This window comes from Falco rusticolus, chromosome W (genome assembly GCF_015220075.1).
Source record: "Falco rusticolus isolate bFalRus1 chromosome W, bFalRus1.pri, whole genome shotgun sequence".
NCBI classification, from domain to species: domain Eukaryota; kingdom Metazoa; phylum Chordata; class Aves; order Falconiformes; family Falconidae; genus Falco; species Falco rusticolus.
The window spans coordinates 13,849,044-13,921,132 of record NC_051209.1 but is presented as its reverse complement, the minus strand read 5'-3'; the positions used below and the strand labels follow the sequence as shown (position 1 = coordinate 13,921,132).

Sequence of the window (72,089 nt, the reverse complement as noted above, 5' to 3'; positions counted from 1 at the left end):
AATGATTTCCCGAAAAGTTAATGAATAGGTATGAGTTGCTTGTATAAAGAGGGGACTGAAAAGTCCCCTCGGTGTGCATGACCTTGGTGGAGCGATCCCTCATGCACCCAGCGCTGCCGAATAAAGATAACCTCCGCTCACTCAAATATTGGTGAATGATTCTTCAACTCAGTGGTCATAACATTCTTTAGACTGAGGAAATTATAAACAGTGTACTTATCACAAACAAGGTTGGAAAAAATTCTGAATTATTAATAACAGATCTTGTAAACTACTTTTTCTAACACAGCAAGATTTAGATATAAAATATTTTTAGAACTCATTCAAAGAATACGTAAGCAAATCTTTTGCTTCCACACACAGAAGTGGCTGGGGATTTTTTATTACCTGCAAGGCATTTAAAAATGTTGTTTTCTACACCACACAATTTTTAGTTATTCTGCAAGAACTTCACAATCCTCAGATTAAAAAAAAGTACAAAAAATCAAGTAGTTAAGAATAAGATAACAGCAAAATGTTTAGACTGTAAACTTTCAAATAAAAGGAGAGGCAGTCTTAGTTTACCTGCATTTAGAAAAAGAAAGGATAACTGAGCAATCAAAATAATGTGATTCCTCTTAGAATAATTTACTCTACTGCTTTACTACCATAAGCTACTCTTCTTACAGGTACTATTTCTTAGTTGGAAAACAAAAAATAAACTCAGACAGGAAGGGGCTTTAAAGGAAAGAAGACAGAAGTAATCGTAGCTAGAGCCTGCCTACAATAAACGTCATTGTCCTGATTACCCTGATTAGCTGTTTTGTATACAGTATTAAATAAAACCTTGTAGTTCAGTGATAGTATGGTTTTTCAGACAAAATGTTCAGTTTGCAGTTCTGATTATGTTATATTACCAGCATAAATCACAATAAGCAGGTTTGCTTGCAAAACTGATATCGGGTGGTTGATGGAATTGAATGTGTTGTTGTTGGTCTGACTTTGAGACAGTTGGAGCGAATGAGTTGTTAAGGGTTAATTCAGGTTACAAGCTCATTGTATACCCTGCTAAGGGCTTCCTTAAGCACAGGCAAATCCTTTTGTTCAGAAAAGGAGCTTCACAAAGGAAGCACCTCCACAAGATAGGTGAGCTGATAGGAAGCTCATCACAAGCAATGAGCTCAGCAAAATTAAGGGAAAGGGAATTCCGGCAGGGAGAAATCGCAACCACCGACTCAAGAAATCCCCCAGACCCAAAAGAAATTGAGACTTAACATGAGAAGCGAGGGAATTACATGAGAAATGGGAAACGGAGTAACTTGTACCAATGAAGGCTGATGTCTTTGTGATATGGAGAAATAGTGTGAAATGGGGACAATGGACACAGACTGTGATTGTATACGTCTGCTCGGGAATGTGGGTATGGTGACTAGTCATGGGTGCGGTGTCTGGTCACATAGGCACACAGCTTTGAGGAGACAACTACAGTTTTGAGGAGACGCCTGCCCTTCTTCCTCTAACAAAGGGGCTATTTAAAAAAGAATGAGAAAAGGATGAGAGACATTCCAATGCTGTCTAGAGGGAGGGAGTGCTAAGGCTTCTTGCTGGAGAAGATCGGATGGTCACAAGAACATGAATCACCTACAAACCTGCAAGACCACCACATTCCAGGAAACGGACTGATAAGCTAATTAACATACGAAGCGGGGTTTAGGTAACAAATATGTATAGGCGTTAATTGAATATTCATTTGTTCATTGTATAAATGTGAGATGGTTCGTCACTTCGGGTATGCACGCTTGTGGAGGAGCGATCCCCCGTGCATCTGCGCGCAATAAACATACCTACTTTATAACTTTCGAGTTACAGAGTCAAATTCCGCACGTCAGTTTGGCGAGCCAGGCAGGAGGATTTCTGCTCGGCTGAGGGACCAGCTGCGGAGCGGACGCTCCTAGGCGCGCCCCGGGAGATTTCCTCGGAGGAGCCTCCTCTTCTCAGCTGTTCACCCGGGAGCAGAAGAGAAACCCCTGGATCCACGGATAAAACGGTATGTTTAGTAACGGGGCGGCTGGTGAGACGCACGGAGACGTCCGGCGCGCAGCGTAGTCCCCAGGAGGAAAGGTACCTTGGGAGGGGGTTTGCTGACCAAGGGGTGGCCGCTAGCGATCTTGAGGGCAGATCGAGCAAACCCGAGGTTACTGCCATTCCTAAAAGCCCGGAGGCCTCGTGACGGAAAGCGGGGGGCGGGACGGAATAAGGCGGAATCTCACAGGAACAAGAGGGACCTCACAGCAAAAGTAAAAGGGAAACTTTTGCGTAGGGAAAAGAGGAAGCTAAAAACTTCCTTTAGGTTGTCTTAAGAATTGGGGAATTCCTGGAATGTAACAACTGAAATAGCGCTCTGTGTCTTGTTTGTTCTATGTGTTGTCTTGTTATATGTTCAAAACTCGGAGTTATGAAATGTATGTTGAAAAATATTAACATTCTGGTAATTTGTGGCAAATAGCGGAAAACTTAACACTCTGCTTAAGACCAGGAAAAATTGGTTTTTGTTTGTTGTTTGTTTTTTGGCAATTGTTCATTGAAATGCATACTTTGTGAACTGTTAGTGTTCCTAAGAGTTTGTACATAAGTGCACGGTACCGTATAACATACTGCTTGTGTGACTGCGGGCTGCCCGGAGAGTGTGAATGGTGTGATTGAGATGCGCATTTTGATTTTCCGTGTATAGCTTAATTATTTTGACTAAGTGTGAGTGCAAGAGTGCTTGAGACAGGCGTTTGAGTGCAAAACGAGTAAAAGCTCTATCCGCGTTTCCGACCTTGGGTGGCTAAGGCGGCCGGAGAAAAACAAAGTAATTAAAATTGCAAAATGGGAAATGGAAGGAGTAAGCCCTGTGAAAAATCGCCTTTGGGTTGTATATTAAAACATTGGAGTGATATCGTAGGACAGGGTGGTACCGAAAATAGAAGGAAATTGGTTAAATATTGTAATCAGTGGTGGCCTTTGTATAAATTGGAGAGCGATGCGAAATGGCCTCAGGAGGGAGGAACGTTAGATTATAACACTCTCCTGCAATTAATGTTGTTTCTGAGGACAGAGGGAAAATGGGATGAAGTATTATATGCAGACATGTTCTTTGTCCTCCAGGACAAACCTGAGTGGCAAAAGGACTGTGGATTAGTACCCCCTCGGGATCCTATGGTACTAGCACTAGAAAGAGTGCGGGATTAACATCACCTGATCTTTGATTGTGGCTCTAGAAAAGGATGTTCTTGTTGAAATTTTTGTGTTAAAAAGCTCAGGTTGCGGTTCCTTCTGTGGAGCAACCAGAATGAAACACATTGTAAGATATAAAAACTTGTACTAATGTATGTAAAACCTGAGGCGTGTGTGTGTGTGTGGAGAATCAAAGACCTTGTGAAGTATTGGGGTGAGTTTGTACAAACCCCTGTACCCCCTCGAAGGTGCGACTGAATCATGCTGGGATGCATGGCAGGATGTTTTCTGTTTGCCTGCAACGGCATGATACGTAATAACAACAGACTTAAAGCAACAAGTAGCAGATTTGCATTCAGGGTAAGAAAGAGTTAAAACAGAAGTGCTGCTGCAGAGGCAGGCTTGTGTAACCTGCAGAGCAGGAAGAGCATCTCCTGCCCCGAACCCTTCTGATGGTGGGGAGGAGGGGGTTGCTGTTGCTGACAATTGAGCAGAAGGACCTGACAATGTCACCCCAATTGCTGCAGCATTTGCAGTACAACAGGACCGGTAACAGCCCTTCTAGGGCAGGGAATGGGTATGAGGTGGAATTTTAGTGAATACAAAACCAACTTACTTGTTAAACTTCAGTAAAAAAATAAATAAATAAATTTGTTACAGTTGTGGGAGCTGCTGGCCACCAGGAAAACATCCTGAAACCTTTAAAGTACAAACTAAAAAAACAAATAAGAAGGCCAAATTCACTAAAATCTTTGTTGGGATGAGATTTATTAGAACATCTAGACATTTAAAGAAGGGGAAATGAAATTAAAAGTTAAATATGATCAAGTAATTGAAATATTGAGCTTATCTTTAATTCAACAGAAAAGAGGAAAAGAGGACCTCCCTGAAGTAAGAGAAATTTTTAACCAGGTGTATCTGAAAATAAATTCCAGGAAAGGTGAAAAATGCTTTACCTGTTACAGTAAAATGATAAGGGGGAGGCTTGCTCAGTTCAGATAAAAACAATATCCCTTGGTCAGCAAGGCTGTGGGGATATTGGCAGAAAAAGTGAAATAAAATACACTCTGTAGTAGTTCTACTAATGTAAATCTGTGTGTTTTGCCATGACAGTGACTTGTTATGGGATGTGCAGATGAAACTGCATTGACAATGAAGTACAAGGAATAAGGTTGGTCAGGTGCCTCCTACCATAGTCAAGGGCAAGACTGGGTTGGCCTCTGTGTTTGCCACCAAGAAGAATCTTGAGCTCCGCTGTTGGCTGCAACCCAGCAGGCGTTGAGCGGTGGGAACAAATGCCATGCCAGACCTTGATGTGAGGCATGGCCCACTCTGAGGCACTGATTTGGAAATTGGAAACCGCCTGGCCGACCATGAGGCCAGACGAGTAACAGAGGAGGTAGGAAAGGAGGAATTATCCTTAATACCAGATGATAAAATCCAAACTGTAAGTACAGATCAAGAGCCAAACTATTCTAAAGAAAACTTAAAGGTAATTCAGGACATGAATTATAAAATAAAATTAAGTAAGTGGACTTATTTAAGGGATGGTTGTATAGTGGTACCATCCAATTTAATATGGACCACAGCCCTATTATTAATAAGACGCATTGGGGAGCTGATACTTTATATAAAAGTCTAAATCAGAAATTGAAAGGGTGAAACTTGTATACTGTAATAAAACAGGTGACTCAGCAATGTGAAATGTGTTTACGCAATAATCCCAATACAGCAAATAAAATAAAACTAGGGAACATTAGCAGAGGGAATGTTCTAGGGCAACATTGGCAGATCGATTTCTCAGAACTTCCTAGAAAAGGGGGGTATCGATATTGGTACTAATGGATACCTTTTCAGGTTGGCCAGAAGCCTTCCCATGCAGAACTGCTTAAGCCCGGGAAGTGACCAAAATACTACTCCAAGAGATAATACCTAGGTTTGGAGTCCCAGCGGTAATGTCCTCGGATAGAGGACCACATTTTGTGTCCAGAATAGTGCAACAGATCAGCCACCATCTAGGAATAGATTGGCAATTACATACCTCATACCGACCACAATCGAGTGGCCAGGTGGAAAAGATGAATCATCTAATCAAACAACAGATTGTCAAGTTAGGCCAAGAAACAAATCTAACTTGGCCCCAGTCTTTGCCATTAGCTCTTACACGAATTCGAACTAGACCAGAGCAAAAGAGGGGCTTAGCCCATTCGAAATTTTATATGGACGACCCTATGGGGTACAAAAGGGGATGTCTTCACAGATTGGTGAAGAAACAATGACTTCCTATATGGTGGCACTAAACAAACAATTAATAAGAATTGAGAAGCATGTGATGGGAACCCGCAGTAGGGGTCTGGATGGACCTGTTCACGATATACAACCAGGAGACTATGTATACGTTAAGTGTTTTGCAGATAAAACCCTGGAACCACAGTGGACCGGACCTTTTCAAGTCCTACTCACCACCTACACTGCAATCAAGGTTGAGGGACAGAATTCTTGGATTCACCATACCCGGATTAAGAAAGCCCCTGCAACTTCTTGGAAAGTAACCCCAGACAAAAAAGAACTGAAACTCAAATTTACTCGGACAAATGGGAACAATGTGGGTGGCAAGTAAGTGAACCTGAGCAGTTGCGGATCCACCATATGGGAAGGGCACCACAACAAACAATATAGAACAAGAGTCGGGGACTGAGCCAGTGGCCAGGCTCGCCCAACTTGTTATTAGTAAGCCCCAACTCAAACAAAGATATTTTTGATCAAAACAGATTTTAACGTTTAGATTCTTAAAATGATCAATAGTGGGTTTAAACCATTTGTGTTTTTTTGTACCCTCTCTCTTGCCTACAACCAAGAGCCTGATAATTGGCCTTGGAATCATGCCCAGAAAAACCACACTGGAATAATGGGAAAGGTGGACTCAAAGACAAAACTAGCTATGGTGGTTTTTTTCTGAAAACAATCATGCTAACCACTGTTCCTACCACCACCACAGTTACAACAACCCCATTAACGCTCGATCTTAAATTAACTAAACCAGATCCAAAGATTTATACAATTGGACCATATGTAATCAGAAATACAGGTCAGCAACAACTGTTGTTTAACCCAAAATGGTCTCTTAAAAGAATAGAGTTAAAAATACAAGTCAATGTTTCTGATGTTAATCCATCCTGTTCCCCCTTCTTACGAACCTCTTATGAGGGATGGACAACTTGGTTAAGAAAAAGGGGAAATATTTATCGAAACAGAATAGTGAGAGATGTAACTGGAATGTTGGGAACAGGACTCTGAGTATTAAATTCCATAGACTCAGAGGTGATAATGAATAAACTAGCCGCCACCACGGCCGATCTATCAAAACTACAACAACCACTAAAATCTTCATTATTGGCATTAGGGGCACATCAATGGTTGATATCGAAGGTACTCCCCAGGTGGGAACAAATAAACATGGAAGATCATCAACTCATCACTAAGGCATTAGGTGGTTTACAGGATGACGTCGCCCTGGCTCTAAGTTGCATCCAAGCCCAAATGTGGATGTAATCAATAGCTGCATCCATAATAAGAGAAGGAGAGGAAGGCATATTTCCTACAGAAATTCGAAAGATGGTTTGGGACAGTGCTACGGAGGTAGAAAGAAAACTCCAGTCATGGTGGAATGTGGTGAACTTTACCTATGACCCCAACACACACACCATCACAGCTTTTGTGTTAACCATACATAATGCAGTAATAATTACCATACACCCCATTGTAGCCCTTGGAATTAACCATAATGGGGTGCTCCTATACCCTTTTGAACATAGAACATGGGCCAGAAAGATAGGCGACAAGTGGCAAACAGTAGATTTAGAATCTTGTATTATGCGAGAACAGCAGGGCTTCCTCTGTGAAAGCAATACTATAATGGCTCAGGATACTTGTTTAGATACAGATCAAAAAATACGTCATTTCGAGGCCCGACCAAATGCAAACTTGAAAACAGTAATTATATATGCAGGGAAGGGATGTGCGTGTTTGAGAACTAAGTGTAACACAATAACCGTAGATGGGGAGGTAAAGGAGACTGCACAGTATTCAAATTATTGTATTTGTAATTTTACTACTATCACAGGATGCGATTTTAGTTACTCAGCCGCAGTAGTGTCTCATCAATTCTTAAAATCCAACTTTACCCCATCACAGATGATAATTCCTACCCCCATAGGACTAAATATAAGCAGTATAAAAGAACTATTAAGACATGCAGATTTACAACGTGTACTGGAAGAAACCAAAGAAAAGGGACATCAAACTCTTCTTATGATCCGTCATGATGTAGAGGGGATCAAGAAAGTTTTAAAAAAGGTAGAACAGGATGGAAACCATAATTGGGATACTCTCTTTGGCTGGTCACCTTCTGCAACAGGAATTCTTAACACACTGGTACACCCCATTGTGATCTTATTGATCAGTTTAGGAATTTCCTTAATACTAACCATAGTGTTATATTTGTGGGTTTGGAGAATGTTTAAAAGGGTAACACTTATGTATGATGCTTTATATCATTCGGGAAGGCTGCTTAAGTAAAAGAATTTACTTAGTTTGATAGAAAAGGGGGGATTGCTATGGAGAAATAGTGTGAATTGGGGACAATGGACATGGACTGTGATTGTATACGTCTGCTTGGGAATGTGGGTATGGTGACTGGTCATGGGTGCGGTGTCTGGTCACATAGGCACACAGCTTTGAGGAGACACCTACAGTTTTGAGGAGATGCCTGCCCTTCTTCCTCTAACAAAGGGGCTATTTAAAAAAGAATGAGAAAAAGATGAGAGATATTCCAATGCTATCTAGAGGAAGGGAGTGCTAAGTGTCCTTGCTGGAGAAGATCAGATGGTCACAAGGACATGAATCACCTACAAACCTGCAAGACCACCACATTCCAGGCAAAGGACTGATAAGCTAATTAACATACGAAGCGGGGTTTAGGTAATGAATATGTATAGGCGTTAATTGAATATTCATTTGTTTTATTGTATAAATGTGAGATGGTTCGTCACTTCGGGCATGCACGCTTGTGGAGGAGCGATCCCCCGTGCAACTGCGCACAATAAACATACCTACTTTATAACTTCCGAGTTATAGAGTCTAATTCCTCACGTCAGTTGTATACTCAACTGTATAAATAGTGTAAAGTTTTGACAATCGGAGAGCTAGGCATTTGAGGGTTACCACCTAGCTCCCTACTTTGCGCAAACTAGAATAAAGAAATAAGGAATACCTCAACTTGGTGTGTGAATTGGCACTGCGCACTGTGTAAGGAACCTGCTTACTGACAACAAAGCTATATATAATATTTCAATATCTTGTGAGGTTTTCACTGAAGATGATTCTTGGGCTTCCAGTGTATAAAACGTAGTTTTGATCATGTTATAGTTTTGCTATATAAGTTAAGATTGATTGACTTTATTTGATTGATTATTTGATTTTATAAAAATTATTTTATAAAATAGAAATATAGAAGGATAAGAAATATATTTTAATGAAACTTATAGTTGCACAGTAAAAGCTGCTATGAAATCCTCTGTATATCCCGTACCACAGCTAGAAGAATGGGCTAGAACCATTGTGGATAACTGGCTAGCTGAAAAGGGTCACATAGACATAGTCCAGCTGGCTGGACAAAAATGCACATCGCTCTCAGCTTATCTGAAGTAAAGCAAAAATACACTGTCCTTGGCTGTTCTTGTTACACAATATCAGGAAGATTGTGGTGGGAAAAGAATGTTACAGGTGGGAACAGATAACTACAGAAGAGAAACTAGGGGCGGGCTTGGTATTTAGGCAACTAACCAATAATGAGCTTAACTTTTGTAATATGTATGAGCTAATTATAACAAGGCATAAAAGGTGACTGTAAGGTACAATAAATGAAGTCTGCTGATCACTCTTATTGAGTGACTGTGTCTTCCCTCCGTCGCAACAAATGGCACCCTAACAGGGACCCTAGAGAGGGCTGAACCTGCGAGCCACGGTTCGACGGAGATTCGGGTACCGGTCCTGAAAGCAGCGCGGGAGGCGGAAGGGCACAGTCCCCGCGCCCGGGAGCACCTACAGAGGGTCCCGCCGGCCACGCGTCGCCGAAGTCTCGCAAAGGCTGCAACAGCGCTGACGAAGGTATGGAGAGACAAGCAACGTACGATTCGCTCATATGCTTTTTAGAAAAGCGGAGCGTTCGGGACATAGATTGTAAAAAGGCATTACCCGGGTTATTAGCGTATGGGATAGCATCCGGGTCCCCCGCGGCAGTGGCGAGCAGCCGCGCGCGGCCCGGCAGGCCCCTTCCCGGCCGCGGTTTCTCTCCGAGGCGGCACCCCCCCCCCTCCGATCGGCGCCATGGCGATGCAAGCGGCCAAGCGAGCTAACATCTGGCTGCCCCCAGAGGTCAGTCGGGTCCTTTATATTCGGAACCTGCCGTATAAAATCACAGCGGAGGAAATGTATGATATGTTTGGGAAATACGGACCTAGTCGACAAATCAGAGTTGGAAACACTCCTGAAACAAGAGGAACAGCTTAAGCTTCTCAAGGAAAAATACGGAATTGATTACAAACCCACCAAAAAAAAAGTGCTTCAGATGTCCCCTACAAGAAATGGGTTTCTGTCTTGAACTAGCAAACATCTCTGTGCTTAAAGAGAAGCCTTTTTGCCTTGATGGAGATAATTTATTCTGTATTCTGTATTTATGCTGTATTCTGAATGTGGAAATTGGTTGGGACTAGGAGGCTGGCTTAAAGGCATTTTGCAAATGGGATTATTATTTTTGATCATTATTGTAATAATAGTTTTTTGATCAAAACCAGCCAAAATTATTTGTAAGCATTAGGCATATCTGAAGAGAATGCCTTTGTTTGAATCAGCAGTTAAGGTGTAGTTTAGTCTGATGCTGTGGTTTTATCTGCTTCTGGTGAATTTTTGAAGTGATGAAATCAGAGATACAAGGTATACTAAGAGTTATGAGGTAATAAGGTAATAATCTAAGTAAGGGTGCTGTCTTTTATATCTACAAGTGCAATATGCTTTTATGTAGCAGAGAGAAACTTTAACAATAATGTTGCTTGAGCGAGATGTGCATGTGACAACTTGGGAAAAGGGATATCACAACTGGAGTGCAACAGTGTTTCTACGTCTGGCAGAGTGAAATCTTTCAAGACCTGAGTTTAGACAGTCTATAATAAATTGTTAGTATTCAGAAAGCCCATCTTAAGCCTCTTTTGCTTACACAGTGTTATGGAAGTCAACTGCTATTGTAGAGAATTAATGATTTTTTAATACATATTAACAAATACTACTATTTTAACTTGAGGCAGTTGAGTGAGAAATACTCACGTGTAGCATTTGAGGGAATGTCAGCATAAATCGCACTTACATTAAGACTGCATTTTTAATTACTGTACTCGTTAAGATTCGATGATGCCATAAGGCTAAGGCCTTTTATCACAGATTGGTTCTGAACTAAAAGGTGTGTGCACATGTAGATATGCACATTTGTGTTATTTTCCTTAATTGGCTACAAAATAATATAATTAGGTTGGGGACTAGATCTTGGGAATTTGTCTATTATACATCTGTTTGTTAAGGAACGTGCATAACACACAGCACCCATGTAGGCTTGGCTTGTGGCACAGTTGTCAAATTTAGCATAGACATTCAGACAGATAAGCAACGTACTCTTCTTGTGTGTATCACCTACAAGCCATTATGGCTTAGTGTGTAAATCTGTATGTAACTATTGAAAAATCCACTTATGAATGTATATAGTTTAGAACTAATTTTTTTCCCTTTGTTAATTCTTTGATATCAATGAGGTATTCTTCAGAAAATGTATGGACTGGTTGGTTGCATAAGGGCAGTTGTTATTTGGACAGAAAATTGTTAATGGTCAGGGATTTTCCACTAAAATATTTGCAAATATTCCTAGTCAAGCATCAGTTTGGTTTCTTTTTGGGTTTTGAGCTTGCATTAGTCCATGTTCAGAACTTTAAAATTACCTTTAAATTTTTTAAACTTTTTATATTACTGGAACAGAAAGAGCATCTAAATTAAAGCTTCAAGCTAACTTTATTTTTCAAGTATTTCAGGGATTATACTTCTGAACTGAGATTTTATAAGTTGGCTGTGTATTTTCCTGTGTTAAAACGCTGTTATTGAAAATGGTCAACCAGGCCTATGTCGCCCAAAATAAAAACGGGGCAATTGTGGATAACTGACTAGCTGAAAAGGGTCACATAGACATAGTCCAGCTGGCTGGACAAAAATGCACATCGCTCTCAGCTTATCTGAAGTAAAGCAAAAATACACTGTCCTTGGCTGTTCTTGTTACACAATATCAGGAAGATTGTGGTGGGAAAAGAATGTTACAGGTGGGAACAGATAACTACAGAAGAGAAACTAGGGGTGGGCTTGGTATTTAGGCAACTAACCAATAATGAGCTTAACTTTTGTAATATGTATGAGCTAATTATAACAAGGCATAAAAGGTGACTGTAAGGTACAATAAACGAAGTCCGCTGATCACTCTTATTGAGTGACTGTGTCTTCCCTCCGTTGCGACAAACCATTGTTAAAACTTAGGTAATAACTTCAGGGTTTGAAAGGTTTCTTTGTATTTGACCAGTCTTCTGTATGTAGAAGGTGTATTGAAATGTCAGAATATGAGATGAATGGAAACTGGGGAGAGTCGACTGGAACAGCTTGTGGTTACCTGCCAAGAAATCGTGAACTTTAGTAAAAGGTAATTCCAGCAGGGGGAGATCGCGACCACCGACTCATATACCACCTACCCAAATCATATCCCAGACTCATTTCTAGACCTTTCTAAGCTTTACTGCGCAGAATCGGATATAGGAGAGTATGTTAATGATTTATGGGAAATATTATGATTATCCATGAATATTTAATGAATATGTATGAATAAGTTCTATATATGGAATCTGATTTTGGGACCTGGTGTGCGTTGATCGTGAGAGGACTCGCTCACGCACCCGGCTGTCAATAAAGAAGTGTCTGCTTATCTACATCACATTTGTGTCGATAAGTTCTTCATTCCGAGATTTCGGTAACCATCATGGACACCCAAAGTGCCAACCAGCAGCTTAGGATGGGGTCTTCCATATCTTAAGTGAGAATCAAAATTCAGACTACTCTTGCACATTTAACACGCGGAATCAGACTCCACAATCTTATCAGATTGTAAAGTAGGTATGTTTATTTAGCCGTGGGCAGCACAGGGTGGGAGTAGGGGTGGGTGGGGTAGTCCCACCAAAGCCTTGCGCACCAGGGGCAACAACTTGCCTCAATTTATACAATCAAATGTTGCATATACATAAGGTTTCCAAATACGCCTATACATATTCACAACCTATACCCGCTTCATATTAAAATTAGTTCCAAGAAGTCATTTCCATAAGTCATTCCCAACTGCTCTTGCGTGGTGCCTCTTGGTGGGGGTCATGGGGATGAAGGCTTGGTAGTCTCCCTTGCTCTGAACTTTTTACCTTCCCTCTTCGCGCAGACTCAGTTGTTCCTTGGTCTTTGTCCAAACTATAGAGTTGGTTTTAGCTAGTTATCATCACGAACTGTCCTTCAGGAGGAATTGTAGACTCCTTGCTTCAGTTAATTTACACAATGGTTAGTAAAACAAAGCATTATTTATCAACAACAATTTAGGTAATTTTTAAGCAATTAGATCTACTAAAATTTCCTTAACCCCTTCCCTCAGTCCCCCCTTTTCTAGAAAATTAGTAAATTCCTTTACTGTACCCAATCTAATACATTGTTTCTTTGTCTAAGAATTTTTAAAAATATTTGTTGGACTATAGTTTGTCTTAATTGATTCTTCTTCCATTCACTATAGGAATCTCCTGTGTTTTGGAAACGCCACAAACCGCATCAAACTGCTATGCAAAAAATTATGGACAAAAGGATGATTATTATTACTATAACAAACAATTATTTTAACCATGTTAAATTTGGTAACCAGGAGGTCAGTTTTTCCCACAGCTTGGAAAAACCCCAAGAGATGTAATCTTTAGTTACTTCATGTAAGATCTTTGCCTGTTTACTGATTTCCTGTAAGTCAGCAGTGATTCGGCCACTATGGTCTATGTACATACAACAGCTGACATTGATTATTGTACATACCCCTCCTTGTGAGGCTAATAAAAGATCTAAAGCCATATGATTTGTGCTACTACTTTTGACAGGCTCATAATTTCTTCCTGGAGGGCTCTGATTGCATTTATAATTTTGTTTTCAATCGTTTCTATTACAGCTGAGATGTTCACTATAGCTTTCTCTAACTCCCTGTCTCCCAATGATGGGATTAGCCATCACATGAAGCTATGATAGCCTGTTGGTCTTTCAATTAAAGGGTTATCTGTCCTTCAGTTTCTGACCAAAATACTCCTCCATCCTCTTCTCACAGGGTCCAGTGTTGTTTTATCAATAATAGTGATTTTAGGAACCAGAGCGCCTAAGGTACACGCTCCTCACCACCCCAGAGGCAAAGTTTTCCAAGCTGCTGTGCCACACAACCAATACCACCCTGTTCCTACCGGAACCGGTAGACCAGTATAATTATGTGCCTGGAACGCTGGGTCTATAGTTGTGATTTGAAGAATCAGTCAGCAATATGCAGGCGAGCGGAGGTTATCTTTATTCGGCAGCACTAGGTGCATAGGGATCACTCCACCAGTCATGCACACCAAGGGGACTTTTCAGTCCCCCTTTTATACAGGCTACTCATACCTATTCAGTAGTTTTCCAAGAAATCGTTTACAAATTCATTACAATTCTGAGAATTCATTTACATATCTCGTGCCTGTGCAATGTCCTTGAGGAGTTGTCTCTGCGCAGGCTCTATTCCTTAGCGGCCATGTTTAAAGTCTCCATCTTCGCCACGTTGCATGTACAACAGGAATCTAAGACAAAATGTCCCTTCTAAAGATAACCAACCCAAGGACTTAGCAGTCTGTGCATCCGTCATGTGGCAATAAGGGTCCTTGGACATTTCCTGACTTTTAAATAAACATAGGTGCGTCATCCTTTACATAAGTGGTACAGCATTCACTATTCATCAGCCTGACCTAAACTTTGTGTGCATACTTGTTCAACTAAATCAGTTTGGTAATTGGGGAATTTAGGCAAACACTTATGTGTAAGTAGTGTCCCAGTTCACTGCCAGGCTCTGAATGTTGTGCTCGCTTGGGTCTTTTGCAGCTTGAACTGGTAAGGGAGCTTGCAAACTGTTTTATGGCATAGTATGGTCCTTTCCTCTTGATTTAGCCTTTCTATTTGACTGGTCTTACGGATTTAAGTAATACTAATTCTAATAATTAAGCTAATATCAAGGTCTATAAAACATGACATATAAATTAAAGCAAGTTCTTTCTTATTTAATACCCTCAAATATTTCAACTGTAAACTATTGAACTATAATACAAAAAAGAATCCTTTAAAGTGTTACTGGAAAACTACATCTTGGTTTGTCGTGGTTTAACCCTATCTGGCAATTAAGTACCACACAGCTGCTCACTCACTCCCTCCTCACCCAGAGGGATGAGGAGGAGAATTGGAAAGGAATGTAAAACCTGAGGGCAGAGATAAGAACAATTTAATAATTGAAATAGAATAAGAATGAAAGAACAGTAACAACAATGATGACAATAACAGTTATAATGAAAAAAAGGGGGGGGAGGGGGGAAGGGGGAGAATAAGATCCAGAGGGAAAGGAAGAAAGAAATATGTGAACTTCTTGTGCATCGATATGGAATGATCGGAAAGGTTCATACAACACATCCCTTCAAAATCCTCACAACCGTGTCCATCTGCTAATACCAAAAAATCTATTGCAGCTCTATTTTGTAACGTAGCATGCCTAACACTATCTACATCAAGCAATAGCGAACTTAAAATCTGTGACGTAAGATTCAATTGTTTCTCTCCCCAGCACGCTAACCTTCGTATATTCTTAGCATTTAATGCAGCCATTGTCCCCGGCATAAATATGGAGGCTAGGACATTTGTTGTTACAGACTGCAGATCGACTCGGTCATTACATGTTTCATCAAAGGTGCGCAGTGCCCTCCGTGATCTATGACATTGTTGAGTCATTTTCAATAAGTCTTTCATATGTGGAGCAAACAAAGTCAAACGCCCTAAATAACATGGTCCACCGACAGGATACAAAGGAATCCCTGGCCACGCTCTGTCCCCACATATTAGAAAGATTCCCGGTGGCAACTGATAACCCCCTGATACATCTATATGGAAACCCCCAGCTTTCAGTTCACCCCAAATAGGTGAGCCGGTTAGATTTTGAAACCCTGTATAAAACCCCCGTTCACCTTGACGTGTTAGCCATAACCGCCACGGGTCACCAAACCAAATTACTCCAGTGCCATTCACGGGTTGAAGTGGTGATGACATGTGGGTACAGTCTGCCATATCAGTCGCAGTAACATTAACATATACAACAGGTACAACGCTAGCCAATAGGTCTAACTCCTGCAAAGATAAATGATGTGGCCGATTTAAATGCTCAATAACCGTCTTCTGCCACGCTGCATTACACATAGAAGACCAAACATATTGCCCATTTGGACTCATACATGTACCATTCTGATTGGAAGTCAGATCCACTGTTTTAACATTCCAAAAAACCATCAAAATTTGTTTCATTCCCTTGCAGGGGAATACCAATTAAACAGGTTCTAAAGAGGTTGTCTGCCTGTTGCAGACTTAAAAAAAAAGTCTGTTACTCCCTTGATATTTGCCCTTGTCACCCACATGTTTGTCCTAGGCAAGATGTCAAAAATACTTTGGCCCATGGGTAAAAAATTCATCAAGACCGTAAACCAAGTCCACCACTCAAACATGTTTAGTCCTACAATTTCCAAAATTTTTTTTTTATCTTTTTTTTTTTTTTTTTTTTTTTTTTTACATTCCATCCCACAAATCTGTGCTTTCACAGATTCTGATGATGTGTACTGTCTCCAGTCAGCATGGTATTACACTAGTCATATGTTTTCTCTTGCTTCATGCCTGGTTACTAATCAAACACGTGCACTCTTTACACCATTTACATTTAAGCTTTGGCTTACAGAACCGCTTTACCCCAAATAGCATACATTGGCATAATACCCGTGGGTTACATCCCTTACAAGATAGACAGTTTATTCCGTCTGCTCTCTCTCTGAGTCTTCTCTTCCGTCTTCTGATCTTGACATACAGGTCGCACAAACTTACTAGGGACCCATATCGGTCCTTTATCTGTGGAGATACAAAAATAACCTCTACCATTAAATAACACGGGATTACGTCCTTCCCATACACCTGAAGCCATATTTTTATACAGAACATTCAAACCAGGAACTGTAGTTGTTTGGTTCCCTCGCGCTGTTTGGTGATGTATAACAACAGGTGGTCCCTCTCTACCCTCCGTAAGGGAGAGATAGTTTAAGGTAAACAACACCTTAGTCAACCGTTTAGTTACGTCTATGTCCTGCGATACTTTCTGTCTCTGAAGATAATCCTTCAGGGTACGGTTTGCCCTTTCAACAACTGCTTGCCCCGTTGGGGAGTGAGGAATCCCTTTAACGTGTTTAATTCCCCAAGTTGTCATAAACCTAGAGACTCGTTGACTACTATACTCTGGACCATTGTCTGTCTTTATTTCTACAGGTACTCCCATGACAGCAAAACAAGACATTGAGTATCTCTCCACATGTAATGCCTTTTCACCGATTTGTGCAGTGGCCCATATAAAATGAGAATAGGTGTCAATTGTGACATGCACGCACATACTTAAGCTTCCCAAAGTCAGGTACATGTGTTACATCCATTTGCCAAACCTGAAGTGCCTTCAGACCTTTTGGGTTAGTGCCCACCCCTAAACCAGGTCCATGATGACTACACTGAGGACAGGAGTGGACAATACCCTTTGCATCTGCTATGGGTATTTGATACTGTCAATGTAAAGACTTTGCATTCTGATGAAACATCTCGTGGCTGTTGTGAGCTTCTTCAAACTTATTTGTTGGAGGAGTTATTACTGGACAGCTGACTGCTTCATCAGCTCTAGCATTACCTTTGCCCAACCCAATGGTCCACTGATGACTTCTAATATGCATAATACAAAATTCATGTTTTCTCTGTCAAAGAGTACTACGCAGCTGTAGAAACATTTCACCAAGATGTTGGTTCTTTGTCTCTCTCAGCAAGGCATCTTCAATGCGCTGTACTACACCAACTACGTACAATGAGTCTGATACTATGTTTACAGGGGTGTCGTTCCAGCTTCCCAATGCCCAACACACTGCTTTCAGTTCTAAGGTTTGAAGGCTGTCCTGTCGTTCACCAGTTATCACATGTTTCTGCCACTGATTATCGGATTGCGAAACACACGCAGCCTTCTTAATCTTTCGTCCTGCATCCGTGAACACCGTTGGCCCTTCAACTGGTCTTTTTGAGCATAACGGTCTCGCAATCCACTGGTAATGTTCTAACATCTTCCAGAGAGGTCCTTTTGGCCGGTTGTTGTGTACAACACCTGTATAGCCCATCAAGGCTTCCTGTATGACTGTTAAATGTCTCAGGAGCCACTCATAATCATCACCACAGACTGGAATACTGATATCTGCCGGTTCAGTCCCATCAATTTCAACAATCCTGTCTCTTCCTTTTCTCACCAAGGCCGCTACTGCTTCAGGACGACTTAAAATACAATGTCTGGGTTGCAATGGCAAAAACAACCACTCTAAAATGATCGCCGTATTTTCCCCCTTTTTCTTTTGCCATTGCAAAATAAGGGCAAAAGGTGAACTGGCAACATTACAAACCAAATAAGATAACGGATGATTCGCCATTCGGCGACCACACCAGCCAGTCCGAATCTTGCGGGACACAACTTCTAGGGCAGCCCGCTGCTCTGGTGAACAAGTTCAAGGACTGTTGGCTTTGGTGCCATGCAACCAGGATCGGAACGGTTGCAAATCATCGTTAGTGAGGCCAACTATGTTACGAACCCACTGTAGGTCTCCTAGAAGCCTTTGAGCATCATGCAGATTAGTTATTTGTGTAGTAAGGGTCACCTTCTGTGGTTGTATTTGAGCATCCGAGATGAGCCAGCCCAAATATTTCCATGGGGCCGAATGTTGAACCTTCTCAGGCGCCACAATCAAACCACATGATAGAAGGTGGTCACCAAGCCATTTCAGCTGATCATCTGAAATCCCTTGTTCAGAAGGCAATAAAATATCATCCATATAATGATAGATCAGAATGTGAGGCCAACGTTGTCGTACCGGAACAAGTGCCCAATCTACAAAAGTCTCCTACAATGTGTCAGAGCTCTTCATTCCTTGTGGTAAGACAACCCATTCATACCTTTGGCTGGAGCGGCACAGTTTATTGATGGCAGAGTGAATGCAAATATTTGTGTGTCGTCAGGATGTAAGGGAATTGTGAAGAAACAGTCTTTCAAATCTACCACGACAATTTGCCAATTCTGAGGGATCATCATAGGAGTTGGAAGACCAGGTTGCAATGCTCCCATTGCTAAAATCTGATCATTAACTTCACGTAAATCATGTAAGAGTCACCATTTCCCAGTTTTCTTTGTTATCACAAAAATAGGAATATTCCATGGACTTGTAGAAGGTCGAATATGACCAGCAAAATGCTGGTCAGTTGTCACAACTAGTCCCAATTGCGACAAAACATCCTGTCCAATCAACCCAGATAATGTGGGTGGGAGTTCATAACGTATGGCTGAATTACAATAGCCCGGCTGTCTTCAAACTGCAATGTAATCAAGTCTTTACTCTGTTTTGGGACTTTCGCACCTCCTACTCCTACCACTTGGGTGATTGGAGCTTGCAGTTCCCAATTCTGGGGCCATAGATGTTGATTAATGATGGTGACATCTGCCCCAGAGTCTAATAGAGGTTCCAGAGTAATTTGTTGACTGCCTTTCTTCAATTGAATCTTCTGATATGGTCTGTGATTGAGGTCTAATGTGAAACACACCTCAGGTCTGGTAAATCCAAAATCGTCTTCTCCTCCCATCTTAGATGGCTGTCATTGTTGTCCGAGTTGCTCATATGATTGTCAATGCGCAACAAGGCTGTCATAGGGAAGTATTTGAGCAATTTTACTTCCTTTTGGAATAGTATCAGGAGGTTGTAATGCATAGGCCATAACTTGTACGTGTCCCGTAAAATCTGCATCAATTATCCCAGGTAAAACAATTACTCCTTGCTTTCCTGTTGAAGATCTCCCTAATAAAAGTCCTCCAACTGGAGAATTCACGTTACACAAAGGTCCTTTTACTTCAGTTGGAATTAAAGTCACTTCTTTATTATTCAAAGCTACTTCTACTGCGGTTGCCACATCCACTCTGAGACTTACCCGGGTGGGTGGGACGCGCTGGTATAAAAATCCACATTTCTCATCTGCGTTGTTGGGGCCTGTGCTTGCGTCTTTGTGCGTAGACCCGCCATGCTGTGCTGCATGTTTCCTGACCTGTTATATCTACAAGCAACAGTAGCATGTGTATCTAAGTTACATTTGTGACACCAAACAGTCTTTGAACGAGTACACCTCATGTGTCCAGGTTCACCACATCGATAACAAATACCAAATCCTGATATACCATTGTTCCCCCTTCGATGTCCACCTATATGATTTGTTAAGGCTGCTGCGATTATATGCCCTTGCTCCCTCATCGCAGCAGTAAAGGCAGCCGCTTGGTTATTTTGTTCGGCTCGAGTAGCTCTAAGTAACATTTCATCTACGGGACTTCCTTGGGGTAGTGTTGCTAAGACCGCCCTTGTTCTTGGGTTAGCCGCTTCAAAGGCGAGGGTGCGGAACAAATGTTCCTGCAGGTCCAAAGGTAAATCAGAATTGTTCTTTAATGCTGCAGACAAATGGTCTACAAATTGTCCATAGGGCTCCGTTGTCCCCTGACGAACAGTGGTATAGGAAGCAGGTTTCTTCTTGTCTGGCACAGACAAAAGGGCTCGATGTGCTAGAGTTTGAGCAAGTTGATGCATTTGTATAGGATACTGCAATTGAACCTGTGTAGTAAAGTCCCTGCCCAGTTAACATATCTGCCTGTACACCATAAAGTGGATCTCCTATATTTGGATCGTGATGTCTGTTTGCTTCCTCTACGGCTAGTCTCTTCCACTCCCTCTCAAACAATAGATATTGAGAAGGAGTCAATAACAGGGAAGCAAGTCCAGCACAATCAGCAGGTGAAAGAACGTCTGCTGTGAAAATAAACTGGATGATCTGTCATGCAGCCTCTGAACGCAGACCATGAGTAGTGATCGTTTGCTTTGCCTGTTGCAATATTTTCCAATCATGCGGCTCCCATTGTGCACCAAGGTTATTAACCAGTACTGGACAAGCTAACGAGCTGGTCACCTGCCAATCACCCTCCAAAATAGCATCACCAATAACACCAGACCAACGCTGTAGAATTGGATCTTTTCTCGAGTTCAGCATCAGTGGGGTAGTTGGGCTAACTGGAGGAATTACAGATATTGAAGTAGTAGGCAGGTTCATTTTAACTTGCTTTTCCAGTTTGCTTAATTTATCTATTACCTCCTGTAAGGATTTATCTGTATTGTTATCACGAGGTTTCTCCCCGCCTTCCTCCTCAAATTCGTCCAATGATGTTTCAGGAAGAGGAGAATACACATCGGACGGCGCTTTTGCCCCCCCTGATTTGACCAACGAGCTGTAGCCACCCTCCGTTTTGGTCTTGCTCCACCCACAGCTCCGATTGGTGCAGCAGGACTCGCTGCTCCTCCTTCTTGGGGAGGCTCAGCCGCCTCTTCCGGGTTCGGCTCAGGTACAACAGACCCCCGAGGAGTAACTTCCGGTATGTCTGCTGTCTTATCTAAAAGCTCCTGCACTTTTGAACACGCAGGGGCTGACATACCCTTCCTAGGACGAGTATGCCCAACTCCGAAAAGTGTAGCCAAGAGAGAAGGCTTAGGTGAATCACCCTTCTGCTCCACCGGCTTTTCTACCACATCTCCCCCCAACGCTTCTATAGCTGCTGCCGCTACTTTATTTTCCCACCGTCATAGTTTCCAGAGTGTTAATTATAGACCACCACGTAGCTCCTAACGCTTGAGCTTCTTTTCCTTCTTTGCCTCCCTCGATCGTAGTATCCCAGAGGCAATTTCCCACTTCTCTCCATTTCGCAATATTAAACAGTAACACGGGCTCGGGGATCTTATTCTTTTTTCGTTCCCAGCGAACTAAGGTTTCCACTTCTGTCTCTTTAACGCCCTCCCCTCTCCTAAGGAGGATGCCAGTTAACAGTTTAATTGCCGCGTCTAATTCCATCACCGTCTTCTCAGAGCTCCCCCCTCTCACAGAAAGGGTATCAGCGGAGAAGCGCCGCCACACTCGTTGCGGTCTTCCGTAGTGCGCCCCGCCCCCCCCCCCCCCCCCGAGAGGAATTTAGCGGAGAGTCCTGCCGCGATTTATTCTACGCGGTCTTACCTCTGGCGGGGTGCGATCTGCAGCTCTACACCGAACTCTGGACTCCGCTTTTCACCTTCCAGGTTCCGCCCACCTCCGAACTATAGCTCCCTAATCGGACAACTTCCCTTCGGGTCCGATGCACGGGGACTTCCGCATTTAAGCGAACAGCATTTAAGCGACTTAATGGGTCCCTGTTCGGGCGCCAGACGAAGAGGGTCCCCTGTGGAGAGTCGGCCAAGTCACAACAATCACACCAATATGGCTACATGCCGTGCTCACTTTATTAAACAAACAGGTCATATTTATAACTTAAACCGACCGCTCACACGACTTTACACACAGGTGATTGGATAAAAGTCTCTGCCCACGCGGGCGTCCGTGTCGCTGATCGGTGAGCATGCTGCAGGCGCCTGATCAGTGTGCCGATGAGAGTGTGCTGATTTCGCGGTTCCCAGGACTTGCTCTGCACCTGGCTTCTTGTTTGTGCATAGCTTGTTTTCCTTCTCCCACTGCTTGTTCCCAGAACTATTTAAAACTGCTCTGCAGCTTCAACTAACAGGCCTGGGTTGTCCAACCCAGACAATGGTAACATATGTCCTCGGTCCTTTAAAAATTCCTCTACACTAATGAATAGGTATGAGTAGCCTGTATAAAAGGGGGGCTGAAAGGTTCCCTCGGTGTGCATGACTTTGGTGGAGTGATCCCCCATGCACCCAGCGCTGCCGAATAAATATAACCTCCCCTCACTCGAATATTGGTGACTGATTCTTTAAATCACTGACCCACCCCCTCAAGTCGTTAATTCTCAAGTAACCACCATCTCAAGTCCTCAAAACTGAGGACTGAAAGGACTTCTAATCAAGGGAGTCAATCTTGGGAAACAAAGAACAGATAATGATAAGAACACCATTATGTAAATTATGCAGAAAGAAGTCTCCAAGTCAAAAACTTCTGGCTGCAAGAGGAGACAAGCTGATAAGGCGTTGCAATCACTAATTTGCACTAGAAGAGATAAACCAATCCTGTGAGTGAGTGAAAATTAATGTACTATGAATATGCAAGTACTCTAAATAATGTGTACCCTCGAGTATGTTGGTGTGCATGTTATGAGGAAGATCCCCCATCCACCCAGCGCTGCAATAAACCAATGTAGGATTTCTAAATTATCATTTGGTTTAGAGAGTTTTCCTGGTTATGATTTTCAATAACATAAGCAGTGCAATTGCTACTATGATGCAAGAACACCTGGGCCAATTCATAGTCTAATCTGGAAACCCATTATCAAGGTCTAATCTGTCAAGTTCAAATTTGGATGCAAGGCAGTCTTAATACTTGATAACTCTAGTAAGATTTCCTATGATGAAGTCATGAGAAAGGTTATCACTACTGTATATCAAACATATTGTGGATTCAGTCTTAATTAGCTAGCAATATCCTTGGGCTGGTAGCTAGAGCACAATACTAAATTATTATAATTCCCTATTTAATGGAAGCTGTGGAATACCGTTTAACTTTAAGGGTTAAAATTCAACAAACTAGGCTTTTGTTTATTAAAACAACATAATCATCAAAGTTGGGGGTGAAAAAAAGCAAGAAGTGTTTTTAAGTTTCACTTGACAATACTGTCACATTAGTGCATGGTCTTGATATAGTGAAAAACCTAAAACCCTGCTGCAGACAGAAGCTGCATAGATAAACAGAAAGGTTAACACCGGAGAAAGAAGGAAGGGTGGGAGTTTAGCACTTGGCACTTGAGAAGGGACATTTAGTACCGATGTAGATGAGCTCAACAAGAACGTAAATAAGGAGCCTTCTGACCAGGACATGCTAACTACTAAAAGAAAACTAACTAGGGTAAAATAATAGTGGTAGTAGGAGATCAGCGACCTCCTACTCAAATGGCCCCCACCCCAAAGAAGGTGGATCCCCTGCTTCATGATCATGCTGATATAGATTAAAACCAACCCAGTGGGCATGTATTAGCTTGACATGTTTAGAGTGGACAATAAGGAAGGGCTCATCGTTAGCTAGCAGATGTTAAACACTTGAACAGAAGTTAGATAATGGATGATGTATAAAGAACTCTAGTAGATAACAGAAACTAAACAACAAAGACTGCTAATGTATGCAAAGATAAACAAGAACTTTAGGCAACTGCCCAAGGAGATGAAAAGTACATCCTTAAGAGGCGCCAGAGGGAGGAGATTCTGAATTTTCGGAAACCTTATGTATATGCATGACTTTGTATAATAAATATCGGACTGCTTGTTGAAACGGTGTGCAAGTGAGGAGGGGTGATCTCCCTTGCACCTGGTGCCGTAATAAATACACCTGCTTTATAACTCTCCTCAAGCTGTAGAGTTCGATTCCACACATCAGTCTGCTACTAAGAACAATATTGCAAAATTCTGAGTTCATGTAAACCAATGTCTGCCTTCATTGTGATGGATGTTTTCTATTCTTTACATCTCCTTTATAAAGAAAGTGATTTCTGTAACAGATTTTTGCCATAAAGTAACAAGTGGTTTGAGACATAGGGGAGAAAACCAGAAGCAAATCCCCAATTAAGAAATGCAAATTTAGAGCAAAATCTCTGTTGCTGCATGCTTTTTAGAAGAAAAGTTGCATTTAACAAATTACAAGGAAGCCAGATATGTTAAAAGCTGTCCCTTACCCTAATGCAAGAAGTAATACTTCTATGTAATATGCATGGTCTTTAAAGTTGAAAGCAAGTGCTAGTGTACACAATTTCCATACATAGCAGGTATTTAAGCAAGAAAAGAACTGACAGTTACCCTCCTTAAACAGATGCACAATAGAGAACTGTAATGCAGTGTTAGCATAGTGAAGGTCTATGCATCAGGGATGTTGTGGCTATTAACAGATTAAAATGTTCGCTGTATTTTGTTAATTAGCACATACAGCTTTAAACCTTAAATGTGTTTTAGATTATATTTTCTAATAGTAACACAGTTATTCTTTGGTGGGGATGGGAAGGGTTGATTAGGCTTCAACTGTTTAATCATAATCAATAAAATACATGGTTAAATACCATTGGACATAAGCTGTTTCTTTAAATTTATATATATTTAGTTAAAATTGAAGCTTTCTACAATCTCTCTCTAAAAAGCTGAATCATAAATTTTTAGCTTCCTCTATCTGGAAGTCTGTCTTTGTAATTTATGCTTTAGCCTTTATATGCTTGTCCTTTAAGGTTATTTTTAATACAGAAATCATGATCTTATACTTCTGATAAACAACTTGGTATTTAAATTCGGTAATTCAACTTGATACTCTACATCTTTCCTTTCAATTTTCTGTTACTGGGGGTGGTGGATCAAAAGGGTACTACAATGTACAATTATGTTTACTAAATAGTGATAAAATAGTAAGAATTTGTTTTGGAAACAGACATTACAGAAGAAGATATTCAACTTCTGACTTAGAGAAACAGAATTAGTTGACCCAATGTAATAGTTTAGCCCTGGCCAGCAAACAAGCATCACACAGCCTATTGCTCACTCCCCCTCACGCAGAGGGATGGGAAGGAGAATCAGAAAGGAATGTAAAACTCAAGGGTTGAGATAAGAACAATTCAATAGGTAAAGCAAAAGCCAGGCATGCAAGCAAAGTAAAACAAGGAATTCATTCACTGCTTCCCATGGGCAGGCAGGTGCTCAGCCATCCCCAGGAAAGCAGGGCTACATCACGCGTAACGGTTACTCGGGAAGACAAATGCCATAATGCCAGATATCCCCCCCCTTAGTTCTTCTTCCCCCTGTTTATATACTCAGCATGACACCATATGGTATGGAATACCTCTTTGGCTAGCTTGGGTCACCTGTCCTGGATGTGTCCCCTCACAATTTCCAGTGCCCCTCCAGCCCTCTGGCTGTCAGGGCCCAAGGAACTGAAAAGTCCTTGATTTAGTATAAACATCACCCAGCAACAACTAAAACCGTCAGTGTCCTATCAACATTGTTCTCACATCAGAGCCAAAACACAGCACTGCACCAGCTACTAAGAAGAAAATTATCTCCATCCCAGCTGAAAGCAGGACACCCAAGAATGCTTTCAAATGTAGCAGGCATGGCAGCAAAAACATGGTCACCTAAAAAAATAATTTGTAAATAAAAGAATAAAGAATAAAATACTAGTTCCTACTATATTTTTAATCTTATAAAAAGCTTCTGCCTGGTTAACATGCTACTCAGTGAAATCTTTAAAATATATGATTTGATGATGATGATGTTGGCCTATATAGAAAAATACTGTTATTTATTTTTACACATGCATATATCAGCACATACATAAAATGAGTCTGTAAGGAAAAACTATCCACCTCTTCAGATGTTATAATCAGAATTATTCATCATATTCTTAATGTTTTTTAAAAAACATTTGCAACACAATTATAACATCTTTTCAAAAACACAGTATTCATTATTTCTTATCAGCACTTTGTAGAAATTCCTTATAGCTCAGCTTCTTCTCACTTGTTAACCCAGTTTTCAGGCTAACATGTGATAGGATAAAAGTTATTTCCCCATCACACAAATATTTTCTTTTGTGAAAATATTTGTAAGCCAATGGGCTTTATGGAGTGAATAGAACTGTGCATATTTCACAACACAAGAACAAGACTGCATTATTAAAACTGTGGATCTGAACATCAGATGCTCTCTTCATAGTCCACACCCTCACTTAACACAGGTTAACATTCCTGATTTGAGAAAGCAGCCATGAAAGTACTTCAAAGATACCTAACAAACAAGCCATCAATAACTGGAAGAGTATCCGGTTCCATTTCATCATTGATCTTCTGAGTAGAAAAGAAACAGATAGTGCTGAAGAAGCACCAAGCTCTCTTGCAGCACGACCAAGATGCTCAAGGATTCCCATAGGACTATTGAGCTGCAGCTTTCCCTTCCAGACAAGGAAAGCTTTTCTTTTCTGACAGTAAAATGATTCAGCTAGAACTTCATGACTAGAAACAGATTTCAAGTCTGTACACTGAACTTTCTCAGACAGTAAGCAGTTCGGCTAGGATTTGTGTCTTCACTCTACAACTTGGATTTAATATATAGATGCAGAAAGAGGCATTTTATTAAACAGAAAAGCAAGGGCTCTACAAGGAATTGTTTATTCACTATTCCTGACAGGACAAGAAGAATTCAAAATATCTACAGAAATATTTCATAACAGGGGTTACTAACTTAGGTGTTCTAGAAAAAAGATCAGGTAACGGTAATATTTTATGAAAACATGAAAATACTATCTAGTCTTTAAAAAGCAAAGCTACTAAATAAAACAGCTCCAAAAATGAAGTTACTTCTTACTCCTGTTGATTACTAGACTATATCAGTGGTTTTACTTTTATTCTTTTTAGCAGATTAGAAACACTGCTTGCATATTTAGACTTACAAAACCAAACAAGTATTTGCATGTTGAATAACCCTTTGGAAACCAGACAAACTAAACATGGGACAATGATACTCCTTTAATTTGTTCTGATCAGCCATCATAGCAAGCTCTTAAAAAATGGTATTCTTTGATAGAAAATGAAATACTATGTAACAAAACAAAAAAATCACCTGCATACCCTTCAGAGACATATTCATTGATCCAGTGCTCCAGATTAAAGCCTTGAAATCTTTGCACAAGAATGCTGCACGAAGGAAGCCCAGACAAAACAGACATTTGAGATTAGAAGGTTGTGCAACCTCAATCTCAGACACTCCTTCAAATACCCAGCAGAGATAGCACTACCATACACCAAAAGAAAAGGCTCTCAGATGAAGAAATCCAAATACTTTACCCTATCCCTAAAAGCAAATAAACCTACATAGGGATGAGTGCACAACTGCAGCTCATTGATACAACTATGTATCACTTTATACTAGGTTCTGGGTTACTTGCAAAATGTGCAGTTTTCTAAAATGAAAAACAAAATTATCTCAAGCTGCAATTAGTCACATAGCAATATTTATTGCAGCTAAAGGTGATGGCAATTTCTTTACTTGGACTATCAGAGTTATAGAAAGCTTCTTTATCTTGGGAAGTAACTTGTTGCCCACAGACATTCTTATAGAAAGCTCTTTATCAGTATCCAGCCAATTGGGTTTTCTAAACCAATGCAATCTTCATCAAACTACAATTGCTTACAAAAACAAGTTGTAGCAAGTAGTATAGGCTGAATTGAGCTAGTATATTCCAATTACAGAGGGATTTAATTGCCAAACAGCAAAATATAGTGAATTTGCAGTGCTGAAAATGTGTATGTAGCTAGATAATTTTAACTACACCCCACCCCATACCCGAGCTTGTACTGTTTCTAAGACCAAATGCAACTACCAGCCAAAACTACAAAAAAAATAACTGCCACATTATTTAAAACAAAAATCTCTGTTTAGAAATAAATACATGGTCTGGCAGACCAGTGTGGTGTACATGAAGTGAGAATTATCACTGCTCCCCCAAACTTTAAAATCTTTAAATATTAAATTTCACATAAGCTGCTTGACACAGTTACCCAAGACAGTTTTTTCCTCCCCAGAGCAATATTTATTAGGCTTCACTGGGGGGGGGGGGCAGCAGCGGCAGCAGGGCAGAACTTTTTAATAGATTATGGTTTGCAGCAAAAAATGCAGATACACAAATAAATTATCAGTGACCATAAAAAGAGTAAAGGCCTTTAAGTATTTAACTCTATGCATGTCCACACTTACATTATTTACTTACAATTAAAGTAGATGTATATGCATTTTTACTTGCAAACAGCTTTCTGTTTTGAATATTTAACTTTTATTGAAAGAATGCATTTAATTTGGAAATAATTTAAGAATGTGATTTTTATACCTTAAACACCTTCTACACTGGAAACTAATACCATTCGAGTGTCAAACATCACAACTGCAGATGACCAAATGCAAACTAAACACTTAAGTACTGAAAACACAACACACTGTATTAAAAATTTTATAAACCACCAGCAAACAACTTTTAATTTATCTTGAAGCCAGAGTACAACACAGTTCAAATAACCTGGCCACCTGCTTACTTGACACGACTGTGATGGAAGAAAGTACTTCTCCAAAGCCACAGGCTTCATATAAAAGGCTATTTTGGCCAAAGCTAGAAGCTGTTTCTCAAAACATATCTGCAAAGAAAAGGGTGGAAAAACCACTTTTATTAACCTCATTTTATATAACAGGTTTCACCATAGATTTTAATTAATTTTTCATTATTCTGAAGTAAAATGCAAGCTGCTGATCTAATTGAGAAAAAAAAATAAATAGAAAGAATACAACCTACAAGAGAGAAGTTTGGGTCTAGGGGGAGGGAACAGGTAGTGGTGGCAACTATCTGAACCCCCAAGCAGATTTCCACCCTGGAACCTTGTACCCTCAGAATATGACAACTCCCTATCACAGAGCCATACCTATAAGGCACACAAAAATTTGTAAGTTACATTCCTTATTTAAAGAGGAATGCTGTCCTTAACTGAAATCTTTATGGTAACCAGTTGAATAAATACTGCAACTAGAGTGGATTAAACAAAGAAAATATTCTAAATTCCTTTATCCTATTTAGTTACTTTAGGAACAGCTTGAACTCACCCTCAAGGAATAACCAACAAGGGGTTAGCAGCATTTTGAAAAAACAAAACATAGATGATCCACTATATCCTTATTATCTAACACAGTGGTAATGCTTTGAGAATTCTTAGCTGAATGAATAGTAGTTTCAAGAAAAGGAAATCTAGTAAGCCTGTCTTTAATAAATGCATACATTGCCAAGTTTGTCTTCACCAAGCTGCAAAAACAGCTCCTATATGCAGTCTTCAAATGCAATGTCACACTGTCTCACGCATAATTTTATGACATACTACTGCTTTGTTTTTCAGAGTAAGGTATATTATATACTCTTGGTTCTTGGGAAAGGCTGCTAGCAATGATCACACTTTGAAAAGCATATTAAAGCTTGATTTGCTGTCCTTTGTTTCACAGCACTGCAGACTATCAGACTGAGATCTGAAGAAGGTTCATCATTCCAGGCTATTTTTCACTTGTTTGTATATCATATTTTGAGTTCCATCTAGATGCACAATATTGCAGGAAAATACTATTCAGTCTGACATTTAACGTAATACTTGAAAGAACTGAGGATAAAGTAATCATTTAGTTTACATTTATCAAAAGCTGAGAAGCAAATAATGGAATTAAACAAAACGATTCAATGGTTGCTAGCATCAGATCTCAAAAAAACCAACTATGATATGAGCATCTTCAACTTGAAGAGAACACATAATAACATTAGAAATAACCACTTCACTTATAATTCATTTACACTAATACCAAGAGAACAGAACAGTTGTATTTTAAATTAGTATCACTTTAACTTAACTGTAAGTATAAACTCTCATAGCTAGACAGGGTAATGTAAACCCCTAACTTAGGATAATGTACATTTAAATACAAAATGGAAGATAGAACAGTATTTATTTTGTGGGTCTGTCTTTGCACTGCAGTCTCTTTCAGATCTATGTATACATCATCTGAGGTCACAACAGGGAAATGTGATACTGTAAATTCAGGCATCATAAAAACTCTATTTAGATGATTGTCCTGGTTTCAGCTGGGATAGAGTTAATTTTCTTCTTAGTAGTTAGTACAGTGCTGTGTTTTGGATTTGGTGTGAAAACAATGTTGATGGCACACTGATGTTTTTGGTTGTTGCTGGGTGGTGTTTGTACTAGGTCAAGGACTTTTTAGTTTCTCCAGTCTTGCCAGCTAGCGAGAGAGCTGGAGGGTCACGGGAAGCTGGGAGGGGACATAGCCAGGTCAGCTGACCCGAACTAGCCAAAGAGGTATTCCATACCATGGGACATCATGCTGAGTATATAAACTGTGGGGGTGGGGGTGGCTGGAATCTGCCGGAATCTGCCGGAGTCTGCCAACCATTGCTCGGGGAGTGGCTGGGCATTGGTCAGCAGGTGGTGAGCAGTTGTATTGTGCGTCACTAGTTTTCTTTTCTCCTTTCCCTTTGGGTTTCATTCCTCTCCCCTTCTCCCTCCTTTTCATTATAGCTGTTGTTATTATTATTGTTTTTTTGCTTTTATTATATTTCAATTCTTCCTTTCCAATTCTCCTCCCCACCTACCTGGGTGAGGGGGGAGTGAGCAAGCAGCTGCGTGGCACTTAATTACCAGCTGGGGTTAAACCATGACAATTTTTTTTTAATGTTAAAGAACAGTGATACAATATTCAAATGCAATTCATAATATGTTTAGGGAAATGTAGGTCTATTGACTTGGCGAATCTTATTTACCTAGTCACTCATGAACTCTTGTACGTTAAATGAAATTTCATGAATCTGAAGTTATGCAATTAGATTAGTAAGATAATCATGTTCGCTAAAATGCAGTATTATTTTTTTAATCTAATTTTTAAACCTAGAATTATGGTATTACTTTTTAAATTCAGAAAAAAATTTACAAAACATCTGAATCTGCTGACAGATAAAAAAAAATATTATTGCTACATCTATATTACAAAGCATGAGAAATAAAAACTCGTTAGTTGTTAAAGTACATGTGCTTTTTTCCAATAGCCTGTTAAACTTCAGCTGTCTCAACTTGTAGTTATCACTACAAATACTCAATTTATAAATATAATTTCTAAATATTTCTTAAGTAGTTAATATAGCTTCAGGGATACAAGAAAGTACATGTAATATAAACTGTCTGGTACATATGATGGGAAATTTTTTCCCTGAATATTCAAAAGTGATATGAAAACCAACAAAAAGCATGCTTCTGCTGTGATGCATTCCCCCAAGAAGTCTTACAAAAATTATACTATTGAATAATGCAAACATAAGTGTCAGTTTGCATCTAGAGTAACAGACCACACATTATGGAAGAACTTACAAGAAAAGACTGCCAAATTTCTGATCTGCTACTGATTAGCGGAAGAATGTTATGCATTTGTTCCTAGTTGTAACTAACCTTCATGCATATTCAAAAACTAGAGTATATGTGCATAGTAACAATAACCTTGCATGATGCTTCTTTACACACGTTCTTTAATAATATGAGTCCTAATGAAGATAACTTCAGGAAGCTGGCAAATTCTGTATAATTTCACTACACAGAAATATACCCAGATTTAAAAAAGTACAAACTTGTTATAAATTACAGCTCATATTGGTCCTTGACCACAATATAATAATAATAAACAAGGTACTCATCATTTTATATCACTTAATACTTTGAATGCCATATTTCCTTCACATACTTATGTTTTACTAATGTTCCCCTTTTAAAAACATATGAAGGATTGTTGCTTTGTAGTTCATATTTACATGGCTTTCCTAGAAGAACACAGAATACCATACTGAATGCCTACTGTGCAGAAATAACCCTGAAAACTGTATCATAACAGTATGCAGTAGAAAACTCTTACCAATTTTTCATCAGCTGCAATGAGTTGTGTGTCTTGAGTTTGGTCCTGTGCCAGCTCAGTGACCTGCAGTGCAAGACATGAAGTTAAAAAACGATTCATGCAATGAAAAAATAGTCAGACAAATCTTACATAAACAAGTTACTTTAACAATATCCATCTTGCAAAAAAATTGAAGAGGGAGAGATGAGGGCACAAAAATCCTTTTTCTCCCCAATTAGTTCTGTCTGCTGAGTTTTTGGCAGGCTCCCACTTAGCAGTTCATAACAGGCTGCACTTTATGTCAGCCTACAGGCTCTCTGTCATAGAGAGACTGCCAGTGGCAAGGACTGTACTGCTTTATATGAATGTACAGTAGCTGGTTTGTCATGAACAGACAGAAAAACACCAGGCTGCTGCAAGCATTCTGGAACTCATTCTGGAACTTAAAATGATGGCATCAGAGGAAAAAAAAAATCTAAATCTATTTGTAATGGTAAAGTTCCAGTTTACACTTTAACAACAGAATATTAACAAGTTAAAAAATAACCCAAACAACAAACAAAGCAAACCCTAAGCTGACAATTCAAACAATATTTTGTCTTTGAGTGGACAAAGCTCACAACTATTTTTCTTCATTTCTAAATCAATACGGGTCAGCTTATTAGCTTCCAAGAAATACAATTAATCTTCTTGCATAGTTACTAAACCTGTAAGGTACAGATGGAAACATGGAACCCAATCCCACATCACTGAACTGAGAAGTAAAATTTGCCCTTAATTTGCATTGTCACCAATGTCAGGGTTGGGCCCTTTGAGTGCAAATAATCCTTTGGCAAAAACCCCACAACAGCAAGTGAAACAAGCCCAAAAGCCCAATTCTCTGAACTAATAGTGCGCTTCATGTTTAATTAAGGTAATTTTAAACAAATGAGGTTCAAAAGTGCAAGGATATACACAACAAAACAGTAAGAGGAACTAAGTCACTTTTGTTTTAACTGTTCTTTGGAAGATTACCTAATCTGGGAAGTCACACATACTTGCAGAAGCAAACGAACTTTGAGATTTTTCCTATGGGATGCTTACAACCATACTTCTAGTAATTTAATGCTATTGGTAACATTTACCTAATTTTTGAGGAAACCATAAGTGCCTTCAAAAAGCACCACAGCTTTTAAAGCAAGGCTTTTAGAAAATCTGCAATGCTATCTAAACTAACCCCTCTCCAAATAAACTATAACTGTTAAATAGTCAATGAGAACGGTGTATCAGGACCAGATAACTTGCACACACACATTCAAAACCTGTAGAATTAAACCAGTGTACCTTATATTGTATTCTACTGAGCCATGAGAACATGGAAGACATAATTGGGGGAACAGTCCCTGTAACACACACATGCATCTACCTGTGTCTTCTAATTTTAAATCCCTCTCCAATTTTTGCAGATTCTGGTGAGAATGCATTTGAAGATATTAACTTGATCATTTGGAAACATAGTAACTCATAATTCTAATTAAGATCAGATTAGTTGCACTGGATTCAACACATTAACTAAACAAGCATTCAATTTTCAAACAATATTAGCACGGTAAAGCTTTTAGGAGTTAAAACCTATACTAGAAAGGAATTTGAAATTATTGACTATAAAGCAAGCCACAAGAATCTTATAAAACTAAGCAACTGGAACAAAGTTCAGTTCAGTAATATTTCAAATGCAGATTCCCACAAATCTATAACGCAGATGACACTCTACTGGATTACTTTCCATTTGCCAATAACTACAAAAAAATCTCCCCATAAAGAAAAACAAACTTGAAGCACAAAGTTTATAGAATGACCCAACTTTGCGATGCGGACAGACACATCTGTTCCTATTTGAAATGGCAAAATTTTTCTGCTAGAGTAGTTTGTATGTAGTTGTAGTAGTAGTAGTCTGGATGAAGAAATGAAGGTATCTGATGTAAACATTTATCTTAGCAATTTTGGATATCTGTATTCAATCTCTAAAATTCAACCTATGCTTAACACCTATATGGTTTTTTTTTTGTTTAACCGCATAATTGGGAAAATACATTGAAGTCTTACAGAAAAGAATGCCTGCTACAGAGCCTCTGGAAATGTTACAAAGAATCCCCCACAAGCTTAGTGGAAGGTGAAAAGCAGCCATATTTACAAGGCATGAACTTGCCTTCCATAAAGAGCAATGCTGTTATTGGCATATTACAGGTTTTCACACCTGAGTGTTGTGTATTTACCTGATCTAATTTAGTAATGAGATTTTTTTAATAATTCATTGCACAAAAAAAGGCTTCTTAACCTCTTTATGCAACACATCTGACTTTGATCTATTAGCACCCCCTTTTGGTCAACTGTTGGAGATATGTTAAAAAACAGATATCAGCACAGGTAATTGGATCACAACATAGAGATGAAACAAAGTCTTGAAGAAAATCTCATGAGCCTCATGAAAAATGAAGGCACTTATTAAGAAGTCTAAATGGAGTTTTAAGTATTCTGATACTGAATAACCAGAGCACAAGTAACTGTGCATATACATATATGCAGAAGCTTTACTGAACATTTCAATACATTGAATAGACATTCATTCTTAGAAACCCAACTTTTTTTAATATGTTGGCATTTATCAGGAATAATATAAGCTTCACAGTGTACAGCCACCATAAAAACATTGACTTTCTGATCAAAAAGAACATGGAAAAACTGCCAGCTTAGAACTTCCACAGCATCCAACCTAGCCACATGCTACAATTAAGTAGGCTAAAACCAAATTAGTATAATGTGCTTTCATATAAAACACAGACATTAATGACTGCCTGTTATATCACGTCACATACAGTACAGATTATTACAGTATTCAGCCCCAATATTATGTATTTTTATAAAGACAGCTTGTAAAGTTGAACTTGTGAGATGAACTTAAATACAGTGGGATAGTACTTCCTTGGTAGTAGACTTACTATTGTAATTAAAGTGACAATGACTTATCAGAGTCAATGGTATTTTATTTTTACCAGGATACATTTACTATTCTTACAACATCCCAACATAAACAAAATATGGAATATAATGCCAAACACTGCCTATGGAGACCATGTAGTTCTATTTTGTAGGATAAACTGCATTAGTAACTTTGTGGTTTGGAGGAGAAGCAAGTTGCTCATTTATAAATAATTACATTCTCAGACAATACTGGCACATCATAATTTTTCCTTTGCCTACAAAATTATGTTAAATTATAAACACATTAAATTATGTTTCTGAATAGATGAAAGGAATACTAATTTATTTAATCTAAACTACTGAAATTTCTGTATTAAGTGGCAAAAAAGATCAAAATTGAAATAGAAATATATAAACACTTATTCTGCTTGCTAAAAGGTTCATATTTAAATATATATATATATATATTCCAGGTGTGGGTTTGGAAAACAGGGCAGGAACTGATTGTGATTTTGTTAGGCAAATCTGCATTATAAAAAGAAGCACTGGTCATCTAAATGCACTGAATAAACAAGAAAATAACTTTTAGCATTTGACTTGTGGCTTGTAACAGTGTGTATCTTCAAAGCTAAATATTAAGTTCAGCTGCCTTTAAAAATATTCAATTAGTTAAATTTCCAAGTAGTAAATACTTTGTTAAGTAGGAAACAGTTGAATTTTAGTTACTTTAGGTCAGGGGTCCTCAAACTACGGCCCCCCAGGGTCCTCAATCCAGCCCCCGGTATTTACAGAACCCCCCTGCCGGGGGTTGGGGGGGGAAACCAAGCAGCCGCAGATGACTGCCTGCCCCTTCATCCGTGCTGGCCCCCTGGTTAAAAAGTTTGAGGACCCCTGCTTTAGGTTCTACTTTAATTATCCTATAGATAAGGAAATGCTATTGACATATCTACAGACAGCCATGCTATAAGCTGAACCATATCACTATGCAAACATAGCTGTAGTCCTTCCAGAACTACTGTAGGACCAGAGCACTATAGCCACTCCTGGCACCCCAGTTAAGTCCCCAGGACAAAAGTCAGCCCTGTTAACATGCAGTTGTAGTTGCCCACCATCAGTTTCCCTCATTAAAACAGCTTTCACAGGGTCAACAAGTAATGAGGAAGGTTAGCTCTGACTTAGTGCCAGGCCTGCACTGCCCCTGACCCAAACAGGGCCCATTTGAGCTGCCCTCTGGCCATTTATTTGAGCTAATGCCACCAGGCACACAACGAAGAGCAGCACAGACCTTCAGAAGGCTCCATGATGGCCAGACAGTAAGCATAGGCGAGGCTCAACCTATTCCTGCAGAGCTATGCAGGTGTCTCCACCATGCTTTGAGTGCTATGCCTTGTAGGAGCATTTATCAGGTGGGTAAATGCATGGTACAAGCATACACACAATGAAAACAGCTTGAGCTGAGGAATAGTTTGGGCAAAAATCCACAGAATTAGCCTAGGTTCAAGTCAGCACAGTGGCAAGTGAGGGTTGCACATCCTGGAAAAGTTCTGAGCAAGGCCCAGGCTGATACCAGACTGTTTCTCGATCAACTTGGGCATAAACCCATTCATTATTTGCAACTAAACATCTGAACAAAGTCATGTCAGTGCTTCTAGACCCCCATATGCATGTGACTCAAAGTATGCCACTGGCCTATCCCAGATAGCAGTGAACAGACTAGAAACCCTTTTGAGAGAGCAGCTTAACACGTTAAGAATAAAATTACCCTAAATTACTTAAATATTTTTGTAGTAGGAATCATAAAACTCATGAAGAGATCTAGTGTATTACTTTTACAGTAATAGAATATATAATTTATAATATGCTGCTGTCAGGTGACAGAGGAGCTCTGAATTACTGCCACGTCTACAGTTGCTGATCAGCACTTTCATTACATGCTACTTTCCAAACCAGAAGACCTAATTTTAGAAATTAACCTCAAATCACAATCTGAGAATGGCAGATTCCCCGTGGACCAGTGGAAACCTCTTGTAGGCAAGTTAGCCAAAAGGCAAATAACATTAGAATTGCTGCACAGCCCATATCAACTATCAGTTGAATTTATATTATCTAGTTAAAAAGCCTAATAATGCTAAAAAGGAAGAGGGAAGTTATGTAGGGAATAAAGACAAAATACACAGGTGACATATTTGCTCTTTTTGTGCTTTCTAAATGTCAAATTGCTCCCCACATATACACATTCAGACATTCATATAACCAGTCAATAACTAAAAACTGTACTCTCTTTATATTAATAAAAACAAAAGTCAAAGGTTTAATTCCAAAACTGTGAGGAATGAAACTAATGTTCCACAACCCACCTCTGTCTTAGGAAGTCTACACATTTTGAACAAGAGCCTTTGAATCATGTAAAATTAAACAAAACAAATCAAAAGACTAAAGATTCCTCTGTGCTTGCAAACTGTTTTATGGCATAGTATGGTCCTTTCCTCTTGATTTAGCCTTTCTATTTGACTGGTCTTACGGATTTAAGTAATACTAATTCTAATAATTAAGCTAATATCAAGGTCTATAAAACATGACATATAAATTAAAGCAAGTTCTTTCTTATTTAATACCCTCAAATATTTCAACTGTAAACTATTGAACTATAATACAAAAAAGAATCCTTTAAAGTGTTACTGGAAAACTACATCTTGGTTTGTCGTGGTTTAACCCTATCTGGCAATTAAGTACCACACAGCTGCTCACTCACTCCCTCCTCACCCAGAGGGATGAGGAGGAGAATTGGAAAGGAATGTAAAACCTGAGGGCAGAGATAAGAACAATTTAATAATTGAAATAGAATAAGAATGAAAGAACAGTAACAACAATGATGACAATAACAGTTATAATGAAAAAAAGGGGGGGGAGGGGGGAAGGGGGAGAATAAGATCCAGAGGGAAAGGAAGAAAGAAATATGTGAACTTCTTGTGCATCGATATGGAATGATCGGAAAGGTTCATACAACACATCCCTTCAAAATCCTCACAACCGTGTCCATCTGCTAATACCAAAAAATCTATTGCAGCTCTATTTTGTAACGTAGCATGCCTAACACTATCTACATCAAGCAATAGCGAACTTAAAATCTGTGACGTAAGATTCAATTGTTTCTCTCCCCAGCACGCTAACCTTCGTATATTCTTAGCATTTAATGCAGCCATTGTCCCCGGCATAAATATGGAGGCTAGGACATTTGTTGTTACAGACTGCAGATCGACTCGGTCATTACATGTTTCATCAAAGGTGCGCAGTGCCCTCCGTGATCTATGACATTGTTGAGTCATTTTCAATAAGTCTTTCATATGTGGAGCAAACAAAGTCAAACGCCCTAAATAACATGGTCCACCGACAGGATACAAAGGAATCCCTGGCCACGCTCTGTCCCCACATATTAGAAAGATTCCCGGTGGCAACTGATAACCCCCTGATACATCTATATGGAAACCCCCAGCTTTCAGTTCACCCCAAATAGGTGAGCCGGTTAGATTTTGAAACCCTGTATAAAACCCCCGTTCACCTTGACGTGTTAGCCATAACCGCCACGGGTCACCAAACCAAATTACTCCAGTGCCATTCACGGGTTGAAGTGGTGATGACATGTGGGTACAGTCTGCCATATCAGTCGCAGTAACATTAACATATACAACAGGTACAACGCTAGCCAATAGGTCTAACTCCTGCAAAGATAAATGATGTGGCCGATTTAAATGCTCAATAACCGTCTTCTGCCACGCTGCATTACACATAGAAGACCAAACATATTGCCCATTTGGACTCATACATGTACCATTCTGATTGGAAGTCAGATCCACTGTTTTAACATTCCAAAAACCCATCAAAATTTGTTTCATTCCCTTGCAGGGGAATACCAATTAAACAGGTTCTAAAGAGGTTGTCTGCCTGTTGCAGACTTAAAAAAAAAGTCTGTTACTCCCTTGATATTTGCCCTTGTCACCCACATGTTTGTCCTAGGCAAGATGTCAAAAATACTTTGGCCCATGGGTAAAAAATTCATCAAGACCGTAAACCAAGTCCACCACTCAAACATGTTTAGTCCTACAATTTCCACAATTATTTTTTTCTCTTTTTTTTTTTTTTTTTTTTTTTTTACATTCCATCCCACAAATCTGTGCTTTCACAGATTCTGATGATGTGTACTGTCTCCAGTCAGCATGGTATTACACTAGTCATATGTTTTCTCTTGCTTCATGCCTGGTTACTAATCAAACACGTGCACTCTTTACACCATTTACATTTAAGCTTTGGCTTACAGAACCGCTTTACCCCAAATAGCATACATTGGCATAATACCCGTGGGTTACATCCCTTACAAGATAGACAGTTTATTCCGTCTGCTCTCTCTCTGAGTCTTCTCTTCCGTCTTCTGATCTTGACATACAGGTCGCACAAACTTACTAGGGACCCATATCGGTCCTTTATCTGTGGAGATACAAAAATAACCTCTACCATTAAATAACACGGGATTACGTCCTTCCCATACACCTGAAGCCATATTTTTATACAGAACATTCAAACCAGGAACTGTAGTTGTTTGGTTCCCTCGCGCTGTTTGGTGATGTATAACAACAGGTGGTCCCTCTCTACCCTCCGTAAGGGAGAGATAGTTTAAGGTAAACAACACCTTAGTCAACCGTTTAGTTACGTCTATGTCCTGCGATACTTTCTGTCTCTGAAGATAATCCTTCAGGGTACGGTTTGCCCTTTCAACAACTGCTTGCCCCGTTGGGGAGTGAGGAATCCCTTTAACGTGTTTAATTCCCCAAGTTGTCATAAACCTAGAGACTCGTTGACTACTATACTCTGGACCATTGTCTGTCTTTATTTCTACAGGTACTCCCATGACAGCAAAACAAGACATTGAGTATCTCTCCACATGTAATGCCTTTTCACCGATTTGTGCAGTGGCCCATATAAAATGAGAATAGGTGTCAATTGTGACATGCACGCACATACTTAAGCTTCCCAAAGTCAGGTACATGTGTTACATCCATTTGCCAAACCTGAAGTGCCTTCAGACCTTTTGGGTTAGTGCCCACCCCTAAACCAGGTCCATGATGACTACACTGAGGACAGGAGTGGACAATACCCTTTGCATCTGCTATGGGTATTTGATACTGTCAATGTAAAGACTTTGCATTCTGATGAAACATCTCGTGGCTGTTGTGAGCTTCTTCAAACTTATTTGTTGGAGGAGTTATTACTGGACAGCTGACTGCTTCATCAGCTCTAGCATTACCTTTGCCCAACCCAATGGTCCACTGATGACTTCTAATATGCATAATACAAAATTCATGTTTTCTCTGTCAAAGAGTACTACGCAGCTGTAGAAACATTTCACCAAGATGTTGGTTCTTTGTCTCTCTCAGCAAGGCATCTTCAATGCGCTGTACTACACCAACTACGTACAATGAGTCTGATACTATGTTTACAGGGGTGTCGTTCCAGCTTCCCAATGCCCAACACACTGCTTTCAGTTCTAAGGTTTGAAGGCTGTCCTGTCGTTCACCAGTTATCACATGTTTCTGCCACTGATTATCGGATTGCGAAACACACGCAGCCTTCTTAATCTTTCGTCCTGCATCCGTGAACACCGTTGGCCCTTCAACTGGTCTTTTTGAGCATAACGGTCTCGCAATCCACTGGTAATGTTCTAACATCTTCCAGAGAGGTCCTTTTGGCCGGTTGTTGTGTACAACACCTGTATAGCCCATCAAGGCTTCCTGTATGACTGTTAAATGTCTCAGGAGCCACTCATAATCATCACCACAGACTGGAATACTGATATCTGCCGGTTCAGTCCCATCAATTTCAACAATCCTGTCTCTTCCTTTTCTCACCAAGGCCGCTACTGCTTCAGGACGACTTAAAATACAATGTCTGGGTTGCAATGGCAAAAACAACCACTCTAAAATGATCGCCGTATTTTCCCCCTTTTTCTTTTGCCATTGCAAAATAAGGGCAAAAGGTGAACTGGCAACATTACAAACCAAATAAGATAACGGATGATTCGCCATTCGGCGACCACACCAGCCAGTCCGAATCTTGCGGGACACAACTTCTAGGGCAGCCCGCTGCTCTGGTGAACAAGTTCAAGGACTGTTGGCTTTGGTGCCATGCAACCAGGATCGGAACGGTTGCAAATCATCGTTAGTGAGGCCAACTATGTTACGAACCCACTGTAGGTCTCCTAGAAGCCTTTGAGCATCATGCAGATTAGTTATTTGTGTAGTAAGGGTCACCTTCTGTGGTTGTATTTGAGCATCCGAGATGAGCCAGCCCAAATATTTCCATGGGGCCGAATGTTGAACCTTCTCAGGCGCCACAATCAAACCACATGATAGAAGGTGGTCACCAAGCCATTTCAGCTGATCATCTGAAATCCCTTGTTCAGAAGGCAATAAAATATCATCCATATAATGATAGATCAGAATGTGAGGCCAACGTTGTCGTACCGGAACAAGTGCCCAATCTACAAAAGTCTCCTACAATGTGTCAGAGCTCTTCATTCCTTGTGGTAAGACAACCCATTCATACCTTTGGCTGGAGCGGCACAGTTTATTGATGGCAGAGTGAATGCAAATATTTGTGTGTCGTCAGGATGTAAGGGAATTGTGAAGAAACAGTCTTTCAAATCTACCACGACAATTTGCCAATTCTGAGGGATCATCATAGGAGTTGGAAGACCAGGTTGCAATGCTCCCATTGCTAAAATCTGATCATTAACTTCACGTAAATCATGTAAGAGTCACCATTTCCCAGTTTTCTTTGTTATCACAAAAATAGGAATATTCCATGGACTTGTAGAAGGTCGAATATGACCAGCAAAATGCTGGTCAGTTGTCACAACTAGTCCCAATTGCGACAAAACATCCTGTCCAATCAACCCAGATAATGTGGGTGGGAGTTCATAACGTATGGCTGAATTACAATAGCCCGGCTGTCTTCAAACTGCAATGTAATCAAGTCTTTACTCTGTTTTGGGACTTTCGCACCTCCTACTCCTACCACTTGGGTGATTGGAGCTTGCAGTTCCCAATTCTGGGGCCATAGATGTTGATTAATGATGGTGACATCTGCCCCAGAGTCTAATAGAGGTTCCAGAGTAATTTGTTGACTGCCTTTCTTCAATTGAATCTTCTGATATGGTCTGTGATTGAGGTCTAATGTGAAACACACCTCAGGTCTGGTAAATCCAAAATCGTCTTCTCCTCCCATCTTAGATGGCTGTCATTGTTGTCCGAGTTGCTCATATGATTGTCAATGCGCAACAAGGCTGTCATAGGGAAGTATTTGAGCAATTTTACTTCCTTTTGGAATAGTATCAGGAGGTTGTAATGCATAGGCCATAACTTGTACGTGTCCCGTAAAATCTGCATCAATTATCCCAGGTAAAACAATTACTCCTTGCTTTCCTGTTGAAGATCTCCCTAATAAAAGTCCTCCAACTGGAGAATTCACGTTACACAAAGGTCCTTTTACTTCAGTTGGAATTAAAGTCACTTCTTTATTATTCAAAGCTACTTCTACTGCGGTTGCCACATCCACTCTGAGACTTACCCGGGTGGGTGGGACGCGCTGGTATAAAAATCCACATTTCTCATCTGCGTTGTTGGGGCCTGTGCTTGCGTCTTTGTGCGTAGACCCGCCATGCTGTGCTGCATGTTTCCTGACCTGTTATATCTACAAGCAACAGTAGCATGTGTATCTAAGTTACATTTGTGACACCAAACAGTCTTTGAACGAGTACACCTCATGTGTCCAGGTTCACCACATCGATAACAAATACCAAATCCTGATATACCATTGTTCCCCCTTCGATGTCCACCTATATGATTTGTTAAGGCTGCTGCGATTATATGCCCTTGCTCCCTCATCGCAGCAGTAAAGGCAGCCGCTTGGTTATTTTGTTCGGCTCGAGTAGCTCTAAGTAACATTTCATCTACGGGACTTCCTTGGGGTAGTGTTGCTAAGACCGCCCTTGTTCTTGGGTTAGCCGCTTCAAAGGCGAGGGTGCGGAACAAATGTTCCTGCAGGTCCAAAGGTAAATCAGAATTGTTCTTTAATGCTGCAGACAAATGGTCTACAAATTGTCCATAGGGCTCCGTTGTCCCCTGACGAACAGTGGTATAGGAAGCAGGTTTCTTCTTGTCTGGCACAGACAAAAGGGCTCGATGTGCTAGAGTTTGAGCAAGTTGATGCATTTGTATAGGATACTGCAATTGAACCTGTGTAGTAAAGTCCCTGCCCAGTTAACATATCTGCCTGTACACCATAAAGTGGATCTCCTATATTTGGATCGTGATGTCTGTTTGCTTCCTCTACGGCTAGTCTCTTCCACTCCCTCGCAAACAATAGATATTGAGAAGGAGTCAATAACAGGGAAGCAAGTCCAGCACAATCAGCAGGTGAAAGAACGTCTGCTGTGAAAATAAACTGGATGATCTGTCATGCAGCCTCTGAACGCAGACCATGAGTAGTGATCGTTTGCTTTGCCTGTTGCAATATTTTCCAATCATGCGGCTCCCATTGTGCACCAAGGTTATTAACCAGTACTGGACAAGCTAACGAGCTGGTCACCTGCCAATCACCCTCCAAAATAGCTTAGGTGAATCACCCTTCTGCTCCACCGGCTTTTCTACCACATCTCCTCCCAATGCTTCTATAGCTGCTGCCTCTACTTTCTTTTCCGCCTTCATAGTTTCCAGAGTGTTAATTATAGACCGCCACGTAGCTCCTAATGCTTGAGCTTCTTTTCCTTCTTTGCCTCCCTTGATTGTAGTATCCCAGAGGCAATTTCCCACTTCTCTCCATTCCGCAATACTAAACAATAATGCGGGCTCGGGAATCTTATCCTTTTTTCGTGCCCAGTGAACTAAAGCCTCCACTTCTGTTTCTTTAGTGCTCTCACCTCTCTTAAAGAGGATACTTGTTAAGAGCTTAATTGCCACGTCTACTTCCATCGCGGTCTTCCTGAGTGCTCTCCCCTCTCACAGAGAGGGTATCAGCAGAGAGCCCTGCCATGTTTTATTCGTCACAGTCTTACCTCGGTGACTGTGCGATCTGCAGCTCTACACCAAACTCTGGACTCTGCTTTTCACCTTCCAGGTTCCGCCCGCCTCCGATCTCCAGCTCCCTAATTGGACAACTTCCCTTCAGGTCCGATGCACGGAGACTTCCACATTTAAGAAAACAGCATTTAAGCGACTTAATGGGTCCCTGTTCGGGCGCCAGACGAAGAGGGTCCCCTGTGGAGAGTCGGCCAAGTCACAACAATCACACCAATATGGCTACATGCCGTGCTCACTTTATTAAACAAACAGGTCATATTTATAACTTAAACCATCCGCTCACACGACTATACACAGAGGTGATTGGATAAAAGTCTCTGGTCACGCGGGCATCCGTGTCGCTGATCGGTGAGCATGCTGCAGGTGCCTGATCAGAGTGTGCCGATGAGAGTGTGTTGATTCCACGGTTCCCAGGACTTGCTCTGCACCTGGCTTCTTGTTTGTGCATAGCTTGTTTTCTTTCTCCCACTGCTTGTTCCCAGGACAATTTAAAGTTGCTCTGCAGCTTCAACTAACAGGCCTGGGTTGTCCAACCCAGATAATGGTAACATATGTCCTTGGTCCTTTAAAAATTCCTCTACAGCAGGGGTCCTCAAACTTTTTAACCAGGGGGCCGGCACGGATGAAGTGGCAGGCAGTCATCTGCGGCTGCTTGGTTTCTCCCCCCAACCCTTGGCGGGGGGGGGGGTGTGGGTGGGGGGCGGAGGGGTTCTGTAAATACTGGGGGCCAGATTGAGGACCCTGGGGGGCCGTATCCGCCCTGCAGGCCGTACTTTGAGGACCCCTGCTCTACAGGGTGAAAAGAAAAGAATACTCTACCTTTAAATAGAAACAAGGTTTATAAGAACCATTGAGAATTAAGTGTGACAAAATATAATTGCAAAAAATTGTTCAACGTGTATGAAATGTTTTAGTATATGTTAAGAGGCGTACTAGCATTGTGGATTTACCACCTAGCACCCATCTCTGTGCAGACATACAATAATCAAATATCTAAACTCTGTGTGTGGATCAGCTCTTCTACACTGCGTGAAGAAACTGGATTTGGGATAACAGGAAGACAAACACTATAACTCCAAAGATACCCCCTTCCTTCTTCTTCGCCCACCTTCATATTCTGAGCAGGACGTCACATGGTATTGAATATCCCTTTGGTCAGCTGGGGTCACCTGTTCTGGCTGTGTCTCCTCCCAACTACATAGAATCATAGAATCATTTAGGCTGGAAAAGACCTTTGAGATCATCAAGTCCAAACCTTAACCCAGGATTGCCAAATCCACCACTAAACCATGTCCCTCAGCACCACATCTATGCATTTTTTAAATACCTCCAGGGATGGTGATTCCACCACCTCCCTGGGCAGCCTGTTCCAATGCTTCACCACTCTCACAGTTAAATTTTTTTCCTAATAGCCAATCTAAACCTCCCCTGGCACAACTTGAAGCCGTTTCCTCTTGTCCTCTCACTAGTTTTCTGGGAGAAGAGACTGACCCCCACCTGCCTACAACCTCCTTTCAGGTAGTTGTAGAGAGTGATAAGATCCCCCCCGGTCTCCTCTTCTCCAGACTTAACAACCCCAGTTCCCTCAGCTGCTCCTCATAAGACTTGTTCTCTAGACTGTTCATCAGCTGTGTTGCCCTTCTCTGGACACACTCCAACACCTCTACATCCCTCTTGACGTGAGGGGCCCGAAACCAAACAGTATTTGAGGTGCAGCCTCACCAGTGCTGAGTGCAGGGGGTTTATCACTTACCCTGTCCTGCTGGCTACACTGTTTCAGACACAAGCCAGGATGCTATTAGCCTTCTTGGCCTCCTGGGCACACTGCTGGCTCATGTTCAGCCGGCCATCAACCAACACCACCAGGACCTTTTCTGGCAGGCAGCTTTCCAGCCACTCTTCCCCAAGCCTGCAGTCTTGCGTGGGGTTGTTGTGACCCAAGTGCACAACTTGGCACTTCTCCTTGTTGAACCTCATACAATTGGTCTTGGCCCATCGGTCCAGCCTGTCCAGATCCCTCTGCAGAGCCTTCCTACCATCAAGCAGATCAACACTCCCCCCCCTCCCTCCCCCCCAACTTGGTGTTGTCTGCAAACTTACTGAGGGTGCATTCAATCCCCTTGCTCAGATCGTCGATAAAGGTATTAAACAGAACTGGCCCCAGTACTGAGCCCTGGGGAACACCACTTGTGACCGGTCACCAGCCAGATGTAACTCCATTCACCACCACTCTTTGGGCTCGGCCAGCCAGCCAGCTTTTAACCCAGTGCAGAGTACACCCGTTCAAGCCATGAGCAGCCAGTTTCTCCAGGAGAATGCTGTGGGAGACAGTGTCAAAGGCTTTACTAAGGTCCAGGTAGACAACATCCACTACCTTTCCCTCATCCACTAAGTGGGTCACCTTGTTATTAAAGGAGATCAGGTTAGTCAAGCAGGACCTGCCTTTCATAAACCCATGCTGGCTGGGCCTGATCAGCTGGTTGTCCTGCACATGCAGCGTGATGGTACTCAACGTGATCTGTTCCATAACCTTCCCCGGCACCGAGGTCAGGCTGACAGGCCTATAGTTTCCTGGATCCTTCTTCCTGCCCTTCTTGTAGATGGGCGTCACATTGGCTAACCTCCAGTCTTCTGGGACCTCTCCGGTTTGCCAGAACTGCTCATAAATGACAAAGAGCGGCTTGGTGAGCTCTTCCGCCAGCTCCTTCAGTACCCTCAGGTGGATCCCATCCGGCCCCTTAGGCTTGTGTACATCTAAGTGGAGCAGCAGGTTCCTCCTGGACTGTGGGGACTTCATTCTGTTCCTCCTCATCTCTGTCTTCCAGCTGAGGGGGCCGAGTACCCAGAGGGAAGCTAGTCTTGCTATTTAAAGACTGAGGCAAAGAAAGCATTAAGTACCTCAGCCTTTTCCTCATCCTCTGTGGCAATGTTCCCTGCCTTATCCAATAAAAGATGAAGATTATCCCTGGCCCTCCTTTTGTTTCTAATGTATTTGTAAAAACATTTTCTGTTATCTTTTACGGCAGCGGCCAGCCTGAGTTCTAGCTGGGCTTTTGCCTCTCTAATCTTTGCCTTGCATAACCTTGCAGCATCCTTTTAGTCCTCCAGAGTTGCCTGCCCCTTCTACCAAAAGTCATAAACTCTCATTTTTTCCCTGAGTTCCAGCCAAAGCTCTCTGTTCAGCCAGGCAGGTCTTGTGCCCCTCCAGCTCATCTTTTGGCACATGAGGATGGCCTGCTCCTGTGCCTTTAAGACTACCTTCTTGAAGAATGTCCAGCCTTCCTGAACACCTTGGCCCTTCAGAACTATCTCCCAAGGGACTCTGTCAACCAGGCTCCTAACAGGCCAGTGTCAGCCCTCTGGAAGTCCAAGGTAGGGCTTCTGCTGATCCTTCTCCTTACTTCTCCAAGAATCAAAAACTCTGTCATCTCATGATCACTATGCCCAAGACATCCTTCAACCACCACATCACCCACCAGTCCTTCCCTGTTTGTAAACAGCAGGTCCAGCAGGGCATCTCCCCTGGTTGGCTCACTGACCAGCTGTGTCAGGAGGTTGTCTTCCACACACTCCAGGAACCTCCCAGACTCTTTCTTCTCCGCTGTGTTGTATTTCCAGTGGATATCCGGTAGGTTGAAGTCCCCCATGAGAACAAGGGCTAGCGATCATGAGACTTCTCCCACCTGCTTGTAGAATGTTTCATCTGTCTCTCCATCATGGTCGGGTGGTCTATAAGAGACTCCCTCATAAGGATATCTTCCTTGTTGGCCTTCCCCCATTCCTTGCCCATAAACATTCAACCTTGTTGTTACTATCATTAAGTTCTAGGCAGTCAAAATACTCCCTGACATACAGGGCTACCCCGGTGCCTCTCTTTCCTTGCCTATCCCTCTGGAAGAGTTTATAGCCAGTCATTTCAGCACTCCAGTTATGTGAGTTATCCCACCAGGTTTCTGTGCTTGTAACTATATCACAATGTCATAGTCTTCCTGCTGCACAATGGCTTCCAGCTCCTCCTGTTTGTTGCCCATGCTTCAGGCGTTGGCATAGATGCACTTCAGTTGTGCTATCGATTTCACCTCCAACCCTGGCATGCTGCCCCCAGGCTCATCTCTAATGAACTTAGTTTTATCCCCTTCCCCCTTCAAATCTAGTTTAAAGCTCTCTCAATGAGCCCTGCTAACTCCTGACCCAGGATCCTTTTCCCCCTTTGAGACAGGTGAACCCCATTCTGTGGTCAGCAAGCCTGGTGCTGTGTAAACTGACCCATGGTCAAAAATCCCAAAATTTAGCCATTGACACCAGGCCCAGAGCCAGGTGTTGATCTATGTGATCTTCTGATTACATGCCTCATCATTCCCTGCAACTGGCAGGATAGAAGAAAACACTACTTGTGCTCCTGATCCCTCAAGCAGTTGCCCCAAGGCCCTGAAGTCTCTCTTGAGTGCCCTCAGACTTCTTGTCCTTTGGACTTCATCATTGCCTGCTTGGAAAACCAGTAATGAGTAATAATCAGAGGGCCATACCAGACAGGGGAGTTTTCAAGTCACATCCTTTACCTGTGCCCCAGGGAGGCAGCAGACTTCCCTATGGGTTGGGTCCGGTTGGCATATCAGGCCCTCTTTGTTACGGAAGGGTTAAGGTTTAATCTTAAGAATTTAGAAGTAGTCATGCATCCCAGGTTTGAACAGTTAGTGTTAAGGTACCTTGTTTGTTTGTAACTAATCATTGTATCCTTGTGAGCAATAAATTCAGGTTCTAACAAAGAGGTAGCCCTGGAGGATGAAGGAAAACCGGCCCAAGGCCAGTGATTCCAGGCCGAAAAAAGAGTAAGAGACCAAGATGACCTGGTTTAAGACTATATATGGGGACTACAAAGGAGAACTCTGGCCAACTGAATAGAGAAGTGGACGGATTTGTAGACGGTCCAGACCACCAAAGACCCCCACTCTGGACAATTGGGCATGCGCGAGGGGAAGGGCAAATATTATAATTAGTTTGGGGTAATATTGTGAATATGTATGTCTTTTCTGGGAAATTTGTTGAATATGTACACATGTACTGCATAAAAAGAGCTACCTGAGAAGGAAGACATGCACATGGAGCTTCCTTCCCTGTGCATCCAGCGCTGCAATAAAGAATGCCTGCTTCTTATTGCTACATTGGTGTTACGGAGTTTTCTTATTCCCGATTTTGGTGACACGTTCCTTTCAGAGCGGAGTCACCAATGACAACCACCTTTCTTTTCTTCCTAGTGGAGCTGGTCATGATGCGTGGGGTTGACCAACTCTCCCTAGGCAACTCCTCCAACACAGACAGGCCTTCATCCACATCATCATTTTCCCGGCCTTCAGGTTCCAGAGCTGCATGCCTATTGTTAGGGGTACCTGGGAAGGTGAAGCAAGCTGGGAGGTGATTTGCCTGCTGCCCCAAGCAGACACCTGTTTCCATTCCTCCCTGTCACTTAGAACCCCTCCTTCTGCCTGGAGACGAGTAGGTAGGGGAGCCTCCGCTTCTTTTGATGTGTCCATCCAGTCAGTGCATTTGTCTCAGTGATGGTAGAGCAGCTCCACCAGTCTATCTCTCTGTCACACTTCCTGATACTCCTTTCTACTTCCTTTTCAGCTCTGCCACCAGGCTGAGCAGATCATCCACCTGGTCGAACCTCACACAGTTGTTATCTCTGCTGCCCTCTGGTAGCAGTGACAGGCTCAGGCACTCCCTGCAGCCTGTGACCTGGACAGCTGCATGTTTACGTGGGAGCTCCGTCTGGATCACCACATGGCTTCTGGCACTGGTTTTTCACCGAGTGGAAACCATGGCTAGGTTTCTTCTGGGAGGGCGATGACCATTACTGGAGCTTGCCTCTTTAAGCCCTTAGGGGGGCGGCACCCTCCCTGAACGAACTGCTGTACCACACTCCTGGTCGTTCTGGCTCCCTGGGGGCTGCTTTTGTATTTGTGGGGGTTTGGCTGCCTTCACTCCTGGCCCACCTATGCTGAGTCAGAGCTGCCGCTCAGGGTCTCAATGCTTTCCTCTCGGGGCGGGGGCGGGGGTGGGGTGGGGAGGGGGGCAGAGGCAGAGGCAGAGGCAGAGGCACCTTCTCTCTCTCTCTGCCCTCAGTTCAGTTCACAGAAAGCTCCCCGCGGTCCCTTGGCGCAATAATCCTCCACTCCGGAGCACCTCTGCCAGAGTAGCACACCTCGGAGACTTCGCTGAAATGGCCAACTTTTCAATATGTAGTATGCGCAATCCTGAATTTAAACCTCAAATCTCTCTTTATGTACCAGAGACCTTGATATCTTTGATATCTGACAGTAAATCAGTCAGAAATGAGACTTCAGTCTCTGAGAAATACAGGCACTGTTAAAAACTTTATCCCTTGGCAGTGATTAAACTCACCATCCATGTAGGTGTCTCACCCAGTAGCACAACATCAGTGCTTCCCAAAGTTTTCCCTTAGCAACCCTACTTCCAGGGTCAGAACCCCACTTTCATTTTCACTTCCAGGCTTGTGGCCCCAAGTGGGGTCATGACCCTAACTTGGGAACTGCTCTATAACACATTGAAAAAATTAACATACCAGCCAGTATGTTATCAGCAAAACAAACCCATCCAGTCTACCCAAGACCTTGCGCAGTCTGTCATCCCTGAAAGTCTTACCTATTAAACATGAGTCAGATTCTCAAAACCATGTATCTACTTGCAAACTCACATACTGCTTTGGGTATGTGTTACCATTGTCTTGTAGTCTGTCTTTGTACTATTTAGCTATGTCTGGTGTTGACAAATATATGCTAACACTTCTGAAAATATGAGCCTCTTTTTTTTCTCATTCATATATTGGAGGTGCTGCTTAGATTTATTATTTGCACATAATAGAGTTCACAGTTATTGTGTGTCAGAAGCAAGATCTGGAAAGTAAACTCATTATCCTCTAACTGCATCTAGTAGGTCTGATTAGCTGTTATCAAAGTCCAAAGTTCCTTCCTTCTCAGTTTTCTGACACATTAGTGCTCTTCAATCCCATGGTGAATTTGAACAAATCCATTTAAAGATTAAGAGATCAAAAGAATGTGCCTATAAAATTCAGGAAAATAAGCCATATGTATGGTTTTAACTCCAAATCAGTCTGTGAGCTGAACATTATGGCTCTTACCTTGTTTTCATGCCATATTTCTCTACTGTGTGATAATTTCATTGGCCATGTTGTTTAGGAGTAATGAAGCTGTGAATTATACAGGTAATCCCAAGTGAGTGTCAGCAAAATCCAGCCACTAAGGTCCATTATGTATTCATGTCTATCAGAAAAAAATGTATTTTGGAGAGTTAACATGTGGGTACTATTTTTCATATGGGTCAGGCAGGCTTGGAATTAAAGAAATAATAAACAAAAAATGTAATTGCTTTATCTTTAGGGAGTTATGAATTTAAAATCTGATACCTTGTGAACCCCTTGGCGTATGTACAAATGTTATGCTTCACCAGAAAGCATGCAAACCTAGTTCTTCAAAGGGATGATACAGATGTTTCTGTGCTGGTGATTCATTGTATAGTAAAATGTCACTGCCTAGAGAACAGCACTGCATACTGAAATTTAATTTCACCTGATTCCCATTTGGAGGGAAAGAAGGAAAAAATTTTATGTCATAAAAAAAAAAAGAAATGGCAGCTGTTTGAAATTTACTGAGGGGCTTGGAATGTAGCTTTAGCTGAGGTATATTAGCAGGCAGAAAGCAAACAAAGAGGTCAAAGGTGCAAAAGAGGTCCCTTATATTGTTTTTAAGTCTGTCATATGAACAGATATCACGAATGCATTCGAGTGTGATCAAAATTATATATACTCACTTGCATTTATTGCACAGATAAATACATTTGGGAACCAGGACATTTTTTCTTATTGTTCAAATGCCTCAAGCTGGATTCCTTGGAATTAATCTGATTTTACTTATGTGCCAGAATACAGGTTTCTGTGTTCAAGCATAGTTGCTCCACTCTGTGTTACTGTGCCTGACTTTTAAATGCCTGCATTTGTGAATGGAGCTCACAGGCCTGGGATTCAGTACACACTACAGAGAACTAGGAGTTTCAGAAATATGATTTAAAGGGGAATATGTATGCCAGATGATAGAAAACACAGAAAAGAAAGATATTTCAGAAAATGTATTTATCTTCTGGTTTTAGAAGTTTGTGCAAGATGGTTTCAGAGTTGTAAACCACCTTCCTGTACTTAGGCATCCAGAGGTTTCTGTTTCTTCATTTAAAAAACAGCCAGGACAGCCTGTTGTGCTGGTTTTGATTGGGATAGAGTTAATTTTTTCTATATTAGCTTGTATGGGACTAGCTTTCGAATTTGTGCTGAAAACACTGATGATAATACAGGGATGTTTTTGTTATTATTGAGTAGTACTTTACACAGAGTCAAGGCCTTTTCTGCTTCTCACACCACCCCATGAGCAAGTAGGGGGTAGACAAGAACTTGGAGGGGACACAGCCAGGACAGCTGACCCCAACTGGCCAAAGGGATATTCCAGACCATATGTCATGCTCAGCAATAAAAAACTGGGGGAAGAAGAAGGAAGAGGGGACATTTGGAGTGATGGCGTTTGTCTTTCCAAGTAACTATTATACATGATGGAGCCCTGCTTCCCTGGAGATGGCTGAACACCTGCCTGCCGATGGAAAGCAGTGAATTAATTCCTCATTTTGCTTTGCTTGTGTGTGAGGCTTTTGCTTTACTGACTAAATTGTTCTTATCTCAAACCTTGAGTTTTCTCACTTTTCTGATTCTCTTCCCTATCCCACTGTGGGGGGAGTGAGCGAGCAGATGCATGGTGCTTAGTTGCTGGCTGGGGTTAAATCACGACAGTCCTTTTTGGTGCCAAACATGAGGCTCGAAGGGTTCCAGATAACAACAGATATGATTAGAATGTGCTAGATCCAATTTATAGCTGTTATAGCTGTTTAGCTATTAAGGGGCAGGTTTCTGTGCTTGCCATGGGGCTTGCTTGCCTTACTGTACATTAGTCTAGTGCTCGTTAGTGACTACTTTTTGCTTTCACTGCTTGCTGTACTGCTTATCATCTCACTGTGCTGTGCCTGGGAGCATTTTGATAACAGCAGTGGTGATGTGCCTGGGCTGGCAGGTGGCCAGGGCATGGCTGCTGTTTCTGTGCTGCTGTACTGGACAGGCTGGAACTCCAGTATGAGATTGAGTCAAAGGGACTGTGACCTGTGGATGAGTCCACGTGGGAGCAGGACACCCCAAAGTCCCTGTGGCCATGAATAAGCCCATGCCTGAGCAGGTGTATCTCGGAGTGTCTGTGACCATGGTTATGTCTGTGCTGCAGCAGGTATGCCTCTGAAGGGATTGTGGCCCAAGGACAGGTCCATGCTGCGGTAGGTACACCTTGAAGCATCAGTGGCTGTGTGTGAGGTCATGCTGGAGCACCTCAAAGTGTGTGGCCATGGATAAGCCCATGACAGAGCAGGTACGCCCCTGAAGGGACTGCAGCCAGGGATAAGGCCATGCTGGAGCTGATTCAGTTCTGAAGAGACTGTGGCTGTGGGTAAGGCCATGCTGGAGCAGGTCTACAGTCATGTCCCATGCATGGATAAGGTCATGTTGGAACAGGTGCACCTCAAAGTGACTGTGGCTGTGGATGAGTCTATGCCGCAGCAGGGATACCCCTGGAGAGACTGTGGTTCATAGCTGAGGCTCCACTTGGAGCAGGTACAACCCTAAGGGACTGCAGTCTGTGGATAAGTCCAAGCCAGAGCAGGGGCAAGGGGAGTTCATTGGAATGTTAAACCCTACGGGCTGGTCCGAAGGGACCAGGGGTGGAGATTATAGTGGATATACTTTTAAATTGTTGTAACCCATGATTTGAGTTTCATGTTATAGGAATGACTATAGCAACAACCACCTGAACCATTGGAGGACAAGCCTTACAAGAAGCAGTGCAAGTGCAGCAGTGACCCGACCTGAGCTGGCTTTGATGTCCAATAACCCCATACAACACACAACCTCTCTTCTCCTGAGTGACCACCAAAAGAGATCATGTTCATGGACTAAATGAACTCAATGGACATTTTGTGGACATTTGTGGACATTTATAGACATTTTTACAGGGGTGGTCCATGGAGTAAGGGAATAATATCTGTGTATTATATCAAAGGATGGGAAGAAGGGTGGTGGTTAATGAGGCACCAAAAAGGACTGTCATGGTTTAACCCCAGCTGGCAACTAAGTACCACGCAGCCACTCGCTCACTCCCCTCTTCCCTGAGGGATGGGGGGAAGAATCAGGAAAAAGGTAAAACTTGTGGGTTGAGATAAGAACAATTTAATAATTAAAATAAGTAATAACAATAGCAACAACAACAACAATAATAATAATAATAAAGGAGAGAGTGGGAGAGAGGAATAAAATCTAAGAGGAAAAGCACAACAAGTGATGCACAATACAGTTACCACCTGCTGACTGATGCCCAGCCAGTCCCTGAGCAGTGATTGGCAGGCCCAAGCCAACCATCCCCATACCCTCCACTCAGCATAATGTTCTATGGTATGGAATATCCCTTTGGCTAGTTCAGGTCAGCTGTCCTGGCAGTGTGCCCTCCCTGTCTTCTTGTGCTCCTCCTCACTGGCAGAGCATGAGAAACTTGAAAAGTTTTTGATTTAGAGTAAGCACTACTTAGTAACAACTAAAACATCAGTGTGTTATCAGCATTATTCTCATACTAAAACCAAAACAGAAGCATTGTACCAGCTACTAAGAGAATTCACTCTATCCCAGCTGAAATGAGGACATATTTAAATAACGATCATATATTAAGGCTGTTCCTGCTATAGAGTAAACTCTAATTTGTTATGGATTTTTTAGCATTATCCAAAGCAAATATAATTTATTCTTCTATGAATACATAAAAACTACAGGTGTGCATTTATAATATTATTTTCAAAATAATACAAAAAACTCTTGCCATTCCTCCTCCTGTTGCTTTGTTCAGAGATGTAGTCTCTTTGGAAGGAAGTGCATGATGAGAAGAGCAAAGGGTGCAGGATTTTAGTCTCCTGAGGGCAACAGAACCCAGAATAAAAAAGAATAGGGGCTGGGAAAACAGAGGGATGGAAAAAGAACCTATTGGAAAATCTCTTGAGGAACTAATAAATACATGTCAATGACATAGATACAAAATGTTTAATAGATGTGGAGAGTATCAAAGAAGATTCTTCTCAAAATCAGACAGGTGCCAGCTTCTTCATTTCCAGCAAAGCAATGGCATTAAAAGACTGTAATTGTATATACATGTCTTACAGAGAGACTGTAGCAGAGCAGGATTTCTGGGTTCTTATTTTTATGTGAGTTCACAAAATAACTTTGAGAAAGTCACTGACAGCCAAATTCAAAAAAGCAACAAAAATGCCAGGAAACTATATTTATGCATGTACATGTACACAAAACATCCACAAAAATCTACATCAGATTTCTGCTGAAAAAATTTTATCTAAAAGTTCTGCTACTGCATTTCCCATAGCTACTGCTATTTCTGTACTAATGAAAATCTTGAAACTTACCTTGCACCTGCCTGTGATGCACAGGTGAAGCATCTCCTGAGTGACTTCATGAGATAGGAATCTTCTGAGGATGCTTGACATGCACTAGCCCTGTCATGAAGCACAACAGTCCCAAAGACTTTCTCACAGAAACATGTCCAGAGGTTGTGTCAGCATTACTGCCAACATTTTACATAATATCATACTTGTAGATAAGACACTTGCTCATGAAGTGGGAGATGCAGGTTCATTGCCAGTCTCTTCCTGAGATCATTCCCATATCTCCCAAGAGTGCATCCACCACCAGCTCAAGGTGAAGCTCAATCTGGAGAACTGTCTGTTATGCCTGCTGAAGGCATATTTCTGTATTGGGAAGGAAGCAAGATTCATTGAGAAAGGATAATTTGCAACCTTAATATGTACTCCTTTTAAAGAGGAAGTCCTGCGTACTTGCCCCAGGGGCTGCCTACACATTTTGCATTTGTAATTGAGTAACATACATAAATAGTGCTTGAAGCAGGGGCCAGAATCCAGGTTGCCTCCCCTTCTTCTTCCCCCAGTAGGTAAGTGCCTCCATCCTTAAGCTATGAAATCATGTTTAACCCCCTGTTTAAATCAAGATTACAAAGCTCACATCTCTTTCTACACTGAATCATAGTTACAACAGGAGAGGCTTTACTTTTTTCTTCCCTCTCTTCTAGGCTTTTACATGGGGAACTTCCTGGGAAGTGGAAATGCAAACTTAATTCTCTCAGTCTAAAGAAAGTGCTGAATCTGTTTTTTCTACTTCCTCTTTTTTTCTGTGTTTTTTGTTTTGGTTTTGTTTTGTTTTGCTTTCTTTCTTAATGCACAGTTGAGCTGGTTTTGACTGGGACAGAGTTATTTTTTTCCATATTAGCTTGTATGGGATACCCAACATGGGGCTCAAAGGGTTGAGATAATGACAGATCCGACTAGAGTGTATTAAAACAAATTTGTGATAAATATTCATTGTACTGGTTTAATAATCACTGGCCACAATGTTGATTTCTTTGCTCTTTAAGTTGCTGTCCATGATCTCAGGGTTGTGTTATGTATTTTACTTGCAGTATGTGTTCCCTGTTGCACTGTTTATTGTCCTTGGGACCTGGGCTAAAGTTATCATTGTGTTGTACTTTACTGGTTTATGATATGATAGACTTGCTGGTCATGAAACTAATCTGGTCTGTGTACTCAGCATTTCTGTCACCTCTATACTCTGGGAGTCATCGAATGGGAACTATTAATAATTACACCTTTTGCCTTTTCTCCTTGGAGAACCAATCTACTGAGGAGACATTCTTCCACATCTTGCCCTTCCCTTCCAGATTAATTACAGTAGCATTCGAGAACTTTGAAAATTTTGAATATCCTTGGGATATTGAAACCAGCATGATCCTATTGCTAGGAATGCTGAGTGTGTTCCAGGTCTTGTTTAAGATTAAACAACTGTTTAAGAATACCACCCAGAGGTCTGCCCTGAAGTCGGATAGTTATGAGTGTCAGGGTATGTGGGATAGTATGTGCAAGTGCCTAGGACAGTGGACACCTCCAGTGTTTTGGAACTTCACCCCTGAACAAGTGCAGAATCCAGAAAAACTAGGAAAGTATTTGGGAAAAGTATGCTGTCACCCTGGCAATTCCAGAGAGGCACAAATTACTGCAACATGCTGGGGCCTGGCCCATGCCTACTGAACCCAGTTCAACATGATTCTGTATACTCAAGGGGAAGAGAAGGTCTCTGGATCTGACAGCAAAGCAAGAGACACTGCAGCTACTCCAACATCAGCAACAGGCACTGCAGGTGAACCAGAGAACCAACCTGTGCTGGTATCAGTCAACCCTATACACAAGAAGAAATAGACACAGAAGTCAGCTCATTTAGTAAAGGAGGATGAAGCAGGGCCATCACAGGAACAGGAGGAAGAGGCAAAACAAGAGGTAACCACTTGATCTCTCTCCCTGAATAAGCTACAGGATATGCAAAAGGATTTCACTTGTCATCCAGGTGAGCACATTATCACCTGGCTACTTCGATGCTGGGATAATGGGGCTAATAGTTTGGAATTAGAGGATAGGGAAACCAAACAGCTGGGATCACTTTCTAGGGAAGGGGGCATTGACAAGGCAATTGGAAGAGGGACACAAGTCCTCAGCATCTGAAGACAACTCTTGTCAAGCATGAAGGAAAGGTATCCCTTCAAGGAGGATATTACATGCCACCCAGGCAAGTGGACTGCAATACAGAGAGGTATCTGTACCTGAGGGAATTAGCTGTGAAAGAGATGATTTATTATTACGTGCAGTTACCCACAGAACCTAATGAAGTCCATTGCACAGGACACATGTAGCGGAAATTTGTACAGAGTGCACCATTGTTGTATGTCAACTCATTGGCAGTAATGAGCTAGAGAGACAAAGTGGCACCGACAGTGAATGAAGTATGAGAATACAAAGATAACATCTCTTCCTCCCTCATCTTGTCTGTGGAGTGACTCAACAAGGATAGATCCTGCTCCCCACCTGTATGGACCCACATCTCAGCTATTAACAGTAAGCATCCTTTTGCTCAAAAGGGGGGATATAGGAGGTACACACCACAGAGTACCATGCAGTTTTACCTGCGGTAGCATGGACAAGACATGAGGAAGTGGGATGGAAAACCTACCTCAAACCTGGAGGCACAGGTTCGTGAATTGCAAGGAAAGACAATAACAAATAGGGCTTTTTTTTCAGGAAGGCTGCTACTCCACTCTCCAGTGGGCAGTTTCCCAGAAAGAATGGAAGGGATTATCTTACTCCTGATTCTAGGGAAGTGAATTATAATCTGTTATTACAAAAAAGTAAGTGGAGAATCCTATAACCAGTCCTAGAGGGGCCCTGCCTCCAGCCAGGTGGAGGACAGGGATAACCGGGTTTACTGGACTGTGTACATCTGATGACCTGGCACATCAGACCCACAGGAATATAAAGCTCTAGTGGATACAGGTGCACAGTGTACCCTAATGCCATCAAGGTATGAAGGGGCAGAACCCATTAGTATTTCTGGAGTGACAGGAGGATCCCAACAGCTAACTGTATTGGAGCCTGAAATAAGCCTGACTGGGAATGAGTGGCAAAAACATCCCATTGTGACTGGCCCAGAAGCTCCATGTATCCTTGGCATAGACTATCTTAGGAGAGGGTCTTTCAAGGATCTGAAAGGATATTGGTGGGGTTTTGGTATAGCTGCCCTGGAAACAGAGGAAATCAAGCAGCTGTCTACTTTGCCCGGTCTCTCAGAGGACCCTTCTGCTGTGGGGTTACTGAAGGTCAAAGAACAACAGGTGCTGATTGCTGCCACAACAGTGCACCAGCAGCAATATAGCGCCAATAGATTCCCTGCTTCCCATCCATAAACTGATTCGTTGATTAGAGAGCCAAGGAGTGATCAGCAGAACCCGCTCACCCTTTAATAGCCCCATATGTCCAGAACAAAAGTCTAATGGAGAGTGGAGACTAACAGTGGACTATCGTGGCCTGAATGAAGTCATGCTGCCATTGAGTGCTGCCGTACCAGACATGCTAGAACTTCAATATGAACTGGAGTCACAGGCAGCCAAGTGGTATGCCACTACTGATAGTGCAAATGTGTTTTTTTCGATCCCTTTGGCTGTGGAGTGCAGGCCACAGTTTGCCTTCACTTGGAGGGGTGTCCAATACACCTGGAATTGACTGCCTCAGGGGCGGAAACACAGCCCTGCCATCTGCCATGGACTGATCCAGGCTGCACTAGAACAGGGTGGAGCTCCAGAACATCTGCAATACATTGATGATATCATCACATGGGGCAATAGAGCAGAAGTTTTTGAGAAAGGGGAGAAAATTATCCAAATTTTCCTGAAAGCCGGTTATGCCATAAAACAAAATAGGGTCAAGGGGTCCACATGGGAGAACTAGTTTTTGGGAATAAAATGGCAAGATGGACGTCATGAAATCCCAATGGATGTGATCAATAAAATAACAGCTATGTCTCCACCAACTAATAAAAAAGAAACTCAGGCTTTCTTAGGTGTTGTCGGATTTTGGAGAAAGAATATTCCAAACTACAGTCTGATTGCAAGCCCTCTTTATCATGTGATCCGAAAGAAGAATGGTTTTAAATGGGGCCCAGAGCAACAACAAGCCTTTGAACAAATCAAACGGGAGATAGTTCAAGCAGTAGCCCTTGGGCCAGTTCAGACTGGGCAAGATGTAAAGAATGTGCTCTACACCGCAGCTGGGGAGAATGCCCCTACCTGGATCCTCTGGCAGAAAGCACCAGGGGAAACTCAAGGACAACATTTGGGTTTTTGGAGCCAGGGATATAGAGGATCAGAGGCCCGCTATACTCCAACTGAAAAAGAGATAATGGCAGCTTATGAAGGGGTTTGAGCTGCTTCGGAAGTGATTGGTACTGAAGCACAGCTTCTCCTGGCGCCCCGGTTACCAGTGCTGGGCTAGATGTTCAAAGGGAAGGTCTCTTCTACACACCACGCAACTGATGCTACATGGAGTAAGTGGATTGCACTGATTACACAACAAGCTCGGATAGGAAATCCCAATCATCCAGGAATTTTTGAAATTATTATGGATTGGCCAGAAGATGAAGATTTTGGGATGTCACCAGAGGAAGAGGTGACATGTGCTGAAGAAGCCCCTTTGTATAATGAACTGCCAGAACATGAGAAGCAATATGCCTTGTTTACTGATGGGTCCTGTCGTATTGTAGGAAAGCATCAGAGGTGGCATGCGGCTGTATGGAGTCCCCTGCGACAAGTTGCAGAAACTGCTGAAGGACAAGGTGAATCGAGCCAGTTTGCAGAGGTGACAGCTATCCAGCTGGCTTTAGATGTTGCTGAACGAGAAAGATGGCTGATACCTTACCTCTATACTGACTCATGGATGGTGGGAAATGCTCTATGGGGGTGGTTACGGCAATGGAAGCAAAGCAATTGGCAATGCAGAGGTAAACCCATCTGGGCTGCTGAATTATGGCAAGATATCGCTGCTCAGTTGGAGAACCTGGTCGTGAAGGTATGTCACATAGATGCTCAAGTACCCAAGAGTCGGGACACTGGGGAACATTTAATCAACCATCAGGTGGATTAAACAGCCCAGATTGATGTGGCTTAAGTAGATTTGGAATGGCAACATAGAAGTGAATTATTTATAGCTCGATGGACCCATGACACCTCAGGTCATCAAGGAAGAGATGCAACATATAGATAGGCTTTTGATTAAGGCGTGGACTTGACCATGGACACTGTTACATAGGTAATCCATGAATGTGAAACACGTGCTACAATTAAGCGAGAAAAGCACTTAAAGCCTCTGTGGTATGGAGGATGATATCTAAATATAAATATGGGGAGGCCTTGCAGATTGATTATATCAAACTGCCACAAACCTGCTGTCCTGTTTTCAGCTGGGATAGAGTTAATTTTCTTCTTAGTAGCTGGTGCAGTGCTGTGCTTTAGATTTGGTGTGAGAACAATGTTGATAGCACACTGATGGTTTTGGTTGTATCTGGGTGGTGTTTTTACTAAGTCAAGGACTTTTCAGTTTCATGGGCCCTGCCAGCAAGAGGGCTGGAGGGGCACGGGAAGTTGGGAGGGAGCACGGCCAGGACAAGTGAGCTGAACTGGCCAGGAGAGTATTCCATACCATGTGACGTCATGCTGAGTATATAAACTGGGGGAAGAAGAAGGAAGGGGGGACATCTGGCATTATGGCATTTGTCTTCCCAAGTAACTGTTATGCGTGATGGAGCCCTGCTTTCCTGGGGATGGCTGAACACCTGCCTGCCCATGGGAAGCAGTGAATGAATTCCTTGCTTTGCTTTGCTTGCATGCCTGGCTTTTGTTTTACCTATTGAATTGTTCTTATCTGAACCCCTGACTTTTGCATTCCTTTCTGATTGTCCTTCCCATCCCACTGGGTGAGGGGGGGAGTGAGCAAGCAGCTGCGTGGTGCTTCCTTGCTGTCCGGAGTTAAACCACGACACCCGCCAAAACAAGTGCCATGTGCTTTTTTGGGAGAAGAGCATAACCCACATAGCATTTTGGTCCTTGATGTGCTTATAGCTGTTAACTTCCCTCAGTTCACTGTATTAGTATCCATTCTTAAAAGTGCATCCAGTCTGAATATTGGTGCATCAAAAAGAATTTCTGAATTAACCTTCCTTTTGGGGGCAAATAATTCCAAGTGATAATGTATTCTTTGATGGTTTGGGGTTTTGTTTGGGCTTTTTTTTGGTGTTTTGTGCTAATTGCTACACATCATGCATTTAGGCAACTAGGACATGATTTGCTTTTTCTATCGGTCATCTAAGATGGTGATACAACTTCAACCCCAGTAACATGGATCTGAAGCTTAGCAAAAATTCAAATGCATGTTCAAAACCTCCTAAAAATATGAAAATTAAGTATGTCCAAGAAATTACAGACTTTTTATTTAGAGGATAGGGAGGGAAACAAAAATACCAAATCTCTTCTCCTCTACCACTGTACTAGGTTTTAAAATTAAATAATAACCAATGAACTGGAGACATTGCTCCTGTCTGAAAAAAAAGGGGTTCTTGAATCAATGTCAGCTGAAAGCCTTGGCTTTAACCAGTGTGTTTTGCTGTTACATCATGCACAAGCCTCCTTTCCCATAACCACCAGTATGTATTCTCTGCACCAGAGGGCCAGAACCCTTTAGAACCAAAACCTGAGGACTGCTTCTAGGGAAAACTCCATTTTTTATTTTTTCACTCATTATTTATTTAGAAATACACATTATAACTTTTTATATACATTGCACATTTACATGGTAGAAAAGTACAAAACTATATATCTAAATTAATTTATATTTAACTCACCATGTTTGAAAATATAAAATTACATCAGAAAAAAAGAATTATGAAAAGCAAGAAGCTTGAACTGATAAAGCTTTGATATAACTTTTAGTAACACACTGATTGGGAAAATAAAACTTTGAAAGTGGTACTGCAAGACCATCTTAAAGGAAACACCTGACAAAACATTTACACAGGTTACAAAAAAACCCCAACAACCACACAATAAAAATAAAATAAACCCTTTATTCTTATTACAGTTATCCCTGTAGCTATTAACAACCATCATAATCTGGTTTCTTTGAGCCTGGAATGTCTATAGTACAGTATATATGAACAGCACGTTGAGATTGCTTCAGTACACGATGTGATCAAAAGTAGAGAAAAGTGAAGTGGGAGAAGTTTCCTTAAAGATTACCTCACTGCACCCTGGGGAAGTACATTTAAGTCAGTTACAACACCTTTTGGTCAGTCAAGATTCCTTGTAAACAAAACCCAGAGGGATCTTTTTTGCACCCCTGCAATCAGAAAATCCAATAAATAAACTTAACAGAAACTGACATGCAAGTTTGTTAAAATGGAAGAGAGTTAACATCGGTGAAACAAAGAAATGAGATCATGTGGGTAAGCTCTAAGGAATGGACCTTTATAGTTTTCAAGAAAAAAGAAAAGCTTAGTTTTACAAGCAAAAGACCTCACAATAAATAACACTGCTCTTCCCCTAAACGAATAATTTTATTCAAAAAAACAAGGTGTACAGTCAACCAGACATTTTATGTATAAATTATAAAACATGACACAGTATAAATAAATGCCTACCAGATTCAACTATATGTATACTTTTTTCTCCCCAAAATAAATAAGCATACACATTTACAGTATGGACATTGATTTTGCGCCCAATGGCTGTTCCAATAGTGACAGAGGTTTTACCACTCTAGAATGGAAGATATAGGAAAGCTGTAGTCCTGGTCTTCATCTTCCTCTTCTTCCTCTGGGTCTTCATTAATGGCTAGATGGGGGAATACAGGGGAGCTGTTGTTTAAATAAGGACAACAACAGCTCAGAAGCAGCTCAGTGCATGTTTTCAAAGCCCTCTGAATAGCCATAATACAGCGTTGCATTTTATGCGACTTGTAGTGAGATGCTCTTTGGTATCTGCTGTTATGCAATAAGGGTTTTTATACATAATCTATGAAGTCATAACTGCAGAAAGTTCTGAAGAATCAATGGCTCAGGTTTTATTGGCAGATTCCTGAAATCAAATAAAAAGTGCTCTTGTGTTCTAGGTTTAACTCCTTTGTGTCCTTCATTCAGAGTTAGTAGAGGCAACTGTGCTAAACCAGATGCCCATGTGCTACCATTAAGCTTGTTCTTTTGGACACAGTTAGAGTTTATCCGGTTGCTAATAAAGCAATCAGCAAAGCACACAAGAGCAGAAAAATTAGGAAAAAAATCTCTAGAATTACACTCCTAGGGCAACCCTTTTCTGACAAAATGACTTGTCCTCAGAATAGCCCCAAAATCCCAACTTAAAAGCCAGCTGGTTGTTGGAGATCTATTGCATCTGATCAGTAACCAGTGTGTGCATGATAGATACATACTTATATGGCACCTGTACCGTATCTCAAATCTCTAAATCAATCTTATGTTTAAAGGTATGTCTTCATTACCTAGGGATTGCCTTCAGAGTTAAAAATCTCACTTACAGTTGCAAGATCCAGAGTGCTTTACTTCTAGAAGCACACCCATGTAACAGGCTGCCTTTTTCATGGCACACTCGCTTGGATAAGTTGTGTTATCACTGGCACAGACTGCCTCATCTGACTTGCTTTCAGGGCATGGCTCATCACAGAGGGCACACCGACCTCTGCCAATCTTAAAATCCCACAAGCATTTCTTCCCAGCACTGCACTGAATGTCTTCACAGGATTTGGCTTCTAAAAATGTACACAGGATACTAGAGGTAAGGGAAAAGAAAAGCAACAAACAACCCCAAACTCCCTTTCCCCCAATGAATTGTGTGAATAGACAAAACTCAGATGCAGTAGATGTGATGATACTTGCTGATTTTACTAAAGCAATTAGTCCCTTGGACACCATTGCCTGTCTATATGTGGGGGAGGAAAGACAGCTGTGCCAGCAGAGCCTGGCCCTGGGAATACAGAATTACATTTGCCAATTGTACATGACCTTCCTGCTCTGTTTGATGTCAGTGGAAATTCCACTCCCCAAATTAGCAGCAAGTGCAGAATTTGCCAACACATTCAGCATTTCTAAATAAATTATTTTTAAACTAACCCACATAAAGTAGTTGTCTGCAAGACTGGAAAGGGAATTTACCTCAACCTATGCCAACTAAAAGCAGCCTGGGACTCCCCTGAATCCCCCCAGTAGTTTTGGGGAGCAGAGGCTGCCCTGAAGGTGCTTTCTTGGTAACATGCTTCACTATCACTCATTTCTGGAAATCACGATACAAAATGTCAGGATGCACAGAGATTATTTTCCTATCTTCACCCACAAACTGCCTCCAAACTCTGCAATATTTTTAAAGAGAAAAAAATTATCAGATGTTTCCAATTGAGTTAATGCAAGCTTTGCCAAGACCACTTGAAGACAATTGTTTCCAGGAATCCAGATCCACTGAATATTGAGACCTTGTTACGCTGAAACCATGTCATCATCTATTTAATGGTGGGTACTTCCCCTTGGATACTAATGTCTGCAAGAGAAGCAGGATCAGGCCCTCTACTCCCTCACCCCTTTTGCAATCTTTTCTGAGGCAAAGCTCACCCTGGCTCTCCTTTTCCTGGAGGGGAGCACAAATCCAGGCTAGTGGAAGTTTGTCCTCCTCCCCAATGCTCATTACATCCATACAATTCCACACACAATATTCTGAAACAGCTGATCAAGGAAGCTCCCCCCACACTTACCCCTCTGACCAAGATACCTACTGATGCATTTTCCTTCATAGGCTAATCCAATGGATCTGCCCAGTAGGCAGGTAGCTTTCCTCAGGTGGCAGGCGCTGGAGTAAGTTATGCCATCATTCCCGCAGAGATACTGTTCAGGGGAGGTGGACTCTGGGCAAATTCGATTACATGTCACGCAGTAGGCATTATTAGTTTGATCAACCACACATGTGGAGCTTCCTGGGCATAAAACATCCCTACAGGTCTCTGAAATAAAGACAGAAACACACAATGGTTAATAGGAGATCCCAGAGCTCCAGCAAGGAGTGAATGGGTGACACAATGAAACAAATGATTGGATAAAAGCTTTCAGCAGCTCTCCTCATTTAAGGGCCACTGGAGGAAACCTTCCCATCTCAGGGTAGCTGGTAGGACACAAGTGCTGCTAGACTATGGGGAACTCTCAATCCAGCCATGTCCTTGCTTGTTGAGTGTGGTTTGGTTACTGTCTCCCAGCATTTGGAATGTCACTCTGGTTCCTGTGGGGAAGTATGTCCAACAGCTCCTCCTCCCTTCACTCACACACCCTTTGGCATTTGAGGGAGATTGGATTAGATTTGCAAACCTACTTTTGCATTTGCCCTGATACTGGACTTCAAGTTCGGGCTGTTCTTTACATCTGGCTTTGAGAAGGGCACACTCGTTCCTGTAGGTTTTCCCATCTAAGCCACACACGGGGCCCTTCCAAGTGATATTAGAGCAATCCGGAGCACAAACACACCGAGGTTTGTTCTTCTTGTTCATTTTACATTTCTTCCCGGGTCCACAGTCCACGTTCTCACACGTTTCTGGTGGAAGGAAAGAGGCACCACTTTAGCACCGAGTGTGCAGAACAGAACTGGTGTCAAAACTGCTTAAAGAAAGACACTGCAGCATGACCCCTGGGCATAAAGAGAAAAGACCTTTCCCCCTCCTCCAGGAAACACCACTCGAAGGAAATTTCCCCCGCCAGTGGGAAAGGAGGTCGCTCCCTTCCTCCCCGCAATGTGCATGGTGGCCGAGAAGAAATGGGGGTCCCCTCACTGATCCCGGGGCTGCTACGAGATGCCCCTCAAAGCCCCACCGAGGAAGGATGCAGGAGGACCCCTCTGCCCCCCTCTAGCTCCTTCCCCACTCCTCCTCCCTCAGCCCAGTCCCTGTCTGAACCGCTCCTCAGCAAGAAACAGCTCACCAGCATCCCTCTCACCTTTGCACGGGATGCAGTTTGGGGCTCCCCCATTAAAAATCATCCACTTAAAAAGCGTATTGTCGTTGACGTCCTCTTCCGTCCACGAAGTTGTCAGGCGGCCGGTCTTGCAGCACTCCTCCTTGCTGAGGTCGGTTTTGTAGAGGACCTGGCAGCGGCCGTCTCGCGCCTGCCGGAGCCAGCAGTTCCCAGCTGCGGGGGGAGGGGGGAGGGGGAGACGACACCCAGCCGGATCAGCGGCAGCCAGACACCAGTGACCCAGACACAACACGTGCGCCGTGCAATGACTTTTACTAGACTGTTTACTTTTATTTGTCCCATTTCATAACCCGCAGTTACTCCAGCCCATTTGGGAACGCAGTTAAAAAAAAAATCCCAAACAACTAAACCCAAAGCCCCCCAAAAAAAAACAGAAAGAAAGAAAACACCCGATCAAAACAGGACGAGGAGGTTTTCGGAGGTATTTATTCCATATGTAGAGCAGAAAGAGCACTGCCAGCACATAACAAAGGCTTGGAAAGGATGTGCGTTTAAAAGGGAATAAAAAGAAACTCGCGCTTACAAATTCCTTCCTCCTCCCCCTGCCCTCTCCTCCTCACTGAGGCTGCACAGCAGCATTGTTTTAGTGCCGCACAGTATCAGTCCCAACCCATTTTGCAATCTGCACGAATTGGGAACATTTGCTGTTAGCGAAGTCTTTTGAAATCTCCACATTTTGCTGCTTCTATTAACAAATGTCATTCCTTTACTAATATGTTAGCAGAGCTCAAAAAAAAAAAAAAGTGATTAAAGTGCACAAAATACAAGGGCACATAGAGTAGGAGGTCGCTACAGAGTTTTAAAATCGATCAAGCTGGAAAAGTTATAGTTGCCGTCTCTCCTAAAAGCATTTCAGAGGAAAGTACACTGTCCTTTAAACCGGATAGACTGAGGTTGTTTGGGGTTTTTTTGCCTTTTTTTTTTTTTTTTTTTTAACTAGTATCCCTGTTATTTGTGGAGTCAAGCCAAGAACATTAGTCCAAGCAACCCCTTCCTCCCTTTTTAGCTGGATAGTTCTGGTTGGGATGAGTCTCTCGTGAATAACCAATGTAGCTTCTCCAGCAACTCAATACCAATTGATTCTGGTGCTAATCCAGCCAGGGCTTGATCCTTACTCCGATAGGAATGTACTGCAGTGAGGGGTCAGGATCGGCCAGCCAAGATGTCGCTGGGCACGGGGGAAGATTGCCCCCCTCCTTAGAAATAAGTGAACAAACGCCCTTAAAAAAAAATAATTGCATCTTACAGTTAGCTACATTAGCTTAACTTATGCTCTAACTCTGGGGGGAGGGAATGAAAAAAAAAAAAAAAAAGAAAAAACAATGATAGAACAAGCAATGGTAAGACATCCAGGTTGTGGTTGGAACATCGTCAGGATAAGGGAAAAAAGCCCCAAACCTAAAAATCAATATTTCCTTGTGTCAAAAGAGGGCTCTTAAGAGTTGTCAATATCAGATTCGAGTTTGGTTTTTTCCCATGGAAAAAAACACCCAACTTATTTAAGCACATTCTTCAATGCAGGAGAGTTTACAACACAGTAATATTTATTCACAAAAAAAAAAAAAGGGGTGGGGTGGAAATCCCAATATTAAAGGAATGTTTGGAAAATGACCACTTATTGGTTTCTAAAGATGCCAGTTGTAATTGTGGGGCTCCCCATCATCACCTCTCCTTCCTTCGGTCAGGCAGGTGAGATAATCTGAGATAAAATACCAACAGACTTTGAGCACTCGTTCGGGAGCCGAGACTGGGAAAGTTCCCTCGCAATGCTGCTCTTCATTCATGCTGCATAATAACAATAAATAACAAGAAACATCCTCATCTGTCCTCTGTGCCTATGCAGAACAGTGCAAAGATCCGATCAAAAAGGAATCTAAATGACACCTCTGTACCTCGGTACAGAGCAATCCCATGCCCACATTAACTTCTGTCCTGTTGGACCTTGAAGAGAAGCGTTTAACACTGCAAGCAAACTAAACCGTGCCCGAAAGACAGAACAATAGTAATAATAAAGAAAAATATCTGCGAATAAACAGTCTGGTCTTACCCCGCACTGTGTGATCTTCCATGAAGTGGCACAGAAACATCAGGAGTAAGAGCATGCCCGGGTGGATTCTCTGATTTAACATCCTCAGTATAGCAGGGAGTGAGAGAGACACAGAAACAGCGTGAGGGGGAGTAGGGAGAGGGAGCGAGCACTAGCCAGCCTCCTTATGATCGCTCTATTGAATGAACGTCAGGCTGTGAATGCAGTCTCTCTTTAAATCTATACGGGTGTTTTAGCTGTCTGCGGTGGGCGGTCTCCTAATGTGTGTGTGTGTCTGCTCGGGGGTGGGGAGATTTAAAAAGTTCAGTGTGAATCAGGTGACATTTTCCACCTTCTGGAAACCCTCTCCAATTATCTGTTCTAAGTGCACGCACTCACAGGCGCGCACTCGCGCAGCCCCACGCCAGCCCTGCGCGGCGGAGACGCCGGAGCTATTGGTGCAGCAGCGGGAAGCAGCCGCAAAACGCGGCGGCCGCAGAGCTGGCCGCGCCCGCGCAAGCTGGGAAGCGCGCGGCGGGCTGCGACTGCGCCGCGAGGCCAGGCTATTCGCGGGGGTCGCCGCCGCGCGAGGGGTGCCCCTGTACCCCTACGGCGCGGGCGAGTGCGCGGAGGTGCGGAGGCTGCTGGGGCGCGGAGCTGCGTCTGCCCGCCCAGGGTCGGCTCCGCGGCCGCGGGGTGCTGCCGTCCCCGCGAGAAGTCGCTGCTAATAATAAATCCCACTCCTCGCGCGTCCGATGGGCAGGAGGCGGCTGGAGCGCACACAGCTCACTCGGCCCAAAAAAACTCCAAACCCCAACCGACCAACCCCAAACAAACAAAGAACCAAATAAAAGTTTAATACCTAGGGCTGTGTCCAAGTGACAGCCTTTTCACTGGGAGCCCGGGAGGATGAGATGGGACTGGGGGCGACGTAGGCGGTCTTTCAGAAATAGAAAAGATTGCAACATCGATAATGAACTTCTAGAGTACTAGTTTATTAAGCACAGTCTGGCATTATTCTCCCCTTAGAAAAGTTGGCGGTGTCTTTTTTGGCACTGGTAAATGAAACTGAGTAGGTGATATTTCCTTTTATACAAAACAATTTCCTTAAACGAAAATTGTATTCTTTATTGAAAAGCTGCCTTTTAAACTTAGATTCTTTCGCTTTTTTGAGCCACCAAAGCAGAACAGACTGCGAAGTATGCAGACAGGAATGCCCGGACAGTGCCGTGTCAGGGACCGGTGCGCCGCGGCCGCTTGCGCCTTCCGCCCGGCCCTCTCCACACCCCTCCTCCCTGCTCCCGCCCTCCGGCTACTCCTCCTGCCCACCTCCTCCCCACAACTGCAAATAACTTAGTGATAACAGATATTTTTCCACCAACTGCAGGAGATAGTGTTAATCTTTTAATAAAAGATCCCATTACAATGGGTTCTGTCTGGACAGACTATAATAGATCCAGAAATACAGCCGTGATAATATTAGAAGACAGTTGTTTGGGTGCCTCAGACCGGGCCCTGGTCCTGCTTTGAAAGTGGGCATGAACCACAATGTCCCTCGGTACCACCTGCGGTCACACGCATTAAGGAGCAGACTGGTAAATTATTGACCTCGCTGCATTTGTTTTGTTTTGTTATTATTATGATCATCGTCCTGAGCAGCGCCCGGGCATTTTGAGCACTTCAGAAGCTCCGAGACTCCACATCCGTTTTAATCTTTTCCCAAATGGATGTCTTCCCTTGCCTCTCCCTCCGCGCTCGACAGAGCAGCATTAATGCAGGGTTGCTTAGTGCCCTCTATAGGCAATTAATAGCAAAACGCAAATAAAGGGACGGTTTCAAAAGCTGCCCCTCCTCCTGGAGGGGACGTATCCTAGGTGCAAGGTGCTCCCAGGGGCCGGTTCCCTCTCACCCTCCCCCCGGACACCAATCAGCTAGGAGGCGTGGGGGAGCCCCTGCCGGCTATGGGGGCAGCGAGCTCGTCTCGGCCTGGCCCGTCGCGGGACGCGTAGGAAACGGCGTGGACATCCTCCGAAGCATGGGGGTCAGAGACCTGGATGCTCTGACTGCTCCTCTCCCGTGTCCCCCTCTGACTCTCCCCGCGGGGCTCCCGACCACGGCCGTGTGCAGCGTCGCACCACCGCCTCACACCTCCTGAAGCAGCTTGCCTTCATCCGGGGACAGCGCCGGGGCCGAACCGCTTCTCACCCAAGCGTGGATGGCCCAGAGAGGTCCCGGCGGCAGCGGAGGGAGCACAGGCAGCTGCCCCGGCCGCTCCCGAGCGAGGAGGCACCATCCACCCTTGATACCAGGGTGTGCTGCAGGGGCAGGCTCACCTTTTCTTTTTTTTTTTTTCCCCTCTCTCTCTTCCCCCCACCGTTTGTTTGTGTTTTTTAATAATTGGCCAATACGGTGTTTATCCTGGTAATATTTTCAATTATAGAGAAGCATTTTCAGGCCGTATCCTAGAAATGAGATACCAGATGGGTTGATAATGTTTGCACGTGTGCTTCATGTGTATATCATCAGGAGATCAATATGATTGCACTGGTATGGAGACTTGTATCACACCTGTTCTCTTGACATCACATAGAAACAGCTGCTGTTTCTTTTATTGTTGTTTTTTTTTTCTTTTTTTAATGCTAAATATTGAGTTTGTGTGTAACAACATGCCAGGGATATAGTGTATAATCAAAAATGCTTTCTTCTTTCTCACTGTGTGCCTCCCTGTACAACTCCCCCACCCCTTTCTGCTTTGCCAACAATCACATTTAAATTACCTCAAAAACAATAGACTTGATCTGTAACTGATTGTTAGGCAGAACACAAAAAGTGTTCTCAGCCTCACAGGTTTTAAAACTTCTTTCTGCCAAGAAGTATATGCATTTTAATATGTTTTTGGATGTGAATTCAATGTTAGCAGGTGGCCCTGATCTTGGAATATTAAAACCTTTTAAAAAAAACCATATATACTAACATCTCAAACTTTCAGAAAAGTTCAGATTTAGCTCTCAATGTATGTAAAATGTGCATCTTTGTCCTCTCTCTAATATAGCTCTAGCTACAACAGGCTCCATAATCCAAAATATTAAGTGACTGGTCTCTGAGGAAAATTGCAGCAAAATACTGAGCAGGAGGAAAAA

The 72,089-nt window shown here is 42.2% G+C and overlaps 1 protein-coding gene across 2 annotated transcripts; it reads right to left on the bottom strand.

Moving 5' to 3' along the window:
- Window positions 1–62,675: 62,675 nt before the first annotated feature.
- LOC119140629 (follistatin-like) lies at window positions 62,676–69,192 on the bottom strand. Of its 2 annotated transcripts, none has more exons than XM_037372123.1 (6): window positions 68,971–69,192; window positions 66,885–67,076; window positions 66,268–66,486; window positions 65,681–65,905; window positions 64,436–64,666; window positions 62,676–63,981 (listed from the first exon to the last, which is right to left on the bottom strand). In XM_037372123.1, coding segments are annotated over exons 1-6 (951 nt in total). In that variant the 5' UTR covers window positions 69,053–69,192; the 3' UTR covers window positions 62,676–63,979. The 2 variants fall into 2 exon arrangements, with proteins under 2 accessions (XP_037228020.1, XP_037228019.1); XM_037372122.1 differs by having other exon boundaries at window positions 62,676–63,738.
- Between the last annotated feature and the right edge of the window lie 2,897 nt (window positions 69,193–72,089).

What these genes read in the sequence shown, in the direction of transcription:
- LOC119140629 (XM_037372122.1), bottom strand. Translation starts at nt 69,052, where the DNA reads ATGTTAAATCAGAGAATCCACCCGGGCATGCTCTTACTCCTGATGTTT. An exon ending in AAACTGCATCCCGTGCAAAG is followed by an intron (nt 66,487 to 66,884) that starts GTGAGAGGGATG and finishes TCCTTCCACCAG; the next exon opens with AAACGTGTGAGAACGTGGAC. An exon ending in CTATGAAGGAAAATGCATCA is followed by an intron (nt 64,667 to 65,680) that starts GTAGGTATCTTG and finishes GTACATTTTTAG; the next exon opens with AAGCCAAATCCTGTGAAGAC.